A 69824-nucleotide genomic window follows, 5' to 3' on the forward strand; every position below is an offset into this window, starting at 1 on the left:
AGATGATTTTTAAGGTCCCCTCCAACCTAAACCATTCTATGATTCTATGATTCCATGACAGACCTGCAGTGCACTCCATTGAACTGTGCCACATAAGCAGAGACAGCAACAGACCCAGACTGCACTTTTTTTCTTTTTGCTACAGTAATGGCAATCACCACTTAGTGGCAGCCTTATGTTAAACTCTTACCCTCAATGCTTCAGCTTTCCCAACATTAGAGAAGTATATACTATCTTCCACAGAGAAAAAGGATGCAAATTTTTTTATTCCATCAAGGAGTGATTACAAAAAGAGTACACTGGTAAAAATCAGATTCTGCCAGTAACAAACATTCAGTAGACATTTTATTTAAATGCAGATAATCACAACATTCGGATACAAGAATGCTCACTTGTGCCTGGTCATTTTTGACTGTGAAGCTAGGGATTACATTATGATTATAACACACTGATTAGAATCAATATTTGGGGACAGTTTAGCAAATGGAAAACTCAAAAAATTAACAGCCATTCCAAAAGTTACAAAAAGACCAATTCAGACCAGTTTCTCAAAGCTTTCCTGCCCTCCATCATCCAAAATACTTTGTTTTCTACAGTTTCATAAAATAAAGTCCCCCAGGAGAATCAAATGCTTTTTAAGACCCTCACCTGGTTTATGGTGATGCTTGCTCTGCTGGCCCTTTCTTTAAGGCCTGAAGTCTTTTATCTCTCAACTCCCAAGTCTTTAAGACACATAAGTGTCTTTTAAGTCTTTTTCAGTACTCACCTACAGAAGTCCTTAAACACGTCTCCAAATGCTGTATCTTCCCCACCTAGCTGCTTCTAAGGTCATCTTTGGCTGTCGTCTCTGCTACACTTACAGATGTCCATTGTAGGGGGTAATACCCAGAAACCTCATCTTGTCAGTGCTGCTGTACAATCCTGTCTTACAGAACTGTTAAACAGTACACATCAAGTAGGCAGAACTCCAAGTTTCAGGTAAAAATATCTTGTTGTGATCCATTATTTCACAGCCCAAATGAAACAGAAGTAATTTGCAAGAGACAAGATACCTCAGTACAAGAGAGCTGTGTTTGTGAACTTTCACAACTGCAGAAAGGTGAACCATTTCATGAGCATTACAGAAAGGGCCATCTTCTTTCTGGCCCCATAGCTTTGCAACACAAAAAGCAGCAATGCCAAAAAAAAAAAAAAAAAAAGGCAGAACAAATTCCATGTTTACAAGTAGAAGTTTTTTTTTAAACAAGGAAGGACACTTTAAAGCTGTAGTAAATTTGCTGTTTCATTCTTTCCACTTTTCCCTTTTTCACATGAAGGCACACGTACACATACACACAGAGAGATCCCACTTAGAACTGGAGTCAGCTTACAGTGAAGTTAAACATTCAGTAACCACTCTTATGCTGCTGAATGAAATATTCATCTTAAAGCCAAGCATCAAAATGGCTGGCAGAAGAGTTTGCGTAGGCTTAGTTTAAGCTTGAAGTTCTAAACTTCAGTCATCCTCATCTGGATCTGTCCTTTTAGCTTTAAACAATAAGGAGTACTTAGGATCCTAAAACATTTGAAAATGCAGCTCTTAAATCAAGATTTTGTAGTTTATCACGCAAGGGAATCAATTTTCATCAGCCCCTCCTTGATTTTCATGTTCTACAATGTGGGCAGTGGAGCACATTCCATCATGGAGCATTAAGAAATTTTGGGAGTGATACAGAATAAACCGCTGGACTAACATAAGTCTTTTTTTTTCTTTTTTTAAACTTTGTATTTGTCTAGGAGCTCCATTGTGGGTAAACTCACCTGCCAGCAAATAAATACTTAAGAAAGTTCATCTTAATTGCACCGAGGTTTAAGATGCATCACCATTCACCCCATAAATATTAAAGGCCAAGACTAATTACCTTTCACACTACACAGGAACTGTTCCCTGGGATTAGGTGACATCATACATGCCAATACCCAAATGAACAGAAGAGCTGAAGGAAGACAGTGGTTTTCACAACAGCTTTAGCAAGAACTCATAGGTTGCATTGATTATTCCCCAGGACAGGACAGAACGATGGTAATTCAGATGGGCTCCTCTGAATAGGTGGTTCAGTTTTCTATCACGTTCCTGCCAGATCTTCACAAAGACTTTTGAGAAGGACTGAAATTCACCACCAATTTGAGCTTGCATGCGAGTTTTTACAACATTCACTGGGAAAAACAAGAATCCCAGCATGGCACCCAAAAGCCCTCCACAGATAAAGTCATTGACCAAATGAGTGCTGTAAGAGGTTGCTTCAGGCAAACACTGTTTGATAGGTCCCCGTAAGCCAAAGAAGAGCGCATTACTGGGTCCATTTCGGAGCAGAATAGGCACCAATCCCCGATAATATTCTCTCATCCCATAGACTTTCAGTACCTTGAAAGCCTGGTAAGTGTTTGTAAATTTATCATGGTGTTTGTAGTCCTGAAGCAAAGTCTGAACCCGCTCAAAAGGTGTAAGAACAGCTTCCGTGGTCCCTGCAAGCACTGCTGCCATGCTGCGAGTGAGGAGTTCAGGAGCACTCGTGTGGCTATGGAGCAGGGAGGAGAAATCTTCATACAAGCCAAACATTAGAGCCAGCGTTGTCGTTTTCTGCATTAGTGGAGGAAGGATGCCACGATAGAGATTGCGAATTCCATCCTTCTGCAGCTGATGTACTGCATCCTTTGTTTTCAAACCATACAACTGCTGTCGAAAGAGGACCTTCTGGATGGGAAAAGTGACTGCTATATTCGTGAAGGCTGCACAGTAGCCACAAAGATAATGTTTGCCAGAAGTAGCCGTTATGTCATTCCTTAGATATTCCTTTGAATTCTTTGGGGCAGAATCTTCTGAATCCATCATACTGTTTCACTTACTGTAGTATATCTCAGTTCTCCTTTCCTACATCAAAAAAGAAAAGAACAAACATAAGCAGAGCAGCAGGTCACCCTGCAGCTTTTTTCACACCAGTGGATCATTCAAACAGCACCTGGTATCTTACATCCAAGAAAACCCCATAAAATTTGAAGAAGAGGGGCAACAAATGCCAGATCTGACATACGTTGCACTGTTTTCTACTCAAGTCTTGGAGACGTGAAAAAGTGGCAGTTTTTCTTTTCCTGTACATTTTCAAATGAAAACAGAAAAAAACTGGGAAGGAAATTGAGATATGAACATCCTAAGTGCTACAGTGCAGCTGACACATTAGATTTCCCCATTCACTGTGCCAAAGAATTCAAGCAGTGAAAGGTCTACTCTCACACTAATAAAATACACATCACTGAAAAGGTAATGGTGGGGACAGAAGAGAGTCTAAGGAAAAAAGAAATAAAAAATAAATAAGATACATGCATTACAAATTCTGATCATTCAACTCTGCCTTTCTCTGTGGCAGAAAAAAACAGATAATTTAGATAACAAATTTGTCACAGTTTAACTTAGCTGGTAACTAAGCAACACACAGCCACTCGCTCACTCTCCCCCTGGCCCTGGTGGGATGGTGGGGAAAATCGGAAGGGTAAAAGTGAGAAAGAAAGTTGTGGGCTGAAATAGAAATGGTTTAATAAATAATAAAATTTAATAAAAAAAATTAAAAATGTATTTGTAAGGGGAAAAAAAAAAACCAACAGAGTGGAAAATAAAACCCAAGAAAAGCGAGCGATGCAAACGTGAACAATTGCTCACCACCAACCAATCCATGCCCAGCCAGTCCCTGGGCAGCAACTACCTCTACCAGCCTCTCCCTCAGTGTCATCTGGTGCAGGACATCCCTTGGGTCAGTGGGGTCAGCTGTCCTGGCTGTGTCCCCTCCTAACCCCTTGTGCCTGCCAGCCTGCTCGCTGGCTGTGCCGCATGAGGAGGGGAACAGCCCTGGGTGCTGTGCAAGTGCTGCTCAGCAGTGATTAACACATCCCTGTGTTACCAATATTGTTTTCAGCACAAATGCAAAACATAGCCCCACACAAGCTACTATGAAGAAAATTAACTCCATCCCAGCCAAGCCTAGTACACAACTGTAGTCACAGGCTTATATTAAACTACAACACTTCTAACACAGTTTTGAAAATTCCTGAAAGTTCCCGTTAATTAACCTGCAGCCACATCTGCAGAAAGAGAGCATCTTGAACTCATACTGGATTTTCATGCTCTGTTGAGAAGTTTAAGACCTTGAGCTTGGCTAGATCTGAGGTCCTGAAGGGCACATAAACAGAGACAGTTCTACCAAATAAAGCAGGGTAGTACTGAAGTAATGATTATGAGGCAACACTTGTTCATCCTTTAAAATGGGATTACTTATTCAACAGTTACAAAAAGCTGGTTTTGCAGCTGATCCAAATCATAGAATCATAGAATGGTTTAGGTTGGAAAGGACCTTGAAGATCATTGAGTTCCAAGCCCCCTGCCATAGGCAGGGATGAAGTCCTAACTTCTGTTACAGCACAGCTTGAGTTAAGTCAGTAACAACCAAGCAAGGCTGGTGGTGGGTTGTGAACTTCAGGTAGTCCCTGCCAGCAACGCGCATGAGATTTCCACGACTTCAAAATGGTATTTGGGGCTAATACCCCTGCTTGGCATGAGGAACTGCTTCTCAAGGTGCAGCCATTACAGGCTGTTACGTGAAGGACGTGTGGCAGAACCTACAGAGAAGCAAACTGGATTGCTAAAAGCAACCTGACAGATTATTTTGACCAAGTACACAATTTCTTTTTAAGAAAACATGTATATACCTGGATTGGCATTTCCCCTATAGTTACATGCTATTTAATCCTTTAAGGTCTGGGAAGTGAAAATGCCATCTAAATAATTTATAAAGATGAAGCGTTTCGCCACTTTATATATGCACTGGTTTAGAGTACTATTCAGATTACTGTAATTCTACTTACATAGACTAGAAAAGCCACATCTGCATATATGCTACTCTTAGACAGGGGACAGTGGGTCATGCTAATTTAACTAACACAGCGTGGAAGAGTCTCACTGCAGTTAACACCATTAAGGAGAGGATTCAAAAGGCCTTTAACAACTTGTCATCTATATGGGTGACAGCTGCCTGAGGCCAAAACATATTTTTTCCTCAAAAGAAACTCATAGTAAATAAAATTAAAAAAAAAAAAAAAAAAAAAAAAAGAGAGAGAGACCTTTAGTTTTACTTTCAGAAGCCCCATGCTCCTTTTGGTGTAACTGCTGGATCTGTCCAGTAGGGAAGCATTGAAGACTGCAGCGATCCTCATGTAAGGAAGCTGTCACACTTCTGAGTTGGGAACTTGCAAAAGCCAGGAACAGCAAGTCCTCCCAGAAGCGTTTATGACCAAACCTTTGCTTTCAGATATAATTTGTAAGGTCTGTGCCACCTACAACTACTAGAGCACAGCAGCCACTTTGTTAGAGTTTAACATAAAAGAAACAGTTCTCAAAAAAGAGTATAGGTTTTGGATCAGTGGCATTGCCTATACACACAAATCCCTGAAGGTGCTGCGGCGATGTCCCATTTATACACAGAAGCTCCCCACAACCCAGGAGCTGATTTCAGAGTGCTTTGAGAAAGGGGGCACACACAATCTTTTTTGACATCGTGTTCCCTGACCCAAGGTCTGTACGTCAGGTGCCTGCCACTACGACCATCTTGTGGTATGCATGTCTAGTGCTTCTAAAGAAGCATTTCAACCCATTTACCTGCCTGAACAACCATGGCCTTCAAAATGCTGGCATGTGAAGCACTAAGTCTCAAAGTCACAAGGGAAAGAATAAAAAAAAGGACGTTAGCTATCTGGTATTGCATTATATCGCCGTATTTGAAATACCAGTAAGAGGTCTCAGTGCTTCCCATCATCCTGACTGCTGGGGAACACACATGCTACGTAGGAAGTCCTCCTGGCCCAGTCACAATTTAAGATTACTCTGGGAACTGAATTCTCATTCAATCAGTACATCAGAGTAATACCACAAACTCACACTCTTTCACCATCAACTTTAAGAAATATTCACCCTAAACAATTAGCCGGATCCCAAAGTTACATAGCTGTGTTGGTTAACACAGAAGGTTTAGGGATTCGTCCGTTTGTTTTTCCAGCCTATCACCTACCACTGTAACACACACCAGGCGACTGACTCGGGGCTCACCAGCCCACGGCTCCTGGACACTGCCGGCCCTCGGCTGCACCGAGCCCTTCCCGAAGCTTCCAGACTCACTGCATTCCCGCCGCGGGGCTCCCGGCGCCACCGTCGCCCGGGCGGACACACCCGCCCCGTGCCGCTGAGGAGGCCTCAGTACCCCCGATGGCGCTAGCAGGGCCGCTCGGCCGCCGCGACGGTCTCCCAGGGACGCTCGGCAGCGAGAGCGGCCTCTCTGGGGCGCGGCACCAGGCGACCTAAAAGCAAACGGCCGGGCATGGGTCAGGAACGGGTCAGCGGCGCGAACGGGGCGGCAGCGCCGGGATGGCGGAAGACAACGCCCGCCCCTCCCGGGCCGGGGCCGGGAGCGCTGCCCCGCTCCCCGGCGGCCCGCGGCCCCAGTGGGCAGGCGGGCGCCCGCGCGCCGCGATCGCGCTCAAGGTCGCGGCGGCTCGGCTGAGCGCGGGGCGGCGGCTGCGGCACCAGACCGGCAGCACGGCGCTCGCCCCCCGGCGCGCCTGCGCGGCCGCCGCGCCGACCGAGCCAGCCCCCGCAGCGGCGGCCAGGCCGAGCCGAGCCCCCCCCGGGTCGGGCCCCGCCTCGGGACGCACCTGCGGCCGTTGCCATGGCGGCGGCGGGGCGGGAGGGGACGGGATGCTCCGTCGGCGGCCCAGCCCCGCGGCCTCCGCCGTGTGCGCGCTGGTGTCTGACGCAGCCTCACCGCTTTGACGCAAGGGGTGACGCTTAGCGAATGGTGTGAGGGAAGGACAAAAAACCCCAGTGCGCCTCCCCTTCACGTGACCCGGGAGAAAGCGGTGGCGGCGCTGCCCCCTCCCCACCTCAGCCAATCAGGCAGCGGGGAGACCGGGGGCGGGGCTGGGCGGCCACCCCACCCCGCCCCAGAGCCCCGCCCCCCGGCGTGCCGCGCGGGTCCCGTCGGGGCGGGGCAGAGGTGAGCGCCAGGACCGGGGGCGGCGGCAGGCTGCTCCGGCAGGCCGGCGGCTTCTGCGGCAACCCCGGCGGTCTCCGGGAGAGAGCCCAGGAAAAGCCGCCGGGCGCGGCAGTGGGCGGAGGGAGGGTGTCTGCCGCCGGTGGGAGGCTCGGCGGAACTTCTACCCCGGTTTGTTCTTCGTTCTCTAGCTTCCCAGGTCAGGTACCGCGTCTCGCAGGGGCCGTCCCGAGCAGGGGAGTCCAGGCTGCTGGCGGGCGGCGTGGTCCCTGGCCCTCCGGACTCGGGCGCTCGGTCCCCGGGAACTGTGGGGCTGGCGTGAAGCAGACAGCGTGGCTTCCTCGGTGTCCTTCGGGAGAGGAGGCGTTCTCTGTTCATGGCTGGGCCTGGTGTCAGTGTCGCATCTCACTAGGGAGTTGCTGGAAGATAAAAAGCACCAACAGAGTGCACAGTTTTCTTGGTTTTTTGTTGTGGGGTTTGATTAATTTTAGTAGTTTGCTAGTAAATAACAATAGCTTATTTTTATTTTAGTATTTGTATTGTTACCACAAAGTTTAATGATGAGGCTTATTACCATGTAACCCATAACGATAAGCCTGCAAAAGGCAGAGGAACAGCAAGGAGAAAATGCTGAGCTTTTTGCCTGCTCGAAAGGGTGTGAGACTAAGTCTTCCCTCCCAAGTTCCAGTGTTGCTGTGCAGTTCCCGTGGCCTCGAAGTGCCCAAGCTGGGAATGTCGTACAGGGGCAAGACTCAGAGCTGTGAGGCATGCAGCACCGCTGCCACGAGACCTTCCTTCCCAGCAGACTGTGCAGAGTTCTGCTGCAGGAGTGTGGCAGCAAATCTGTGTTTCTTCCAGTGAAGTAAAAGCAGGGGATTCTCCACTGGGTACCCAGACATTGTGTAGGACCCTCAGACAAACTTGGAACTTAGCTTCAAGGCAAGTCTCTACTTTCTTGAGCAGATTCCCTCGTGATAGTTGCAGGATAGCTGGAAGTCAAGCCATTTGCAGGAAGTAAGATTTGCCACATTTGGTCAAAGAGTATTGTTCAAAGCACTAAGCGCTTGCGGGCCATGCCAGCATGCATTTGTGAGAGAAGAAGGGAGCCTGGTTCCCGATTGCTTTTAATAACATTGTATGGGAGTTGAACTCTGGCATTAGAAGGTAACCACAGTCCTTGCTTGAGTACGTTTGCTGGCACATGAGTGGGCATGAGCTGGCAGTGGTGAGGTAGGCAGGGGCACAGCCAGAACCGCCTGGTGCGGGGTCAGAGCCACTTCTGCCAGCAAAGGCTCTCCCAGCTGCTCAGCTGACCTGAAGCCAGCCCATGGACGTACACAGTTTTTTGTGGTATTTGTAGGGTTCCTACTGCACTGGAGCACTGATCTCCGGCTGTTGTGTGCTGGATAATGTGTATGAAGCAGGCTGCTTCAGGGGGAGTGCTGATGGATGGTGGAGCTCCCTGTTTTGCATTATTGTTTTCTCTGGTCACCAATAATAACGATTCTACTCTCAAATACCTAGTGGTAAATTTTGTGAGGTACCTCCCTGTTCAGTGAAGCTGCTTGTCCAGTGCTTTCTGGAGAGCAATGGAAGATTGCTGAGCACATGGGGCATTGGAAGGCTTGTCTGCCACTGCATGCGCCGGGTAGGAAGTGGGGGCTGAAGTCCTGCTATGAAAGCAGGCATTGTGCCACCAATAGGCACTATTTATCAGGGCAGGACATGGGGAATGACTCTGGGCAGGTGTTGGCATGATCCAGAGCAGAGGGGCATGGTCTTGCATGCCCTCAGCAGCAGTGGCCTTATGCCAGGGTGGGATCAAGTGTCTGGGTTCCATTATGAGCCATGCCCACTTTGCTTGCAGTGCATTGCCAACAGTCATGAACACTTTCTTTTTCTTGATCCCTCTTCTGCTCGGAGGGTCCCACTGGTGTCCCTGGGTACTGGGCCACAGGATAAACTCGGCCTCTGGAGAAAGATTCACACCTTTCCTAATAGCTCTGTGTTCCAGGAAGGCGTTGTTCCTGCTGGGGCAGCTGACGAGACCTGCCAAGGGCTGGCTGGCTGCCGAGGGCTGACAGAGTGTGGTGGGGGAAGCCATATCAGGGGACGTGGCAATGCCAGGGCAGACAGATGTGCTTGTTCCTGAAGTCTTTGAGCCCCATGGTTAAGCAACAAAGTTGTAACCACTCTGAAAGAGCAGTGACCTCAGCACAGCTTGTTTGGGCATTGCTGGCCTGTGAGCAGGTCTAGCAGGAGAGGGAGGGAGGGAGGCAGTCCTGGGGGCAACAGTGGAGGGAGCACACCGCAGGGTGAGTGTGGAACCCCGCTTGGTCAGAGCGCATGTCTCTGCCTGAGGCATGCCAGCATGCTGCTCTGGGCCTGCTTCTGTACAGCTGTGTGCCCAGAGAGGTGTATGTCCGTCGGGGTCCTGCATGTCCCTGTTGAGAGGGTGTCCCTGCCTTGGCTAAGCCTCGCCTTGCTCCCCGTGCCCCAGCAGCTCTCCAGGCTCACCGCTGATGCTGTGTCCTGTCCTTCACAGGTGCTGATGGAGGTCAACGGCCTGCCGGTGGAGCTGTGGCAGCTCATCTTTTCCTACCTGAGCCTCTCTGACCTGGGCCGCTGCAGCTTGGTCTGCAGGGCCTGGTACGAGCTTGTCCTCAGCCTGGACAAAACACGCTGGCGGCAGCTCTGTCTGGGCTGCCTCAAGCACAGACACCCCAGCTGGCCCAACCAGCCCGGCGTGGAGCCGCGGTCCTGGAGAGAGGCCTTCAAACAGCACTACTTGGCCTCCAAAACCTGGACCAAAACCACACAGGACCTGGACTCCTCCAACTGCCTCTCTCTCTTCCGGAGGCGGAAGGGCCGGCGCCGGCTCTGCGTTGGTGCTGGGGGTGAGTTCGGCAGCCTCCGGGCCGCCCTGGCCGCCGCCAGCCCCTACGACTGCCTTGTGCTGCTGCCCGGCATGCATGAGGAGCAGAGCGAGGTGTTGCTGAAGGTGCCTGTGGAGGTTGTGGGGCAGGGCAAGCTGGGGGATGTGGCACTGCTGGTGAGCATCGACCAGCACTGCCCCACTGCCCGCCTCTGCAACGTGGTCTTTATGCCAGCCCGCTTCACCTCGGTGCTCTACAAGGTGAGGCTCGCCAAGTGTGGGCGGTGGGGATGGCAAGACTGCTGAGGTGTCCTGGCTGAGGGGGTTCCCTGGTCTGGGGTCATCTGGAGAGCACAAGCAGGGGTTCATGGGACTCCCTGATGCGTGGAGGCTCAGGGGCTTTGTGCTCTGAATGTCTCTACTTGATTACAGATTGCCACATATGTCACACAAATTGCCACTATCAAGAATGCCTTTGATTAATAAAGCAAATATATATCTATTTCAGGCTATTACAAATTACTATCAGTAATCAGTAATACAGTATCAATCTATAGTACGGCAGCAATAAGTAATAGAAAAAATCAACCATATAGCATCAACCAATAACAGCAGCAAACAAGTAACTATTACAGGTTACTGCAAACTTTCCACCAATACAACAGGTTATGATAGATTACCTATATGGATATGTAATACAAGTATCAAGAGAATTAGACAGATTTCAGAAGGCATCAAACCATCCGTCAGGTAAATTGTTAAGAGGGGTCATCATTATGGGGTAAACTAAAAGGGTTTTATTAATGACTAAATGATAAATAAATTATAATTAATTGATGATTGAATAATAATTAAATGGTAATCAAATTATGATTAAGGAAAAATTGAATGGTAATGTGTCGTGGTTTAGGCCAAATCCACCACTGGGGACCCGAGGGACCCCAGACGGGACCGACAGATGCTCCCCTCTACCCCTCTACAAAGAGAGAGGCAGAGGAGGAAAAACAGACTTACGAGTTTAGAAGAAACTAAACTACTTTAATGAAATATTAATAATAAAATAAAAAGAAATAATGAAAAATATATACAGAACCGTATCAAGCTCCCGAGATGACAATCACGTCACCGGCTGGCACTGGGGCAGTCCCAGGCTGGACTCAGTGACGGACGGGAACTGGATTCCAGATCTGGATTCAGGATCGGGATCGGGATCACAGGCAGACAAACAGAGTCCTCCTCAGACGTCGGCCATTGAAGGAAGAGCCCGTGACCCTTTGATCCCTCAGCTTTTATACTGAGCGTGAGGCAGATGGGATGGAATACCCTGTTGTTCAGTTTTGGGTCACCTGTCCTGTCCGCTCCTCCCTCCAGGTGGGACCCCACTATGCTTTTCCGCTTCCGACCCTCCAACGTGGCAAATAACAAAGTTGGTTGGCCTTGGCTGTTATGGCAATAAGTATAAGCAAGAGCCTCTCTGCATACCATGCCTGGGCATCAGCTATAAACAATTGACCTTATCATTCTGAGAGAGTGAACACTGTCTGCACAATATGCAGTTAATTTCAGTTGTTAGAAGAGGCCCAGCTAAGAAGCGAAGTTACTGAACAAAATTGGTTCTGTTTTACCTCAAACCAGGACATAATGAAACACTGATTTGACAATGATTTGACACTGACTTAAATGATAGTTTAGACAGTTGTCAAACACTCTACTACTTACTACACTTCTAATAATTAAGCTGGGTATATAAGTGTCACTAGCACACAATATACTTTTTGGCCTAATGTAAAATGTCACTTGTCTCATTATAGGTATCAGATTCCAGGTAAGGGGTCTCTCAGCCTCAAGGAGTAAGCTTGAGAGAGGTCCCTCAAGGGAGATCGCCACTGTGCAGCCCACTGCTGTGCAGGAGGGCTCAGGGCGGCAGATTTTTATAGTATAGTTTTTATAGTATATTTTTATAGTATAAGTGAAGGACTCATAATCAACCCCTTCCTTTGGTGTTTGTGCAGGTGTGCAGCCATAGCAGTTTTAGTTTTGTATAAAAACTAAAAGTTTTACTTTAACTGAGTACCAGCTCAGGCAGTTGCTGTTAGCTCCTGATGAGACGCCTTAGTGTCTGAGGAGATCTGGCCTGGCACCCGTCACGGTTTGCACAGCAGGGCTGACTTCAGTCTGGGCTTGTTGCTGATGCCTGAACTGAAGCACGGTTCTCTCGGTCAGAGTGGGTGCAACCATAACACCATCCCAGAGGGGCACCCAGCCATCCCACAGGCGGGAGGGCAAACCACACCAGCCCCAAAAGTGGGGCCAAAGGGAACCAGTGAAGTAACAGAGTCTCACATCAAAGATGCCCTGTGTCACAGTCTGGCGCCAGCCAGGCATCCCCAGCCATGGTCCAAGATCTCCTAGCAGGCTCATCCAGAGAGTTCAGCTGATTCAGGAAAGGAAAAGTACGTGCAGGATGGGACATTCTCAGAAAGAGAGGCTCCATTTTGGATAAAAATTAAATCTATTTTAATAGGGTGTAGCACACCAACACTTTGAGCAACAAATAGATGCTGTTAATTTCCATGTTTTGACTGAAACAGCCAATAGGTGATGATGTTTTTGTTCTTTCAGGAAATTTTACTTTTCTAGGCTATTTCCACTTTTCCTGATGATAAGTTGCCATTACAGCCCCTTGGTTTTTGCACTTACTAGTGGTATCAGGATGTGCCTGGTTTCTCAGTACCCAGCTGCACCTCAGAAAAACAGCTGTGCTTCTCAAGGATGTTTCTGGCTCCCATCTCCCAGGCTGGCAGGTGTTTTCCTTTGTTCAGGGATTTCTCACCAGCTGCCTTTCCGACTGCCAGCACAGCAAGGCGTGAGCAACCTGAGAGGCTGGGTGTGCAAGGCACCCCTAAGAGCAGGGTCTCCCTGCAGCGTGCTCCACGCCAGCCCTGCTGCCCCCAAAAATGGTTGCTGCTGATGTGTGCTCTTCCCTCAGCCTGGGCTGGGAGCCCTCTGCCTGGATGCCCAGGGTCTTCTGCGGACCTAAGCCAGGATACAGGATCATGGCCCCAGCCCTGTTGCCATGGTCTATCCTGACAACACTTTGGTCCCCATGGACAGCCACTGACTGGTCCAGAGTGGGATGTGCCCAGTGCGAGTGCTGCGCCCATGGGCTGTGCCTCCAAAAACGAGACCTTCCTCGTAACAAGTCAGCTCATTGTTAGTTATAACTTAAGCTTTCTTTTCCTTTTGACCATTCTATTATGTGACGTGTTTAACTTAATCAGTCTGAAAGTCCCCAAGAGACAGATAATATACGGGCACGCAGTGGGAAAACTGAGTCACAAATCTGCTGAGAAAGTCCCTCTTTGTCCGTGGACACGTGCTGGCTTGCTGAAGTGGACATGTGGTGTCTTGCTTAGTGACGTCTCCTGCACCCATGTGGCTGCATTTCACTCTTCAGGCTGCCGCTCTGGTCTCTGCGTGCAGCAGGGTGATGGTACAGCCCTTCAGCAGCTGTTGGTGAAATGAGAGCGTTTCCTCCCAAATCCATCAATGAAAAACAAATTAAAAAGGCAAACTTAGGCCAATCTTACTGGCAGTCATTAAAACCCTGTGAGGTGCGATTTCAGAAGGGCTTTCACAAGCAGCCTCCCAGAAGTTGGTTTGATTGTGTCCCTTTTAATGATTTTTTTTTTTTTTTTAATTTAATAAAAGGGAAGGTACGGTTCACTCTGGAGAGACTAGTAGTTGGAAGGGATTTCTGTGTGGTTGTCTTTGGGTACAAATAAATGCATTTCAAAACCTGTTTGCAGTATGACCACTTCTGAGAGCACTCAAGGCTGAAAACAAATGTTAGGATGGTGTGTTGGCTGCAAGCTCTGGAAATTTCTGTAAAATTGCCCCAGCTCACCTGTCACAATCTGTTGGTCTGCCTGCTTTTAATGTGGTGCACTAGGCAATCGAGGGATAACCTGGGAAGAGAAAGTAATGATTTAGGAGATTCCTAGTCAAAGTAAGAGTACAGTGAAATTCCAAGCAGAGTACTCAGCTTTTCTGACCTGGCTGCTCTGTACCTTTTTGCATTTCAGTTGGCCTTTTCTGTAGATAAGCAGTGACTTGCCCTGCCTGTGCAGGAGAGAGATATTTGGCCATGCACAATCATCCTCGTGGTTTGCCAGCACCCATAAATTGCTATGTGCATTACCTAGCACAGCAGGAAGGCCATGGTAGGGATGGCTCACAGTTCTGCAAGTACCAGCAGGTCAGATGGGAAAACACAGCCAGGGAACAAGGAATTGATGGTGTTTGTCCTCCTGCAATGTCACAACAAAATGCCTGCGCATTGTATGCACCAAGGATGCTAATGGCTCTCCAGGCCAACCAGGCCATGTTTGATGTTGTCTTGCCTGCTGCTTCACCCAGTAAACCCCTGAGTCCCTTAACAATGCCAGCTGGCAAATAGATGTCTCTGAAGGTTGCAAAATCTTTGTAGGGAGTGTTGCTAAGGTTTAGTGATCTTGGCAAATCTAGGTCCTGTCTGCTCCCACACATGATGGCTCGGCCTTGCTGAGACTGCAAAGCTGTGTCTTGGCAGGGAAGTTGTTGTGGACACCAGTGAGGATTGGTGTTCCTCAGGGGTTGGTACTGCGACCAGTGCTCTTCAACATCTTTGTCAGTGACATGGACAGTGGGATCGAGTGCACCCTCAGCAAGTTTGCTGACAACACCAAGCTGTGTGGAGTGGTCAACATGCTGGAGGGGAGGGATGCCAGATGCCATCCAGAGGGACCTGGACAGGCCTGAGAGGTGGGCCCATGCCAACCTCATGAAGTTCAACAAGGCCAAGTGCAAGGTCCTGCACCTGGGCAGGGGCAATCCCATGCACAAATAGAGGCTGGGCAGAGAATGGCTAGAGAGCAGCCCTGGGAAGAAGGACTTGGGGGTGTTGGTTGATGAGAAACTCAACATGAGCCAGCAATGTGTGATTGCAGTCCAGAAGGCCAACTGTATCCTGGGCTGCATCAGAAGAAGTGTGGCCAGCAGATCGAGGGGGGTGATTCTGCCCCTCTACTCCACTCTTGTGAGACAACCCCTCCCTGCAAGTGCTGTGTCCAGCTTTGGGGCCCCAACATAAGAAGGACATGGGCCTGTTGGAGTGGGTCCAGAGGAGGGCCACAAAGATGATTAGAGGGTTACAGCACCTCTGCTGTGAGGACAGGTGAAGAGAGTTGAGGTGGTTCAGCCTGGAGAAGGCAAGGCTCTAAGGAGACCTTATAGCCCCTTCCAATATCTAAAGGGGACCTACAGAAAAGATGGGGAGGGACTCTTTGTCAGAGGGTGTAGTGATAGGACGAGGGGAAACAGCTTTAAAGTGAAAGGGAAGATTTAGATGAGATATTGGGAAGGAATTCTTGACTGTGAGGGTGGTGAGACCCTGGCCCAGGTTGCCCAGAGAAGCTGTGGCTTCAAGGTGTTCAAGGCCAGGTTGGATGGGGCTTTGAGCAACCTGGTCTAGTGGGAGGTGTCCCTGCCCATGGCAGGGGGGTTGGAACTAGATGATCTTTAAGTTCCATTCCAACCCAAACCATTCTGTGATTCTATGATTCTAAGTTAAGAAAACATTGCTGGCAGGGAAGAAAGCCAGTAGGTGTAAGATACTTGCTAAGTCAGCTTGCAGCACTGCATCTGTGCCTGTGTGAGCTTGTTGCATTGGTGACACCTGAACACATATTGTGTTTGTGAGCGTGAGCTTGTTTGCTGTGGAAGGACTCCATTGTGCGTCCATGGTTGCTTTTTCTTGCTTTGTGCAATGGTCTTACCTTGTGCTTACTCTGCAGACAACCTCAGGCTACGTCCAGTTTGACAATTGCAACTTTGAAAGTGGGCAGCTACAGATCCACGCACCGGGGACATGTCAGGTGAAGTTCTGCACCTTCAGCCAGTCCAGCATCCACTTCCGCAGCGTGGCCCTCTGCATCCTGGAGAACTGTGAGTTCACTGGCAGTGAGAATGCCTCTGTAACTGTGGAGGGCTGTCCAAGCTCTGACCGTAACTGGGCCTGCAAGCACCTGGCTGCGCTGGCCAAGTGCTGTGCAGCGTCATTGCAGGAGCCCGACCAAGCTGGCTGCTCCATGGCCAAATGGGATGGGTGGGGGGAATCACTGCTGGGGCCAGTGAGAACGTGTGAGATTGTCGTAGGGGAAGAACGAAGCAGCTTCGTCTCTGCTGCGGGTGCTCAAGCCCTGGTTGGCTCAGCCCAGGAGGACACTGAGTTTGGAGAGAACCTGCAAGCAGCAAAGGAGGAGGAGGAGGAGTACCCGGCCCTCAACTCAAACTCCAGTGACAGTGACTTACGCAGTGACGATGAAGAGGATGCTCAGCCTGCATACAAACTGCCCTATCAAGCCCACAACCTGAGTCACACGCTTGCTGACATTACAGACAGCAGGCTTCAAAGCAACAGACTGCACGCCCTTCAGAGGGACCTTAAGCTCAAGTCTCTGCAGCGTGAGCTGCAGCAGGACAAGGAGGCCCAGTCTTTGGCCAACTCTCTGCAAGGCTGCATCATCCGACAGTGCCTTTTCAGGGATGGGAAGGGAGGAATATTCATTTATTCACGAGGGCAAGTAAAATTGGAAGGAAGCACCTTCAGGGATCTGACCTACGCAGTGCGCTGCATACAAAACAGTAAGGTGCTGTGAAGACTGCTGTGAGCTCTCTTCCCTTTCCCTCCTTCTCCACCAGCTCCTTCCTATACATGGCTTGGGTTAACCAGCCAAAACAAAAGGCAGGTCACTTGCAGCCACCTGCTTTCTGCATGCAGTAACATAATTGCAATTGCAGGAATTAACTCAGTGGCATGTTGGGGTAATGTAGTTAGGCCTGCTCTACCTGTAAATTAAACTCTTACCCTGTAAAAGTGGTGCTGGTTAGTATCACCTTTGCTGCTCCCAGCACAGCCCATACTACAAATGCAGGGACCTGGGGACTACGGTGTCCACCCCTGGTCTTTCCCCTTGCCATGACCAGTCCTGGCTGCTTCATGAGACCCCACAGGGATGGGTGCCTGCCGCAGCCAGAAATGAGGTGTAAGGAGGGACGTGCTAGAGGCTGAATTGAGGTTTTCCCTCAGCACAGCATCATCTAACCCTGCACTTGCCCGGAGCTCTCCACCTCTGTGCCTGTGCTCCTCTTCCTTGACAGGACCATGGATGGTGTCGAGGACTGAGGGGAGAATCACACTGCCAAAATCCCCAGTGCTGGCAGTGTCATGGATGCTCAGGAGGCTTCTTTCCAACCACCTGCCCAGAGCAAGACCATCCGCACCACTTGGTCGCGGCTGCCCAGGATTTAAACCCATTTTTCAGTCTATCACTTTAAAAGACTGCAAATAAAATCTTTGTGCAAGGGGAATGTTTTTCCACCCAGTTTTGGGAAAGGGCTTTGCTATGATGGTGCTAGCTCCCAATCTGCAGTCCCCACAGAAGGACTGCAGACTGCTGTTGCCTGTGCCCTGCAGAAATGCTTTGCTTCTTGGCAGTGGAGGATGGCTCCTTTCTTTCCAAGGGATACCTGTACCAGAGGTGCTCTCCCAAAGGCCACCCCGTGGGCACATACTGGGGACAGGAGGGAGCAGAGGCACCTCAAGCGGCTCCACTGTGCTGCTCAGCCGCTCTGAGCTGCTCGGCTAGGAATTAGCACAGAGGCTCTTGTCAAGAGGTGGGTGTCAGAACACCAGGCAATGGGAGACAGTGAAGTACTTGGCTGTGAGACAAGGGCAAGGTGGGTGCAATGCCGAGTGGGACCATGGCGGAGCTGGCAAGGGCTCAGTGTCCTTGCACAGCTAGGACCCTCTGGTGCAGGGCAAGCCTGCACCAGGGTCTGGTGTGTGGGACCCAGCTGGAGCAGGCACCTGCGTTTCTTGCCTCCTGTAGCTCCCTTCCTGGGCAGCCAAGCATGACTGATGAAGACAGGCAGCTGTCGAGCCCTGCTGAGCTCCACTTTTAGTCAGGAGATTGAATGAAGCACCTTTCTGGAATGAGCAAATAAAAGGAAGTATAATTTAATTACCTTCTGATCTGTGTTGCTCATTGAAGTGGGATAGGCAAAGGCAATTTGTAGATTATTTCTTAGCACTCCTAAGACATGGATTTAAGGCATGATTTTGTTTGGCTGGAAAATATTAAAGATTGCTGCCGCATAAATATTTAACTACTTGCTTCGAGGAAACTAGGTTGTTATGAGTGGTATCAGTGCCTTCAGTTTGATGGCCAGGCCATTTCTGCCCCCAAATGGCAGGATCTTTGTTCTGAAGGTGCAAGGCGATGGGCAGGTTGTGTTCTGAGCATGTGTGCTGTAGCGCACTGGCCCAATCAGTGTCATGGGAGGCATTTGACACGTCACCTCTGAGCAGCTCTGTGCAGCAGAGTCAGGAAACAGCCTGTTGCCGGCTGTGTTTGGAGAGGATGCTGATGCAAATGGGGACTGCTCAAGCCGGGATGGGGCAGGTCTGTTGTACCACGAGCAGTGTGGAGATGGGACTGGGAATGGTCACTTGTTGCTGACAATGTGCAAGCCTAATGCAGTGAATGAAGCCACTGGGCACACCTGAACGTGGGCTTTGTCAAGCAGAGGGATGTCAGGCCAAGAGGATATCTTTGCTCTGGCTGCATGGCAGCAAGCACTGCAGGTCCCCATCCCCAAGCAGACCCTTGCGAGTGGGTAGTGTCCAACAGGGTTACCCGTAGCACTTTTCCACATGCATTGATTTTCCTTTCAGCTGGCCTGTGTGCCTGGCACACCCTGGGTTGCGGGAGAGGCAGAGAGGTGATAGATGCACAGAGGCTGCAGAAGGGAGAGCTGTACCCTTTGGTCATGTCCTCTTCCTTGTCCTTCTAACTACAGCTTCAGGTGCTTCTCCTCTTGCCTGCAGGTTATCATGCTGAGGAATGACATCCACCATTGCAAAGCATCGGGGATATTCCTGCGCCTGTCAGCAGGAGGCCTGATTGCAGACAATAACATCCATTCGAACTGTGAGGCCGGAGTAGACATTCGTAAGGGAGCTAACCCCCTTGTTCTGGTATGTACCCCTCTAAGCCACGTGGGAGGGCAGTGTGCTCTTTGTCTCACATGCTGTTTCTCTCCAAGGGGTAGCAGTGTTCTGTCTCCTAGTACAGAAAACACTGACTGGCTTTGCCCTTCAGCCTGTTCCTTAGGTTTTAGCTAACCCCAAGGGCAAGGCACATCAAAGTGCTGCCTGAAGGTACATGCATGGTCTCCTGCTCTGTTTGATAGTATGCGTCTTAAAATTGCTGTACCTTGAGGGTCGGGGCCTTTTCCTCTATCAAATAAACACCCCTGTGTAATGAGCAAACTTCACAGAATTTTTCACAGAATTTTCAGAGTTGGAAGGGACCTCTAGAGATCATCTAGTCCAACTCCCCTGCTAAAGCAGGATTGCCTAGAGCACATTACTCAGGACTGCATGCAGGCGGGTCTTGAAAACCTCCAGAGAAGGGGACTCCACCACCTCCCTGGGCAGCCTGTTCCAGTGCTCTGTCACCCTCACCGTAAAGAAGTTTTTCTGTGTATTTGAACGGAACTTCCTGTGTTCTAACTTGTGCCCATTACCCCTTGTCCTGTCACTTGGAACCATTGAAAAGAGCCTGGCTCCATCCTCCTTCAACCCACCCTTTAGATACTTGTACGCCATAATAAGGTCTCCCCTCAGCCTTCTCTTCTCCAGGCTAAAGAGTCCCAGCTCTCTCAGCCTTTCCTCATACGGGAGATGCTCCAATCCCTTAATCATCTTAGTTGCCCTTCGCTAGACTCACTCCAGCAGTTCACTGTCCCTCTTGAACTGGGGAGCCCAAAACTGGACACAGTATTCCAGTTGTGGCCTCACCAGTGCAGAGTAGAGGGGGAGAATGACCTCCCTTGACCTACTGGCCACACTCTTCCCTATGCAGCCCAGGATTCCATTGGCCTTCTTGGCAACAAGGGCACATTGCTGGGCCATGGATAATTTACTGTCTACCAGGACCCCCAGATCCTTCTTCTCAGAGCTACTTCCCAGCAGGTCCACCCCTAACCTATGCTGGTGCTTTGCATTCTTCCTCCTCAGGTGCAGGACCTTGCACTTGTTTTTGTTGAACCTCATTAGGTTCTTCTCTGCCCAGCTCTCCAGCCTGTCCAGGCCACGCTGGATGGCAGCACAACCCTCTGGAGTGTCAGCCACCGCACCCTGTTTGGTATCATCAGCGAACTTGCTGAGGATACACTCTGTCCCCTCATCCAGGTCATTAATGAATATATTAAACAAGATTGGACCAAGTATTGACCCCTAGGGGACGCCACTGGTTACAGGCCTCCAACTAGACTCTGCCGCTGATCACAACTCTCTGAGTTCTGTCCCGCAGCCAACTCTCAATCCACCTCACTGTCACCTCATCTAGCCCATGCTTCCTCAGGTTCCTAATGAGGATGTTATGGGAGACAGTGTCAAAAGCCTTGCTAAAGTCAAGGTAGATGACATCCACGACTCTCCCCTCATCCAGCCAACCAGTTATAACATCATAGAAAGCTATCAGATTGGTCAAGCACGATTTACCCTTGGTAAATCCATGTTGACCACTTCCAATAACTTCCTGTTCCTCAACGTGTTTGGAGATGACATCCAGAATGAGTTGCTCCATTACCTTCCCAGGGACAGAGATGAGACTAACCGGTCTGTTGTTCCCTGGGTCCTCCTTCTTGCCTTTTTTGGAGATTGGAGTGATGTCAGCCTTCCTCCAGTCCTCAGGCACCTCTCCTGTTCTCCATGACCTTTCAAAGACAATGGAGAATGGTCTAGCAATAACATCCGCCAGCTCTCTCAGCACTCGCGGGTGCATGCCATCAGGGCCCATGGACTTGTGAATGTCCAGCTTGGCCAAGTGGTCTCTGACATGGTCCTCCCCAACTGAGGGAAAATCTTCCTCTCTCTAGACCTTCCCCTTTGCCTTCAGAGTATGGGATTCATGAGGGACAGCTTTAGCAGTGAAGACCGAAGAAAAGAAGGCATTCAGTAACTCTGCCTTCTTTGTGTCTTCCACTACTAGGGCACCTGTCTCATTCACCAGTGGGCCTACATTTTCCTTAGTCTTCCTTTTTCTATTGATATACTCAAAGAATCTCTTCTTATTGTCTTTAACTGCAGTGGCCAAGCTGAGTTCTGATTGAGCTTTGGCCCTTCTCATTTTCCCCCTACATAGCTTTGTTATATCTTGATAGTCCTCATAAGTTGCCAACCCCCTTTTCCAGAGAATGTAAACTTTCCTTTTTTTCCTGAGGTCCAACCAAAGTTCTCTATTTAGCCAGGCTGGTCGTCTTCCCCGTCTGCTCGTTTTTCGAGACAAGGGGATGGCCTTCTCCTGCGCTTTTAAGAGCACCTGCTTGAAGTATGCCCAGCCTTCCTGGGCACCTTTGCTCTTCAAAACTGCCTCCCAAGGGACACTCTCAACCATGCTCCTAAACAGGCTAAAGTCTGCCCTTCGGAAATCCAAGGTGGCAGTTCTGCTGGCTCCCCGCCTTACTTGATCAGGAATTGAAAATTCTATCATTTCGTGATCACTCTGCCCAAGCCGACCTCCAACCTTTACATCCCCCACAAGACCTTCTCTGTTAACAAACAGTAGGTCCAGTAGGGCACTTCCCCTAGTTGGTTCCTTCACCAGCTGTGTTAGGAAGTTGTCTTCCACACACTCCAGGAACCTCCATGACTGTTCCCTCTCTGCTGTGTAGTATTTCCAGCAGACATCTGGGAAGTTGAAGTCCCCCGCAAGAATAAGGGCAGTTGATTGTGAGACCTCTGCCAGCTGCTTATAGAATACTTCATCGGCTTCTACATCCTGATTGGGAGGTCTGTAACAAAATCCCATCACGATGTCTGCCTTATTGGCCTTCCCCTTAATTCTTATCCATACACACTCAACACTGTCATCCACACTGTTAAGTTCCAGACATTCAAAACTGCCCCTAACATAGAGGGCCACCCCACCACCTCTCCTTCCTTGCCTATCCTTTTTGAAGAGTTGGTAGCCATCCATTACAGCACTCCACTTGTGTGTGTCCTCCCACCACGTTTCTGTGATGGCAACTATATCATAGTTTCCTTGCTGTACAATGGCCTCCAGCTCCTCTTGTTTATTTCCCATGCTGCGTGCATTAGTATAGATGCACTTCAGCTGGGCTAATTGTCCTGCCACGTTCTTGGGGGCACAAGCCCTAATTAGCACCTGATCATACTCAGACACTACTGTAGCTACCAAATTATCACTACCCCTCATGTCTTTGCTGTCACACAATTCACTGTCCCCCACCATCACTGGGACAGGCTGCAAGACTTTGCTAACACTTTCACCCAGAAGCACTGGTACGCTTCTCCCAGGCACCACTTTTGTAATCCTGGTTTCATCCCCATCCCCCTTCAAATGTAGTTTAAAGCCCTATAGATGAGCCCTGCTAGCTCTTGTCCCAGGATCTTTCTTCCTCTTCGGGTTAGGCTTCCCCCACCTGTTGCCAGCATGCCTGGTCTCCTGTAGATGAGCCCATGATCAAAAAAGCCAAAGTTCTGCCAGATACACCAGTCTCTGAGCCAGGAGTTAATTTCCTGACTCCTCCTATTTATCCCCTCGTCAACCCCTGCAAATGGTGAGATAGAGGACAACACTATTTGTGCTCCCGATCCCTTAACCAGCCATCCCAGGGCCCTAAAGTCATTCTTCATTGCCCTTAGACTTCTGGTACCTACCTCATCACCACCTACCTGAAATATCAGTAGTGGGTAGTAATCTGATGTCTTAACCAGGGAAGGGAGTTTTCTCCTTATGTCCTTAATTCTGGCCCCAGGGAGGCAGCTGACTTCCCTGTGGGATGGGTCCGGTCTACAGATAGGGCCCTCTGTTCCCCTCAGAAGGGAGTCACCTACCACAATTACCTTCCTTTCTTTCTTGGTTGAGGAAGTCCTGAGGCGGCGGGGTGAGTGCCCAGCACTGGGCGCCTCACTGGATGGATCATCCTTTCCATCCTCAATTGCCTGGTCTTCGATTTCCAAAGCCCCATACCTATTCTGCAAGGGCAATTGGGATGGTGAGGGGGGCTGTGAGGGGTTCCGCTTGCCTCTCCGGGGAGGGATCTGACTCCACTCCCCCTTATCCCTTAAGTTCGCTCCTTCTGCCTGGTAACAGGACTTGTGCAAGCGAGGTAGTAAACCGGCACCATACTGTAAATTGTTTCTCCCACACTGGGGTTTGTGTTATCTACCCTGGGAGTTGGTGGAGGGTCTCAGCTCTCTGCTCAACCTCAGGCAGGAGGGGAGCATCAGCCCGCTCTCCAGCAGCATGGCTTTTCCTCCGTATCAGTAGTGTCTCCAGCTGTGCAGCGGGTGACCCTGTTTACTGAACACTGTATCTGTAGATATCCTGGAAGGAACTGGGGCCTCAGCATGCAGGGAGAGGCAGAGAGGTAGATACAAACCGCCACCCAAGTGGCCCTGTGGCTGCATCGAGCTCTCCATGTGAGCTCTGTACAGGAGATGAGGCGGGCAGAACTGCAGCAGCTCTGCAGCACCTGCAGGAAGAGGTGGCAGCTCAACTGTGGAGTCATGGGCCGTGTCTGGCCTTGGTTGCAGCTTTAAGATACTGTTTGTTGCTTTGCCTGGTATTGGCAATTCCTACCCTGCCACTCCATTAGTTACTGGGCTGGGACTGGTGTCCTACTCAGAGGGTCCCAGCACACTCCTGTCTTCACAGGAGATGTTGGCCCCTGTAAAGAGAAGCAGCTGTGTGGCTTTTGACAGCGGTCCTTCAGACTGTGCAAAGTGCTGTCTAGCAGCCTGAGAAAAGGCACCACACTTTAATGCCAAACCCCCAGCTTGGACAACTGCCTTCAGCTCCTGTGGGGTGCTACCAAGGGTCTTTTACTCTTGGTTGCCTTCGGGCAGTGTTGGACTTGCAGCCCCACCAGCCCTGCACAGTGTCAGGCGGACTGTGGGGCACAAAGCATCAGCGAGTGCAGGGTAGCCCTTGGAGATGGCAGCAGGAACTGCTGGAGGAAGAAGAGACTGCTGGCATGATGGGAAGGGAAATTGGGCATTGTGTACTAGAACCCCAAAGAAGGGTAAAAGTTAAGTGTGCCTTGACCATTTAAGAGTGATTTCTTGGCAGCTGGATTAATTACCCTTCTGCCCTTTTCCCCAGAAGGTTTTGGAGCTGTTGCTTTTCTCTGTGGTTGCTGTTTCCTCTTGCTCACTTTTATGAGTGACCTACCTTTTGCTTTTATTCTCTTTACATGTGCAAAAATAAAACCGTAGTGCAATAAGATACACAGTGGCCTTCGCTCAGGCATTGTCGTCGTTGGCAGCGGAAAAGGCATCATTCGTAGCAATCAGATCTATGGGAATAAAGAAGCTGGCATTTATATTCTGTATAACGGAAACCCTGCTGTGAGGTATGTTAGCTAGCACTGACCTCTCTCTCTCCTGTTAAGCATTATTCCTCCCACTGTGCACACTTTTCTTCTCTTTCTTTCTATTATCACCATAGAGCAGAAATAGAACCATGGTAGACTAGTGCTTTTCTGTGACTTTCCTCTGTCTCCTTGCTGCACCTAGGTCTTTGCCAAGTGGCAGTCCTGGGTTTTCCCCCTGTATCTGAGGAGGACACAGGCTATATTCAAGATGAACAACTCACACATGTCATGGTGCTTTTTGCAGGAAAAGGGGAAACGGACCTTGGCACTCCAATCATTGTTACTCCAATTCACCTTTCTGCTTTAAACACCTGGAGCTACTGACTTATGTGTGTTTAATACCATTCAGTTTAGATGTTAGTATTGGTGTCTGGCAGGCTTTCTTCAGGTCAATGCCATCAGCTTTACATGGTGGTATCAACTGGTAGCAAAGAACCCAGAAATGAGATGGCAGCTGGAGCATGGTATTGGTTGCAGATGTGAGGGGCATCTCATCTGTACTGCTACCCATTTCCACCTCTCACTGAGCCTGTGTGTGATAAGGAATAGGCATGTGACAACTCACCACAGTGCTATGGAGCAGGGTGGCGCACAAAAGGAAGAAAATGGTTGCCCTGTATCAGCCCTGTAGCTAGAATGTGAGTATTTGTGCTGAAAGTGTTGATAATTAACAGTGCTTCAGCCTTGAGTCCTGCAGACCTAATGAAAGCCACTTCTTGCAGGCATCTCTACTGAGGCACTCAGTCTAAGTTGGATCCTGGAGAGAAGTCTGCACCAGATGTACCAGCCCTGAAAACACAGGGGTCGGGGCCAGGCTTTCCAACAGGGCATTATGAAATTGCTGTCTCAGAGAGAGACTGGTTTCTGAGAAAAGTGGTATTGGAGTAACAGGGCCCACCAGTGCAGAGGAAACACGCTGCGGGATGGAGAGATTCACTAGATGCCTTTCCCTCTGTACTTTCTCGCAACATCATTTGCAACCCCAGTTTGCACCTTGGGACTGACATATGACCGTCCATGCTTGCTGGCATGTAGGAGATGATGGGGAGGAGGCAGGGAGGAAGCTCGGTGGGAAGACACTTTTGTTCTCCTGACCAGCCACCCATTGTGGAGGAGAAACCCAGCTCCACTTGTGCGTGGTGCTCTGTGCTGCCTTTTGTCCGTGCTGGCTTGAGGCAGGCTCTGGCGCTGGCCAAGGCGGCGTGCACCGGCGCTGGCCCAGTGGTGCCACGTGCAGCTGTGTTGAGCGTGGGGTTCAACGGGGGCTGTCGGCTCAACAGGGGCTGTTGGCATGGCTGAGTCTCACTGGCAGGGTGGTATGTGTAGCTGCGGGCAGGCAGGGCTGGCAGAAGGGGGATGTTTATGGTGGGAATAATGTCCTTTGCTGGGTGCCTTTTCCACAGCTGGAAACAGAATAATATTTTGCCTGTTCCCAAGAGCTGTGAGCCCAGCTCCATCCTTTGTTGCTGCCTGGCTGAGGGACAGATTTCAGTGGGGCATTGCAAGGGACTCCATGCAGAAAGCAGGGAAGTGCCCTTCTCAGAAGTGTGCCAGCAACATAGGTGCAGAGTATCATTTTTAAGCATGATACAGACCCTTGGGCATGTACATCTCCCAGTCAGAGGTACTCTCTGCAGCAGCTAAAAAGCTGTTTGGGTGAGACGACATCCCTGCTGTGCCAAGGCTGAGTCTGGAAGGTGCCAAGTTTGATGGTGCCCAGTAGTGCAACGCTACTGCCTGCTCCCCTAAGCTGGTGAGAGCAGCACTGGAGGGCACTGACCCACAGAAGTGGGACTTGGGCAGCTGAGAGCCCTCACCTTGTGTTCCTGGAGGATTGCCTCTGGGATGGTTTCATGGCTTCTATTCCTCCTTACCCTCGCAGGTGCTGGTGCAATCGTGGATTTCACGTATGGGCACATCTTCTTACTTGGTTTCTCTTTCTAGAGGCAGGCCTGTGTGTTGCTCCAGGTCCTGCAGCCCACAAGCAGCTTTGCATTCTCTGGGCAACGCTGATAACCTGTGCTACTGTGACAGGGCGACGAGGGCTTCCCTCAGCTGCCGGATCAAGCGGTCATGCCCGAGCAGGCAGCTGTGAGTGTAGGGGCAGCCATGCTGGGGCAGCCGAGGACAGCAGAGGCAGTAGCTGCCCGGTGAGTTGGGGTGACCCTGCTCTGCCTGCACTTGTCCCTGGCAGCAGGACAGCAGCGTGAAGTGCTGTGCCCACCCCTCCATCCGCAGCCAGTGCTGGTGATGGCATGTCACAGACGCTGCTTTCCCACCCTGGCTCACTGCTGCAGAATCTCCTCCACTCCTTTTACAGCCTGGGGGGAGCGGAGCCATCTCCGGTGAGCGCTCCTGGATGGATGCTGGGGTAGAGTCCATGCCAGGCACTGTGCTTGGTTGGTGTTTTTTCTTCATGACCAACCTGATTGCTCTCCCACTCTGAACCTCAGCAGCAAGCCAGAGATTCAGGGTCATGTGGAGGAGGAGCTGGTGATGGGCTTGGGGCTCCTGTGCTTCATTCCTCCTGACGGGGTCCCTGTGTGGGACCTTAGGGGACAGCTGGTGATGCCTCTACTCAAGTGCATCAGGGCCCATATGTGCTCTCCAGGCTGTCGTTCCCAGCACAGCGTTGCCTCTGCCCCTGCCACCATGTTTAATGTTTCCTGCCATCAATTGTGATCACTGTTTGCCCACTGACTTCAGGGTTTCTCTTGCAGCAGCAGTGCCGTGTCTGATAAAGCCTCTCACCTCCTCCTTGGGGTTTTCCCTGTCCGTACATTCCCTGCAGCTGCAGCTGTGGCTGGCCACTCCTGGAGATGGGACACCCAGTCTGATGTGGTGGTCATTTCATGGGCACCTCCCACTCTTTGAATGCTCTTCCTGATGTGTGTTTCTCCATGCTGCCTTTTGTGCTATTCACCTCCTTGAAAAAGTGGTTCAGCTGCTAGTAGTTCCGCTTTGCTTTGCATGTACCTTCCCTGCTGTGCTTCCCTCCTGCTGCACTTTGCTGGGCAGCTGCCCTGTGCCCAGCTCTTGCTGCTGGGCACAGGCTACAGGCCTGTGACAAGTAGCCAGCCAGGGAGACTGGTGCCTCTGCAGAGACCTGCTGTGCTGGCATCGATGCAAACCATAAGCAGGCAACACTGCTGCTGGTAACTTTATTTTCTTATCCTACCTCAGTGGGAACCATATTTTCCAGGGACTGGCTGCTGGAATAGCAGTGAATGAGAACGGGAGAGGCCAAATCACAGGTATGGGAATGAAAAGGCGTTGTTATGCTCAGTTTATTTCTGTCTTTAAGCCTCTGTCTGTTTGATTGATTGCAAAATTTATCTTGTTGTGGTTCTTGGGTGACTTTAGATGCAATAATCTCCTGGTTTGCATTTTCCGGATGGCATTTCTGCTGTTGACAGTGGAAGCATGTCTTTCCACAGTGTGTCCTCCAAATTATTGTTCCCTTTGTCTCTGGCACAGCTGGGATGTGGAACAGTGCTCCAGAGCAATCTGCCACGTGGACTGCTGTTTTTCCCTCCTGTGCCATCCAGGGTATAAGCTGAAGCTGTCAATAATGTTTTCCTACTGTTGTGGAACCTCCAAGTGGTGTTCCACTCTGCCCTACATCTTGGACAACAGGGAGGTGGTGGCTACTGGAACTGCTAATGACCAGTGTCCTATGTGGGAGAGCATTGCCAGGGGAATAGGGGAATGGGAAAACTCCTGAGGCTTGGGTTCTGCTGCAGGCAATGGGAGCTTTTTGGTGGGGCCAGGTCTCCTTGCTCTTCTGTGGGCAGGAGGCCTGTGTGGTCACCTTGTCTTCCTGGCCTGGCACTAGGAAATGTCATCTGTGAGAACCAGTGGGGTGGGGTGGACATCCGCCATGGGGGCGACCCTGTCCTCAGGAACAACCTCATCTCCTGCGGCTACTCGGATGGTGTGGTGGTGGGCGAGCATGGGAAGGGTCTCATTGAAGGAAACACCATTTACGGTAAGGAAGCGAGCTTGCGTGAAGAACAATTCTCACCTTATACACTGTACCCCCATCCTCTTGAGTTTGCCAGGAAGCCCTCTACTTATAGTGCACTCCAGAGCTGTGGGGGTGCTGAGGAGGGATCTGCTGTGGGTGCCCAGAAGGGAGCTGTGATGGGTGCCCAAGAGGAGCTCGTGGTGGGTGCCCAGGAAGGATCTGCGGTGGGTGCCCAGAAAGGAGCGGTAGTGGGTGCCCAGGAAGGATCTGTGGTGGGTGCCCAGGAGGGATCTGGGATGGGTGCCCAGGAGGGATCTGGTGGTGGGTGCCCAGGAGGGATCTGGGATGGGTGCCCAGGAGGGATTTACGGTGGGTGCTCAGGAGGGGTCTGGGGTGGGTGCCTAGGAGGGATTTGCGGTGGGTGCCCAGGAGGGATCTGGGGTGGGTGCCCAGGAGGGATCTGGGGTGGGTGCCCGGGAGGGATCTGGTGGTGGGTGCCCAGGAGGGATCTGGGGTGGGTGCCCAGGAGGGATCTGGTGGTGGGTGCCCAGGAGGGATCTGCGGTGGATGCCCCAGAGGTTTGGCCAGGAATGGCACCACACCCAGCCCAGCACTAGCAGTCCAGAGGTTGTGCCACTAGCACTGCCGGACTGTGGCTCATGAGGGGCCCTCTCTGCTCTGAGGTGGCCACCTCTTTGTTTCTAGCAGAGGACAGGAGCTTCCCTCTGAGTCCCAAGAGGGAAGCCATCCTTGTACGACTGCCCTCATGCAGGACAGGGTTGCAGGAGAGGATGTGCAGTCCCCACGGGATGATGGGAGCCATGTCTGCTGCTGTCCTACACCCAGCTAGACTGGCACTGGAGGAGTCTGGCAGGGCCTGTAATCTATCAAGTGAGCTAATGTCTGACAGGTGGTAAATCCCCCAGGTGATTTTCATAGGAAGCTGGAAATAGGTTTTTTAGAGGGGGTTTAAAGCAGCTGCAGAGAGACAAGTGCTGCAGAGCACCCACCACTGCCAAGGCTCAGGTCTGAGTCCTGGGGCTGTGCTCCTCTGTGGCCCTGTTTAGGACAGGGATGGGATGCAGGCAGTTGTGTAGCATGGCTTTGTGTGCACCTGTCTGCACATCAGTCCCACTAGTAATGCTGGAGGCAGTGGTGGCCAGTAGTGCTGGCAGCCAGTGTCAGCCCCTCGCAGCGAGGGTAAGGTACGCAGGCAGGGAGTTCCCAGAGATTTCTGGAGCAGCAGTGGTCAGGGCAGGAGGAGGGTGACAGTAGGAACCCTACATCCTGGGGGTGGCAAAGCTGCAGCTCGGCCTGCGATAGACACTGGAGAAAACACCTGGGCCCCTGAGGGGAAACCCAGCTCAGTGTTTCCATAGCTGCTCGCTCCCTGGCCCTGGAGACTCCCAGTCCTGGAGGAGGTGAGACCACAGCACATGGGCTTCCAGCACTGGCTGCCCATCTGTGGCGAAGCCACCTTTGCATGCAGCTGGTGGACAGGGCTGTGCCTGGCCATGCCACAGAGCCCCAGGGCATCATGGGTTTGCTTCCTGATTGTGTGAGTTAAGCCAGGGGACTTGAGCGGGGGTCAGAGTATAGACAGTGCCACGAGAGGGCAAAGGTGGAGAAACAAAGGCACTGAGCTCACTGACTCGAGTTGACCCAGCAGGACCAAGTCAGGGCCAAAGCACCTCTGTGAGCCCCTGACATGTGTGGTTAGCCTTCATGTGTGCTCAAAGAGGAGGATATTCTCCATCCCACCTGCACTGCACATGGACTACCAGCTGCTTTGGGGCAGGGCTGGGGGTCTTCACTGCTGAGTTGGTGGGCCACCCTGCTCTGCAGGCAACAAGGGCTGTGGTGTGTGGATGATGTCCTCCAGCCTCCCGCACCTCATCAACAACCAGATCAGCCACAACAGCCTCTACGGGGTGGCAGTGTTCTGCCACAAGGATGACGCTGGTGACTACCCCCCTGGTCAGGGGGGCAGCGAGAGCTTCCAGGAGGAGAGGGAGGGTGCCGGTGGGGAGAACAACCCTGACAGCGAGGAGGAGTACCCAGCTGCCCATCATCCCATCAGCGTGGCACTGGTGGAGTTGAACAGCATCAACCACAACGGAGGTGAGCTCAGGACCTGGGGCTCTTCCCAGCCTCCAGGAGAAGGGGTGACATGAGGAATGGTGTGTTGTCCTGGCCCACCAGCACTGTAGTCTACCAGGGTCTTCCTCAGCTGCCATTAGGCCAGGAGCACCCTGGAGAAATGGTGGGCTGAGACCTGAGTGTGGGTGGGTTTTTGTCCTTAAGCTCCCAATCAGAAGGTCACATTGTGACAGAAGAAACTGGGTAGCTTTTAGAAGTAGGACTACATTTGTAGTTGTATCAGTTAAGTTGCTCTTAACTGATAACTCTTCTGTTTTTTTTGCAGCTGCTGGGTTGCATGTCAAGAGCAGCGAAGCACTCAACATCATTGCCAATGTAATTCACGCCAACCGCGATGGCGGGGTGGCAGTGCTGCAGAGCAGCCAGCTGACACGCATTGCAAACAACAGCATTTCCTGCAACAGGCGGGGAGGTGTGCTGGTGGAGGCCGACTGCCAGGTCGAGCTGCGTGGCAACGGCATCTATGCGAACAGCAGCCATGGCATTATCTCCAAGGGAGAGGGTGTCATTGCAGAGAATGACATCATCGGCAACCACAGATGTGGTCTCCAGCTGCTCCATGCAGCAGACATGAAGGTGTGTCCTGCAGAGAGTTGAGGGGGCACCGACTTGTGCACCCCTGCAGCTGGGGGCAGAGGCGAGAGAGCCTGCTGCTGCTGCCCTCCCTCCTTGGGCGAGGGGGAAGCCACCAGGCCCTCGGTTAGTCCATGGGACAGGAGGCACTGTCCTGGCGCTGCCAGCAGGAGGAGTGGACAATCAGGATCGTATCCTTGACTTCGTGATTAGAGGGGGTGTAAATTCCAGGCTACATTAGAAGCGTGTCCAGCCGATTTAGGAAGGTTGCCACCCATCTCCTTTGCCATTGGGAGGCTGCATCTGAAATATTGTGTCCAATTTGGGTCCTCAAGGTCAAGAGGAAGGTGGAGAAAATGAAGACGGTCTATTTCAGAGCTACCAGGATGGGCAAGTGCCAGGATATGTGACTAAAGAGATGAGGCAGAGGAAGCTGGGCTCAGTTAGTCTGTCAAAGAGGAGGCCGAGGGGGATCTAACAGCAGTCCACAGCTACCTGGAGGGCAGTGAAAGCCAAGCTCTTCTCAGCAGTGCCAGGCAGTACAACAAGGGTCAAAAGCACAAGTTGCAGTGGTCCCTGAACCTTGGGAGGTCCATGTGGGAGACTGGGGGAACCTTCTTGCCTTGGAGGGTGGTGCAGCTCTGGGACAGGTCACAGACTGGTGTGAGGTCACCATCTTTGGGGCTTCCAAGCTTTGGCAGGTCAAAGCCAGGACTGCCCTGATCTAGTGCTGTAGAGAGTCCTACTCCAGAGCTCCCTTCCACCAGCACTCCTTAACTCCAGGTTTTTCGTGGGCAGTCATTGGGAATAGGCTGGAACAAAGTTGGCAGAAATTGTTTGAGGGAAGATGTAGGTGCAAATTAAATAAGCATTTGTTTTTAATTGCACCAGCAGTACAAAACTAGAGTACACTGCTCAGGAGAAAGTGACATTTCCATCCCTAGTGGGTTTGAAGTGTGTCATGTCCTAACATCTTTCAAGAGAGGTTTAGAAGTGCTCTGTAGGGTCCAGGAGGAGGAGCTGAAATCTTCCCTAGCCTCAACATTGTTGGGTCCATGCTTATTATTGCTCACTTGCAGCAGGAAAGCACATGTGTACCAGCAGGGCTGGTCATATTGCCCCAGACTGCTTGGTGCCCACAATGGCAGGAATGTGAAAGGTCAGCAGCTTTTCAGGTGGGCAAGCACATGAGGGACGGGCTTATGCAAGCTCATGCCATTTTCAGTGGCAGAGAAAAGAGTAAATTTTCAAGTCCTATTCCAAGGCCATATCCTCTTCGACAGTGATCTGTAGGTGGCTTGTCACATCTGTCTGATGTTTAAGCCTTGGTAAAGTACAGCTCAGTCATCATTCCCCCCACAAATGGATTCACAGATGGCTTGTAGGAGAGACCTCTCTTCCTTCAGAGCAGCAAAGGGAATCCTGTGCATTTTGGTGCAATGACGTTCAACAAACCCAGGATTGTCCCCTGTATTTAACTGGGTGGACGATCCCGTAGGCCTCTGTTGGAGATTTGCAGGATGCGTGAGCTGTGCTGAAGAACTGGGGTAGCTGGCACCTGAACTAGATTTTTTTTTAAATTAGATGCAGTGTTCCAGTATCTAGCCAATTCCCAAGGTTAGTACCTGGCTCAAGGTTGTTTCCGTTCTGTTCTTTGTTGAGGTGTAGCCATTGTGCATCACAATGATAGATAAATGCAAATTAATTCATCATGAAGGACCCCTAAAATGAGTATACAGAAAGCCCTGCCAAGACAAATGCTCTGCACGCGTCCTGCAGGGCCTGCCAGGCTCCTTTGGAAAATCATGCTCATAGAAAACCATTGTCCTCTGGACCAGAAGGTAAAAAACATTGCAATTTCCTTGGTCCCAGCTGTCCGCTGTCCACTGTCCTGGAGCACACAAGCAGAGGTCATGTTGCAGGGTTCATTTGGGGTGCAGAGCTGGGGGCACAGGTCCTTGTTGACGTACTAGTGATGTTGTGGTGCTGCCATTTCTCATCTGCCCACTGGCAGAGCCCAAGAGGTGCCTGCAAGCAGGTGAGATGGTGTGTGGTGCTGAGTGGGGGGAGCACTGGGCGAGGAGCGTGGCAGCAGTTGTTGCTGTGGATCCAAGGAGGGGAAAGAACCAAACTGATCTTCCAGATGATGGCACAGTGAGAGATGTAGCCTTGTGTTTCTTGGGAAGAGGAGACTCCTAAGTGCTCTTTTTTTTTGTATACAAAGAACCTTTTTGTATACAAAAAGAACCTTTTTTTGTATACAACCTGTAAGTACAGCTTTTCAAAACCTGGAGGGCAAGGAACAACAGATTCATGTTCAGCAGTGCTGTGCTTGTGTTTCACCAGGGGGTTGGGTACCAGCTGCAGGGAAGCTTGTAGCATCTAGTACTGATAGCAACTGACCTGCCAGCTGGGGCCATCAGTAACATGTGGAAGGCGTTAGGAAAGCTTGTGTGTGCATGGCTATGGCATGTCCAGTCGGAACCCTTGGTATGCTCCCAGACTGACAGGGAGTGCTAGTGAATCTGTAGAAGAGCTTATGGTTTGCTTTTGTGTTGATCAAAGAGCCATATGAACAATGTCCTGCTTGCGCATTCCATCTGAAGCTTATTTTGCAGGTGACCAAGAACAGGATCCAGTCCTTTCGGGACTATGGGATTGCTCTCTTTGATGAAGCCAAAGGCCTGGTGCAGGAAAACCTTATTTTCCAAGGGAGATCCAAGAAATCCATTTTGCGACCCATATCAAATGAAGAGGATTGCCTCATCCAAAACAATGTGCTTCTCACCTTCAAGAAAAGGTGAGGCTGCTGGCACCATGAGGTGCAGTTGTGAACTTGGAGCCACCGTTGCACTCCTGTGTTAGGTGAGCACTGGAGGGCTCTGCTTTGTGGCTCCTCTGCCCAGCTTCCCATCCCTGCTGACCCATGGCACCAGCCTCATGTGCATGTTGAATCACTGCAGGTAAGGACTGCAGATCAAGGGGAGCCAGAAAGTTTCTCATGGGATATCTCTAAAGCCAACTGAGGGGCTTGGATTATTCCTTGACAGACCAGTGTGGGTCTTCATGATGTCTCCAAGCACAGAGACATCTGCCCTGTGACCTAGCCAGCTCATTTTCCTGCACAGTGCTACCTTTGAAGCCTGGCTGTTGTGTTTGCATACTGCATTGCTGTCCCTGCAGTACAGGCAGCCCTGGGGTGCTTGTAGGCTGGGCTGTGAGAGTTGGAGGAAGGAGGAAAGGCCAGACCCGCTTTAGCAGTCACTTAGAGGTGTTGGTCGTGAAATTACAGAAAGTATTTTTTTGCAGTAAAACAAGATAGTCTGTCTCAATTCTCCAACCGTTTCTGTCCCGCTTGGGTTTTTGAACAGATATCATGTGGTGAGCATTGTGCACGTACCAGCACTGCTCTGCCCCTTTCCTCCTTGGAAGGGTGAACCTCAAGGGAGTGTTTCTAAGGCTGCTCTGGAAGTGCGTTCTCACCCCGCTCGTGGCCACGCGTGGGGTGTCTCTCCTTTTCCCAGGTTTGATATGGAGTGCATGCTGATCAACCCCCCAGCACGACCTCACCTTGAAGGAGGTGCCCCAGTGTCCTGCACGGCGGCTGGTGGTCAGAGGGTTTCCAGCATAACCACCAGGGTTGATGGGGGCTGCCACAACCATGGGAGCATCTTCTGCACCATTCTTTGACCAGGGAGGGAGGTTTCTTCAGCAGTCTCTCTGCCTGTCTTTTCTCCAGAGGTGCTGCTGGGAAGCTCTCACAGCTCAGGGACAGGGACCCCCATTGGACTGTACTCCCTTCTCATGAAGGATTTTGCAACTTAAGTGACACCTCACTAAATAAAAAATAGCTGGGAAAACAGCTGTTAATGTCTTCATCTTTGCCCACTGAGATAGCTGCTGGGGTAATTTACGAGCAAGCAGTTCCTTAGATGAAATGCGCTCCTGGCAGGACCAGGGGTGTGCCTGGCCACACCTCCCCAGCCTGAGCTCTGGACAAACTGCTCTTCAGGTGGTGCCTGAAGCATTATTTATTTGGGAGTCACTTGCTTTGAAGCTGCTTTGACAGTGACCTGCATTTGTGCCAGAATACTCAGAGACTGAAAACATGTCCTGTGTGGTCTCACTCAGGTTCTGTTTGTGCTGATTCTGACCCAGAAGGGACATACAGATCAAAGCAGTCAGATACATGAACAGACAGCCATACATGCAGTGTGGGTCCCTCCAGCAACCAGTCTTAGACACTGTCTGCCCAGTATCTGCCCCTGGGTCCGAGTCTCCTGGGTCCCAGTCTCCCCAGTTTCTGGCACCAGGACATATGAACCCCCAGAGGCTGCAACAGGGGCAGGCAGACACGGACAGACACAGAGTGCCTGGGCTCCCAAACCACTTCACCTCCCCATGTGGAGGCAGATCCCCACGCACCACTGATGCCAGCACCCACACCGAAGGGAGAGGTGTCAGCCCAGGAAGAGTTAGAAATGGCACTTGATGAGCGGGCAGAACAGACTGTGCTTGTCAGGCACAGGCACGGCCAGACCAGCATCTGTCCTTTGCCACTGACCACCAACTGTCTACACACAATGGGCCACTTTTTATCGCCTTACCCCTCTGTTTCTCCACATTTGGTTCCTCCCCTGGGCATCCTGTAATAAGCCTTGTGCAATCCCAAATGCTCTTACCTGCACCCCACAGTGTCTCCTGTACCCCTGGCCGTAACCCCTGGGGCTGTGAGGTGCTCAGGAGAGGGTGGATGTCCCCCAGCCCATGGGGCTGAGCCCCCCTGGGACTGGGAGGAGCTGGGCTGGGGCTCATGGTTCCGAGGGTGTCACTGGGGATCCCCCACTGGCCTCCGAGGCTCAGGGCTCTTGCTGTGGAGAGATGGAGGCTTGCATAGTGTAACCTCACAGGACCAGCTAGCGGTTTCTGCCTCGTCATCCCCCACCTGAATCTGGCAGTTGGCTCCCAGCGGGATTTTCTCTGTCTCATTCACATAACAAGCTGTCCACACAGGTTTCTCCTCTGGTACAAGCTGGCATAACTGTGTTGCACAGACTGATGTTGTCTGCTGCTTCTCTGCAGACTGATGCTGCAAGAAGACCCAAGCCAGTTATTTTTTTTAAAAGGAGAAGTAATATTTTCTATATTTTCAGGAAAATTGTCTGCCACAAATAAAATGCTATATTGTAAAAGTTGTCTCCATTTTAGTAACTGAGTTGCTTTCCAAACCAAGTGAAGTTTTCCAGAATGCCTTTTGGGGTGACCCTTTTGGAAGGGGCTTGTCGCACTGTGAGGCCATGGAATGCAGCACTGCCCACCCCACAGGGATGGGCACTTGGCAAGCACACAGCCTGTGTGCCTGAAGGGTTTCAAACATTCAAGAGGAGGTTTAAAAGCAGAGGTGAGCGACATCATTATAAGCTGGCAAAGCTCTGCCCCTAGCTATATATACATTACTTCTGGGTGTACAATCTGGACCACCACCACCAAAGGAAACCTTTTACTATTAAAAGCCTGCTTGTTTTATTTTGGTACTGTATGGTCAGTGAGGCCTGGTTTGCCTCAGCATAAAAGCAAAGCTGAGCCAGCACAAGCCTTCAGAGACCAGCGTATCTGAGGCACAAACTGCCTGTCCCCGTTCCCGAGGCAGTGTGGGAGGATCCACGCATGGCGGACTCTCTTGAGATGAGTGTGGCAGAGCTGAAGTAGACTTAGAGAAATGGGAAGATGAGCCCCACCGGGGCATTGCAGGGCAGTCCCTGCCGTGGTGGTGCCACTTGGGAGGAGACAAACTTCAGGGAAGGAAGGCTTGTAGCTCCAAGCTGAGGTGCACCCTCCAGCTGGTAACAGAGTTGGTTTGTTTGGTGGACCATCCTGAAGCAGGGGTAGAGTCAAGCAGCAGCAGAAGCCAGACATGGTAGTGGGAGAGATGCCAATACATGACATCCCTGCATGAGTCACTGGGTAAGTGGCAGGAGAGGAACGAAAGCACAGGTTGGTAGCAGGGATGGGTGTGTGGGGAGGATGCGAGAAGTCAAATTCAGGCTGCAGGGCAGGAACCTGAAGTCCCAGGCTCCATGCAGCTGTCTGTGCAGTACTGCCTGTCTCATGTTACAAAGGCACAGATTCACAGCACGACATTGGGGAACCTTTAGGTATGGGAGAACTGGGAGAAGAAGGGTGGGCTGTATGTGAGTCAGCCCAAAGCCAGGCTGCTGGCACAGACAGAAAGCTCATAGTATCATAGAATGGTTTAGGATGGAAAGGACCTTGAAGATCATCGAGTTCCAACCCCCCTGCCATAGGCAGGGACACCTCTCACTGGACCAGGTTGCCCAAGGCCACGTCCAGCCTGGCCTTGAACACCTCCAGGCATGGGGCCTCAACAACTTCTCTGGGCAACCTGTTCCAGTGTCTTACCACCCTCAAAGTAAAAAATTTCTTACTAATATTTAATCTAAGCCTGCCCTCTTCCAGTTTAAAGCCATTCCCCCTCATCCTATCACTACATGCATGAGTAAAAGTCCTTCCCCAGCTCTCCTCTAGGCCCCCTTTAGGGAATGGAAGGCTGCTCTAAGGTCTCCCTGGAGCCTTCTCTTTTCCAGGCTGAACAGCCCCAACTCTTTCAGCCTCTCCTCATAGGAGAGGTGCTCCAGCCCTCAGATCATCCCCGTGGACCTCCTCTGGACACGCTCCAGCAGGTCCCTGTCCTTCTTATGTTGGGGACTCCAGAGCTGGCTGCAGTACTCCAGGTGGGGACTCACAACAGTGGAGTAGAGGGGTAGAATCGCCTCCTTTGACCTGCTGGCCACACTTCTTCTGATGCAGCCCAGGATACAGCTGGCCGTCTGGACTGCAGTCGCACATTGCTGGCTCATGTTGAGCTTCTCATCAATCAGCACCCCCAGGTCCTTCTCCTCAGGGCTGCTCTCCAGCCATTCCCCACCCAGCCTGTATTTGTTCTTGGGATGTAGGACCCAGATGTAGGACCTTGCACTTGGCCTTGTTGAACTGCATGAGGTTGGCTTGGGCTCACCTCTCCAGCCTGTCCAGGTCCTTCTGGATGACATCCCTCCCCTCCAGCATGTCTACCTCGCCACACAGCTTGAGATCATCAGCAAACTTGCTGAGGGTGCACTCAACCCCACTGTCCATGGCGACGACAAAGATGTTGAACAGTACAGGTCCCAGTACCGACCCCTGAGGAACACCACTCGTCACTGCTCTCCACTTGGACACTGAGCCGTTGACCATAACTCTTTGAGTGCGACTGTCCAGCCAGTTCTTTATCCACCGAGTGGTCCATTTGTTGAATCCATGTCTCTCCAATTTAGAGACCAGGATATCGTGTGTGATGGTGTCAAATGTTTTGCACAAGTCCAGGTAGATGACATTGGTTGCTCTTCCCTTGTCTGCTACTGCTGAAGAAGGCCCTTTGTAGAAGGCCACCAAATTTGTCAGGCATGACTTGCCCATGGTGAAGCCATGCTGGATGTCACCAGTCACCTCCTTATTTTCTATATGTGCCTTAGCACAGTTTCCAAGAGGATCTGCTCCATGATCTTGCCAGGCACAGAGGTGCAACTGACTGACCTATAGTTCTCCGAGTCTTCCTTATTTCTCTTTTTGAAAATAGGGGTTATGTTTCCCCTTTTCCAGTCGGCACAAACCTCACCAGACTGCCATGACTTCTCAAATATGATGGCTAGTGGTTTAGCAACTTCATCTGCCAGTTCCCTCAGGACTCGCAGATTTATCTCATCAGGTCCCATGGACTTGTGCACCTTCAGGTTCCTCGGGTGGTCTAGCACTTGATCTTCACCTACAGTGGGCGGTTCTTCATTTTCCCAATCCTCGCCTTTGCATTCTGTGTTATGGGCCGTGTGGCTGCAGTCCTTGCCAGTGAAGACTGAGGCAAAAAAGTCATTGAGTACCTCAGCTCTGTCTCTATCCCGGGTAACCAGTTCTTGCGTTTCCTTCCAGAGAGGGCCCACAGTTTCCCTAGTCTTTATTTTCTCACTGTAATACTTTAAGAAGGACTTTTTGTTTGTCTTGATGTCCCTGGCCAGATTTAGTTCTATCTGGGCTTTAGCTTGTCTAACCCGATCCCTGGCTGCTCGAACGATTCCTCTGTATTCCTCCCAGGCTACCCGCCCCTGTTTCCACTCCCTGTAGGCCTCCTTTTTGCTTTTGATCTGTTTAAGTTGGAAGTTGCCAGGAGGTGGGCATGCCTGCAGAAGCACCTGGAAATGTTCAGTACTACTCTGTAGGGAAATAGCACACTTGCAATAGATGTGGAGGGTCAGACTGTTCACAGTAGTGGTTACTGGCACACAGAAGTGGGCTGAACTTGCACATACTTCTAAAGCAATGCTGAGACATCAAAAGTAAGATGGGGACCCTGTAATGACTGGGGCTGTCTTCAGTGGCCTGAACCTTGGGGTTTAGGTGGACACCTCTCTGTTCAGGCACTTCCCAGAGGCTTCTGAATCCCATCAGGCAGACCCCAAAATCCAACCAAATAAGAAGCAGTGAGATTCGGGATCTTTACAATAGCTATAATATCCTCTTCACTCTGTGCTTTTTGCACTTTGGGCAGCAAAATGCCCCATGGAGGATCCACATGCTGTCAAGGAGGCTTACAGAAAATTGTTCACAAAATACATGTAGTTTAACTCACTTTCATTGCTGAACTTGAGCAAGCAGTTAATTTCAATATATGGAGCTAAGACCTGGCAGAGGTCACATGATCAAGTACCTTTAAACTTAAAAAAAGGTTCAGCTGGACATACAGAGTTTAAATAGTGTCTTCAAATGTTAGTATTCATACTATCAATCCCTATGGAAAAAATCAAATATCCATACAAACTTCATCTTCACAAGAAAAGCAAAAATTAAGTTTGCTTTCCCAATTTATCTTTCATTTTTATGGTAACTATACTTGAGACCCTGACTGGTGAGTACAGTTCGGACTTTCAGACACGAAGTCAGAAAATAGTATTCTCTTGTGTGGAGAGAATTCAGTGGGCAGTCAGTAATTAATTTGCACTGGTGTTCATTAATCATAAAATGTTTCATGTTCTTATATTACAGTGGGTATGTTATAGACCATAATGGAAGCAGCGTGGGGTGCTGCTGTACTTCTGCAAACCCCTAATTGAAGCACTCATTGTGACACAGTGGGTAACAGCCCCCTGCCACCCTGACCTGGCAGCTTACTTACGGCACAATCTGGAGCTCTGCTGGCTTTTTTGCCACCTGAACACTGTGCAAAGCTACTGTGCATATACATGACCTGCAGGGCCACTTCTTAGCACAGCACAGACCTTGCATTTTGCTTTGCTCAAAGAGCACATTTGTCTGCTTGTAAATTAATTGGACTTCATCTTTTCCAGAAAGGCAGCACTGATGCAATCTGAGTGCCTCCCTGCTGCTGTGCCTGTCCTCCTGCTGTCTGTGCAGGAATCAGTTGCAAGACAATATGCCGACATTGCTGAGGGAAGCTGACTCCAACCCAACAGTTTCCTACAGAGCCCCATGCTCTCAGGTGTGTGAAAGAGCCTAAGCCCAGCCTATTTCACAGAACCTTTTATCTGGTGGCCAGCCACCTTATCAAGAGAACTATAATGCCATCTGTATGGTAGCAAAGTACTGGAGTGATCTTGGGGTGGTGGGAGAGGAGTAGCAGGGAGAGCTTCTTGTCACCTTCACACCAGGCAGCCATGGGAGCGACCCTGCTCCCGTGGGAACATGGTCCCACTCAGACAAGGATGATGATGCAACCCGTTGTAGGTTCTGCCTCATCTCCTCCTGTGCTGGCTCAGGTGTGCTAATGCTGCCTGGCTACGGCATGTGCTTGCTAAGGCAGCAACTGTGGGCAGGGGATCACAACACGGGACCAGAGCCCGTCAGCAGCAGTCCAAGGAAAGCCACGGCCGTGGCCCTCTTGCTCCTGGCTAGCCTGTCCGGGTGGCACCATGCTCTGGAGAGGCATAGCGTTCTCTAACCTGCAGCTGCCATGCCCGTCAGTCTCCCACAGGGCAACCTGCCCACTTGCCTCTGGAGGGGAGCACACGGCCTCTCTCACAGCATCTCGCAGTCTTGATGTCTGGGATGTGCTCTCAAGTAAGGTGACCCCAGAAAGTTGCGCAGAGTGCTAGTAAAGCTCTTGTCATTTCCAGCAAAGCATCTTTCCCCACCACTGCTGGATTTCTCCTTTCAGCCTTTCCTGTTGTCTCCCAGGGATCGATCCATCTACTCATATTCCCTTCTCCATTGGGCAGACAGGGATGATAGTATTTGACTGGGGGCTCCAAGTACCTCTAGGCTACCTACATCTGCGGTTCATACCTGGTAAGAGTCCCCTCCACAGGACCTGCCTGCAGCCCTGTCCTGCCTGCTCCAGTGGGAGCTGCCCAGCACTGGGGAGCATCTCTCTGTCCCCAAGAGGAGCTCTCTGGTCCCCTTCCCCCACTGCCAAATCCCTGCCTTGGCACTTCTTCCCCTATAGTGAAGAACTCTACTGTCTTATCAGGAAGGTGAATAGCTGCTTTTCAAAGTGCAGTAGCTAATAGTGAGACACATTGCAGATGAATCATTCTGCCACTTGGATTAAATTAGCACTCATTTTCCCTGAATCAGGGATGCTGCTCTCAGACATGGTCAGAACAGGCTTTGACGCACACAGCAGTGATGTCAAAAGAAGCAATTAACATCCTCATCTCTGCTGCGAGTGGCTCCAAATCATAGAAAAGAGCATCGCTTCTTGCTTGGTTGGTTGGGCAACCACCTATGCTTTCTATTTCTCTGTTCACCTTGGCATGCAGAAGCAGCTTAGCAACAGCAGTTAATTTTTCATCCAAAACCTCGTGCCATTGTCAGGATGATCCACATCTGCTTCCCTCCTCATGCCCTGTGTCAACCATCTAAAACAGCAGCAATGAGCTAGAATTAGATGAAGAGGATAAACTAATCATGTATCTCAGAACAGTGCTTCACACCAGTCTAAGTCAGACCTGCTGGCTCTGATATGCAGAAGACCAGATCCTAATAAGAATTAAAAACAAAAACAAAAACAAAAAGTGGTCTGCCAGATCAGCTCCCTAAGCACATTCACTCTACTGAAGACTTGAGGACAAGGCCCGGATAAGTCAGAAGGTCCAGCACAGCTCCTGCCCTTGTGGGCTCTTCTAACACTTGGAAAAGGTTGTCAATGCAGTCCAAAAACCTCCTAGATTGCCTATGCCCTGCTATGTTACCCTTCCAACAGATGTCGCCCATGAAGACCAGGGTCTGCGAACGCAATGTCACCCCTGTCTGTCTATAGAGGGCCTCATCCGCTCGGTCTTCCTGGTCAGGTGGTCTGTAGCAGACCTCCAGTGTAAATTTCCCTTTAATCCTAACCCATAGGCTCTCAGTCAGCTCTTTATCTATTCCTAGGCCAACCCCCATGCACTCCAGCTGGTTGCTGACATATAGCCACTTCCTCATTTCCCCTCCCTGTCTCTCCTGAAGAGCCTGTAACCTTCCACGTCAACACTCCAGTTGTAGGAGCGAGTCCTGGGCACCTGGCTCTGGGTGGCCCTGCCTGAGCAGGGTGTCTGGACAAGGACACCTCCACAGGTCCCTTCCAACCTCAAACATTCTGTGATAAGAACATTCCTAGTGCTTATCTGCAGCCTGTAATTCCCGTGTCATTAATTGTCCTCTACCCAGAAAACTGGCTGTTTGTGTCACTTCTACTGAGAGTTGTGAATAGATGGTCTTAAAGGTGTGTAAGGGGTTACCCTTAAATCCCAAATGATGTACTAAAGCCAGATTACTGTCTGAAGCAAAGACATCTCAAAGAGAAGACTGGTCTTGACATCTCATATTCCCATTTCACATAAGCTTTTTCTCTTGGAGGTCATCCTCAGCTTTTCAAAAGCCCCAGATTCCTACAACCTTAGTTAGTGAACACCCGCAATGAGGCTTGCAGCCCAGGACTAGACTGAAAACACAGAGAAACTGGCCCAGAAGTCTCTCTCCCAAGGACTGGGAACCCACAGCTGAGGATTCAAACTAATCATCCTTTCTGAAGATGATACCAGCTCTGAGTCAGCAGAATTCTCCCCCCTCCAGGCAAGAAGCCAGGATAGGAAAAGTGGCAGAAAAATTTTGCTCCTGTTGCATCTTTACACATTTTGAACACAGAATTACACTGAAACTCTAGAGAAACAAACAGACACAGAACCAAAAGATGTGTCTAAGTAACACTTTGCTTAGTCTCTCTCTTTCTATGCTTTCTACCTTGCATGTGTGAAAAAGGGGTAAAAGGAGACACGAGGCGACAGAACCAACCAGACAGTAGTTAACAGAGGACCTGCAGTTTCAAGTGTTCTCTCACTCTGGCACAACCTACATCTTTCTCCCCTCATATAGGCAAGAAAAAAGAAAACTGTTTTATTATAGCTTTTTCTACACAAACAGAAAAAAACCCGCAGTTTAATGAGGTCAACATCTGTTCCAACTCAGCCTCAAGACATGGTTTCAGCAGGGTCATGTGTGGATGCTGGAGAGCCAAATCCAACAGACAAAAGCATCCTCATGATGCTGTGTGCAGAATGGCAGTTGAGAAATGAACTGTTTTGTCCCTGCTGAGACCTCCCAGACATTTTAATTCATTTTCCTGCGCTTCCGTTGGTTCCCTGGTGCCTTCTGCACAGGCAATGGGAGAGAGAGAGTGCCCAGCTTGTGGCTCTGATCATCCTCAAGTCCCGGCAGCCCCCTTGCCTTGGAGACCTTCAACCGCATGGCCTTTGCGATGTCCATCATCCTGAAAAACACCAGAGAAACACTGCGTCAATGGGGTGAATGAATTTTCTAAACCATAACACTGCACAAAAGATCAACAGCCTTTTGCCTCAAGGGAGAAGCCAGGAGGCATCAGTGAGCAGGATGTGTTCTCTGAATCTCAAGGATACCATGGAGACAGAATCTGGAAGTATTCAAAGACTAAAAGGTAAAGCCTTCCTAGGGAGGCTACAACGCTACTGAGCTGTGCACCACCATCTCAGAGAACATTATAAACCCAAACTGCCTTACTCAAGGGCCAGCTGACTTGAGAAAAAAATAATGCTGCTTTCCGCTTCCCTATGAAAACAGGAGCAGGCACTATTTGTGTTCAGCTGCTGCCGCTGGCAGCCCATGGTTGCTTCCCAGTGCACTCATCTCCCGTGTGTGGCACAATGAATGGAACCTTATACAGCAAGAACATCTCTTAGCCACTAAAATTAAGCATCCTTAGCTGTAAGAAGAGGGGCTTGGCTGAGATGCGCAGCGTGAAGAGCTTAGGCAAGAAGGCGCAAGCCAGAACACACCTGGAGGTTTGTCAAACAGAGAGAACAATGTGCATCCAAAGGGAAGCTGGCAGGGATATAGGTGTCCTGGCCTCAGCTGGGGTCCTGAGAACACACAAGTCCCAGAATACTCTCAGCTGACTTTATTATCTTTGAAATACAAACAGATTCAGTTTGGAAGGATTCTTCAGTCAAACCTCCCACTGCAAGCAAGGATCATCCCATGAGACAGCTCAGGGCTATGTCTCTTCTCAATTTTTCCAAAAGGTCCCAGCCTCATACACCCTTTTCTCAACAGCATCCTATGCCCTCTGTTCCCAGCTCCAGTACAGCAGTTAAGAAAAACACCTGCACATCAACTGTGAAAATCAATGTGGATTCCTTAAAAAGCTTAATTCCAAAAAGAAAAAAAAAAATAATAGATGGAAACCAACAGCAAACACTGTTGTTAAACCCACTACTACCCATGAAAGAACAAAAGCATAATTGGGGGCAAAATCAGAAGTACTTGCATCAAGGCTGACTAGGCAGCTTGCAAAACCAGGAGGAGACTAGGGGTTCTGATAACTTCCAGTAATTAACCACACCTCAACATTGCATCCCTCAGCCAGAAACCCTAGGGTAGTCTGTGTTTTTCCTCACCTGCAGTGAAGGGTTTGTGTCCCTCCCAGCCGCACAACCACTAAGCAATCCTGTTAAGAACGACCAATGTGACTGAATTAGGAAGCACATGTCCTTGGTGTCACCATTGCCCACAGAACAGGACAGGGTAAGAGAGAGATACTAATAAGCATGGCTGAACAGTCATGAATAGGGCCACTTGACCCCTTCCAAGACAGTGTTAACAAGCTGCCTGCTGAGCTGATGTCTGCTTGCTGGGAGACTTCCCAGCAAGCACTGTGGACAGGCTTATCGGAACTGCTCCATTCCCGATTTATGCTGCAGGGGCCAGAGACATTACAGCACAAGCAGCTGCCAGGGATTGGAGCTCCAGCTGGCTTCGGCTGACACCTGCTGGGAAAAGCAGGTCTTGCAGCTAACAGGAGGTGCACACCACTTCTGTATTCTTCCATGGAAAATTAAAGTCTAGAGAACAACTGCCCCCAAAAGCTAATACAGCAAGGGTTGTTTGCCCTGAAGCTTATTCTGCAAGCTGTTTTCTACCCATTCACCTTCACTGACCCAGATTTGGCAAATCCTTATATGAAATACTATAGCCAGCAGTTCTGCCTACAACCTGTCCACATGATGCTTTGCTGAAAAGTCCCTAAGCCAACCAATATTTCAGAAACAAAACCAATCTCATCAATGCCAAACCCAGTGGTGAATTTCAGGGGCCTTGGATTCCTCCATGTAAACACCAACTACATGCTCACAGTGTGATTATGAAAAAAAAAAACAAACCAAACAAATAACCCTGTTTCCAGTTTTCCTGTTGCAGTCAGTTGCAAACCTGCGCTTACACCCAGACTGGTACCTAATCCCTACCTAACTGGAGCTCTTCAGGAAGAAAGGGCACAAAGGACAGGAAGGCGAGGAGTGATGTGATTTGTCAGGCATGAAATGGGGTTGGACGGCAGTGGATAGGTCTTCTCCTGGAATCTGCCCTGGCTGCTTCCGTTTCCATCCCTGCAGTATAGCTCTCAATGCACTCGAGGACCTCTTTGCAGCAGGTGCCCTTTCAAAGTTTGAGACATACAGCCACCCTCATTTAGGAGCATCATGGCTTCAAAATAAATCTTCAACACAGTCATAAAGATGGAGTCCAACTACAACAAAAGGGACTCACTAGCACATGTCACTGTAATACCCAGGTGACAGAAAGGCTCCAGGGGCTCTTTGTAGGATCATAGCATATCTCAGAAGGTATGAACAAAACATGACTTACCTGCTTTCTTGGAGCTTCATGTCATTCTGCAGGATGGTGAGGTCTGTTTGAAAGTTGTTAATGTGCAGAGCCAATGCAATGACGTATGCTGTGATTTTAGCTTTCATTGATGCAGAGACTAAATTCTGGACACTACACGGCAAGAGAGAGAATACATAAGATGTTGAGTGTCAGTGAACCCAAAACACAACCCCAATGAGGCGCAGACCAAACTGAAGCCCCAGTTAGACAAGACTAACTTTCCTAGAGACCAAAAAAGAGCTCAAAGAAACAGAGACCTCTGATCACAGGGGCATAACAGACTTTGTCCTCCTCACATGCCCCTATTTCTGTTGAAGTGCAGGCCCCTGGGGTTGTTTATCACTATGTAGTCTTGACAAAATCACCAACTAAGGGCACTTCAGACTCTTTGGCAGGCTGGTCCCTTGCAAGAGGAAAGCAAAGGGAAGCTGTTCTGAGGGTGTTCAGTTTAACTACTAATGGCACCTCAAATACACAATCCACACAAAGCAGATCCCTGGTTGGCAATCCTCTGGGAACATTTGACTGCTCATCACTGGTTTGAGCCTTCAGATAAAAGCTGGCCCATTTGGACTCAAATTCTCTGCTCAGGGCAATGCAGTTGTGCAATAGCTGAGCAGTGGCATTATGCCCCTTCTAGGCAGAGAGGCTGCTGGCTCCCTGAGTGTGAAGAAGGCACTGTGGCAAGAGTGAGGATACTAGTGGTGCTTCCACTTAACAGGACGGCTGAAAACTTTTATCCAGATTTATAACTACTTACTTGTAAGTGGCATCCTTCTTAAGGCTGCAGCCAAGAGCCATGTGGCCAAAGTCAGCCTGTGGCAGCTGCACGAGGCCCTACCTGCAGTGAGACAGCACTCACCACCACACAAGTGGCTCTTACACTGCTGGAAAGGAGGACCTTATGGGACCTTCCCAGCCTCCACTCCAGCAGAGAGTGGTGGCTTCTCCTGGCTGATCTTCACAGCAGGACCAGACCCTTCCTTACTATACTAAATGTTGTCACTGCTGGTGGAACAATGCCTGGGCAAAGCTTAGGCAGAACTCTTTGGCCTGTATCCCTATGGGTGCAATGGCATGGGTGTCAGCCCAGCGCGTGTTAACCAGTGCAAATCTTTACGCAGTTCTGTCTCTGTAGGTTTCAATGGAGAATCCAAATAAGTCAAGTCAGGTCTAGGGTCAAGTAAAAGCACCCCTGTTATGTTAATTAAACCATGTGAGTATAAAAAAAAGCACCGTTATTTAGCCATTGCACTACCTCTGTCCTGACCCACCCTAGGATGGTGAAAGAGCTGACGCATCCATCTGTCAGCAGCCTTGGTTCACAGTGAAAACATACATGTGGACAGCTGCCCACTTAGTTGCACAGTTGAAAGTCACCTGCAAAGCAAGCATCCATTCTGCCATCCTGCATCCAGAAATGGTCAGGCAGATGGCTAGGCACCCCACTTGGTCACACTAGCTAAATCCACAGGTGCAGGCTTGCTTTTGCACACATGACCCTGCTTCTCCCAGTCACATTTTAGGCCTGTGCTGTCTGAAATGGACTATCACCAGCCACGACCAAATGTTCTACAGGGCTGGCGGTGTGAAGCAAGAGAAGTTACTGCCATCTTCCATTTTGGTAGGAGGTTTCCTGATAATGTCCACGGCCCTTCAAGCTGAACTCTGCCATATCTCTGCCTCAAGAGCATCAAAGCAAACATAGTTCCTTACCTGCCATTGTTGTAGGTCAGTGAAGTGAAATTCTTCATGAGTTTCCTGCTAATAATGTGTGGGCATTCAGGACCCATTGGATCTAGGACAGAAAGGGGTTTTGCAGTGGAATGAGAAACACATAGTCTCTCTTGTACTGCCCATCTCCAGCTATCATAATAGCACATTTATTACCATGTTATTTATTGCCTCTTCCCAGGGACACAGAGAACCTAAAAGGAACCTGAACACTTGATTTCTAGGTCTCCTAATTTTTCAGGTCAGACAGAAACTCCTAACAGCTTTTCTTTTCTTTACAAATGGGATCTTCCACTTCAATACTACACAACCTAAAAGGCATGCATGTGTGACTACACATATATTTCTTTTAATATATTCCTGCCTTTTAATAGATGGCCTTGTCACAAAATGTTATTAAAACTGAAACCACGCTAATGAATTCCTATTAGCACCAAGACTAGTCATTTCCACATTGTCCTTGACTAAGTCTTACAGGGTGACTCCTCTGTCTCCAGCAATGCAGGAAGATATTTACAGAGAGACTTGCCATTTCCTCCTCCATCACACCCCTGCTATTGAAAATGATAACAATGACATTTTCAGCACTGACAAGGAGACTCAGATACACAAGTTCTGTGGAAGATGGCAAGTCTTGAACATCTCAACTAAAATATTTTGTGCAGTGCTTTTGAGAACAGCAGTTCCTGCCATTTTAAAAGAAAGATCCTAAATACAACAGAGGTATGATCACTGTGATCCACACATTGAGCTAATAAGCAAAGGATGATGAAAACATTCTCAAAAGCACAAAAGGAGATATAAAGGATGTATTCTGTACTGTATTGGGTACAAACTGGAATACAGGAATTCCATCTCAACATGAGGAAAAACTTGTTTACTTTGAGGGTGCCAGCAGACTAGCACAGGCTGCCCAGAGAGGTTTTGGAGTCTCCTTCTCTGGAGATATTCCAAACCCACCTGGATGCATTCCTGTCCAATCTGCTCTTGGTGAACCTGGTTTGGCAGGGGGGTTGGACCAGATGATCCCTGAAGGTCCCTTCCAATCCCTACCATTCTGCGATTCTGTATACCTCTTGCACCTGGATTGTGGATGCTGGATGAAGGAGAGAGCTGATAGTTTCCAGCCTCTTGGCTTAAAACTAAAGTGTGAAACTATAAATCATGTTTGTAAGTACAGAACTATTGATAAACTAGAAAGAATCTCAAAACTTCCAACCGAAGCCACCCTGTCTCCTACCAAGAGGATCTTACGGTGCCATTCTGATGCATGGCAGTTACAAAGAGACTGAAAAAGATTAGACATACATCTCCCAGCAGGTGTAGATCTAACAACCTTCAACAACACAACCTTCAACAACCCTCAACCTCAGTATGAAACAGACTGGAAGCAACTGCTGTTTCATCACAGCTCGTTCTGGGCAGCTTTACTGTTTTCTACTGCAGTAATTACAACCCAAGTCTCAGCAGATAGCTTAAAACTGAGCTGAAAACTCTCTTACGCTTCTTCTTGATCACTTTCAGGTAGCTGAACTTAATAAGGGTGTCCAGGAACCAGAGGCATCGGGCTTTGTGATCTCTTCTCTTCTCATCAGCAGGCAGGAACTTCAGCTCCTCTAAAACAAAGGAGCAGTGGCTGAAGGAGAAAGAGGGGGGAGATGAGGCTCAAAGAACCAGAAACCACTTTACATACTAAGAAGGACAGGACACACCTGTAACTTCAATGCCTAGCTGTTTAAGAAGAGTTCCCTGGACACCTATAAAGGACAGCCCAGGAGGCTGCTTTTTAAGCACGCTTTCCCATCAACGCCTACCACATTCAGCCAGCCCCTTTCAGTGTGCAGCTACTAAGATAGTCCCTGCACTGCAGAAACTGCAGGATCTCAACACAGCACACAGATGCACTTCTACTCCAGCACAGGCAGACAGGAAGGACAGGGAGCAAGGTGCAGTTTGTGCTTTTCCTGCTCACTTCAGCCCCTCAGCACAAGGACTTAACAGCTCTAAATGTATGGCCATGCCAGCTTGCCAAGCCACAGCAACTTCCACAGCAAGTCAGTACTTGGCTGGGACAGTGCCCAGCCACAGGCATACCGTGCTCTGCAGAGTTCTGTGGCCTCCCTTCTAGGCACCTGCCTTCAGACCCCACTTTGGATTTCTCCACTCTCTTTCTCTGCAATCAGTTCCCCAAAGGGCAGCCATGCTGCTGTATGCACAACTTCCTCACCTGTAAAACTATACCCCACATTCCCCAAGGTAGGCATTGCTCAGCCATGCTTGGATCCCTCTGCACTGAAAAGTCAGCCTGGGTATTTTGGAGCTGGCAGCAACAGCCATCCTGCCCCATAGAAACACTACACTGTCACAGGGCCCACCTCAACTACTACAAGGCTGCAACAGCATTACCTTTTCTCTTCTGCTTTCTTGGTGATTTCTTCCGGAGTGATATTAACAAAGACTGCTGCTGGAACCCGCAATGCTTCATACTCTGCTGGGGACAGAACTGGAAGGATTTTAAAGAAAAGAACAAGCGTGCCTTTGCTATCCCTTCTGGTCTGAACAGCCCACAGTGAGATAAGCTCTGTCTACTCTTCCTATAGGTGTGGGGCATGCAAGGAGGGAGGGAAATTATAAGTACGCAGGACACAAGAACAAGATTAGGAACTGGTCAACAACAAAGGTCTCTGTGGCTCAACCATAAGCCACTTCTGCACGACTGACCTCGCTACTATTCCCAGTCAATTGCTGCCAAAAAGGAGGCACAGCATCCTGCTCTCTGTAGAAAAGAGGCAGGATATGTGACTTACAGGCCCAAAAAACCTTAACACAGCATGTCCCTGCTCTCAGTTTTTGGCTTATGAGGGGAGAAGGCTTGGCCCATTCACACGCCTGGCAACACTTGGTCCCACATGCCAGACCACTGACATCGAGGCTTACAGGTGCGGGAAACCACTCTGCCACAGAAAAAGATACTGTCCTCAAACTTGTAAACATTTTCTGGTTTGTCAGCATCTTCATTACACAGTGGGAGGAAGAGGGAGATGTTCTGTACATCATCTTGGGCCACATCCTGGATCAAAGCTTTGGAGGAAAGCAGAAAAAAGAGTATTTGGACCATGCAAATAAAAACATAGAGAACATGACCACAACCCCAAATCCTAAGTCTACTCAATGCTGATTCACCAGTTTAGTCACAGCTGGATTTTTAAAGGTTTAAAACTCCAGTTTGGTTTATCTCCCTTAGGACAGTAGTAAAGAAAAGGCTACAGCTCTTCCCTATTTTGTTTTGTTACTGCCACATGTAGGTGCTGACTGTACAGAAAGCATTCCAGCAGGAAAGGCCAAGAGCTTCTGATATGCCTGCTATGTATCGAGAATGCTGGGCTTTAGACTGGTGTCATCACTTTTACCAAGAATTTTCTGTTCCCCAAAATTTAGAAAAGCCACTTCAGACCAGATAAAAATCTAGGAAAGAAGTGCACCAAGACAAACTGGTTGCTGTTACTGCACCTCTTGCCTGCAGGGTGGGCAGAATATGGTTTTGGCACCCCAGGTTCCATTGGATATCCATTTGGCACAAAGCAGCTCTGAGATCACAGTCAATATCCAACCTGGAACACAAGGGATGAGAGCTGTCTAAAGAGACATATCTCCCATTCATAGCCAGTGAAACTCAGAATCCCAGAAGTGCTGGTGGAAAGGAGCTCTGGGAGGTCTCCGGTTCAACCTCCTGCTCAGAGTAGGACTGCCTAAAGCACTAGATCAGGGCAGTCCTGGCTTTGTCCTGCCAAAGCTTGGAAACCCCCAAGGATGGTGACTCCTCCACACTGCTCTGTGACCTGTCCCAGAGCTGCACCACCCTCCATGGCAAGAAGGTTCCCCCAATCTCCCACATGGACCTCCCAAGGTCCAACAGCATCTTGTGCTGTTGACTCTTTTTGGAACTGCTGAGAAAGGTTTGGTTCTGACTGACCTTCAGGCAGCTGTGGCCTCCTCTTTGCCAGACTAAACAAGCCCAGCCCCCTTTCCTCTCCCTGTCATTTGTGTCCTCCAGGCCCCTGCCCTTTCCTGCTGCCCTGCCATGACTCCTCTGTCTTTTCTCCACCTCCTCCTTGATCAGGGCAGGGGTGCAGGGGGGTGGCACAGGCTGGACAACATAATACAGATGCAGCCTCATCAGCACTCAGTAGCAAGGTTATCAACTCTCCTTGAAACATCACCTCAGTGTGATGCCTTGGAGAGTTAACTTTCCCTGCAGTAGTGACAATAACGAAGGCCATGGCGAACTCCTGTTTGCTGCAGGCTCCTCCATAGCAGAAGCCTAAGTCCATCAGCCTGGCTCACAACAGCACTGGGGACAGCACTTGATGGGGCTATGACGCTGAGACAATATTCTTACCTGTTACTCCCTTTGCATCTATAATGTTTGCTGCTGCTTTTGTCACAGCAGTATTCACAATATCACTACCCACTGCATTCATTCGCCGAGAGTTCAGAGCTCGCTTCTGTTTGCTGGTGCCAAAGGCCTCAATGCACAAATCCATCTGTGCAAGAGAAAAGCAAATTAAAACACACTGCTGAACTGAAGACACTGCATCTCAGAGGAAAACTCAGCTAACCACTACTCGTTCCACATTCACATTCTCTAAGAGAACTTCAAATATTTCACTGGGCACAACCCAACCATGCAACAAGCACTGATCTGTATGGGGGCAGGAAGTAACTGCGATTGTATTCAAGTCTGAAATAATTATGAAAACACTGCCAAGTGAGGCACTAATAACGCAGTGCCTCACAGACTTTCAAGGCACAGAGGCAGTGCTGAACCTGCATAGGTTTACCCTGCAGTAAACCAAACATCACAGTCTCAGACAAGTATCATCTGCAAATGTTAGCTGGATAATCAGAGTACAATATGATATAGGGTTTCAACTTTACCTTCTCCCTGTATGATTTGTTCTGATAATCCTTTGTGTCATCAGGTATTAAGTTATCTATAACAGAACAAAAGTTAGTAAGCTTGGCTTGCAGCAGCCAAGACAACACATGTATTCGGTATCCCTTTAGCACTAATCCACTACTGAAAGACTTGGCACAACATTTAAAGATCTCCTCAATAGGACTTTGCCAATTAAAGAACACACTGAATATAAGAGTATGTATCTAGAACAAAAAAAGGAAAAAGCAGGTCAGTTTTTGCTATAATGCCTACTAGTGTAAAGCATGGATTGCAGCAATGCCCAGGTCCTGCTGCACAGTGAAAAAAAACCCAAAAGCTCCCACAAGTCTGTGTTCTTTGGGTTATCCTCCTGGGTTCACTAACAAAAAGCAGTTCTGCTGAAGAAAGCTCTTTTGCTTTTCAGTGATCTAGTCCCTTGACCTGACAATTTCCAGGCTTCCCTCAGCAGAGTATACCTAGATAGGGTTGCACTTATTCTGAAAATTGACAACTTTCTTACCAAGTCCAGCACTTCCACTCTCCCACCCATAATGTTCTCTGCTTAACATCCATGCTAAATTTCACCTTGCTTCCTTCCCTCTGTTTTTTACATCATGCAGTGCCTTAGGAGGAAAGTGTAATGTACCCTTGTTCCTCCATGCTGAGAGAATAAAGCAGAAATGAGAAAGAAAAAGCAAGCAGGGAGACAACACAGAGCACTGCTGTCAGCAACCGACAGTCAACAGCTGAATGCATAGACAGCTCTGGAATGCTGTGACTCTGGTACTGGGGTTAAACACAGTATCTACCTACCTGACAGCAAGGGCTGCATGTTGAATATTTCAGCATTATAGACTTCCATTTGCCCAGAGTCCTTGTCTAACACACCAATAAAATACCTAGGAAGAACAGGAGCAAGTGATTAGTGAGAGACAGTCCAGAGGAAGTGACGTTTTAAAACACATAGTGCAGAGCCATGTGTACTCCCCATCCACTGCCAATTCTTTTGCTTTGCAAATACAAGTTTTCCAAGCACATTCAGAATCATAGAATCATAGAATGGTTTAGGTTGGAAAGGACCTTGAAGATCATCGAGTTCCAACCCCCCTGCCATAGGCAGGGACACCTCCCACTAGACCAGGTTGCCCAAGGCCATGACCAGCCTGGCCTTGAACACCTCCAGGCATGGGGCCTCAACAACTTCTCTGGGCAACCTGTTCCAGTGTCTTACCACCCTCAAAGTAAAAAATTTCTTACTAATATTTAATCTAAGCCTGCCCTCTTCCAGTTTAAAGCCATTCCCCCTCATCCTATCACTACATGCACGAGTAAAAAGTCCTTCCCCAGCTCTCCTCTAGGCCCCCTTTAGGGAATGGAAGGCTGCTCTAAGATCTCCCTGGAGCCTTCTCTTTTCCAGGCTGAACAGCCCCAACTCTTTCAGCCTCTCCTCATAGGAGAGGTGCTCCAGCCCTCAGATCATCCCCGTGGACCTCCTCTGGACACGCTCCAGCAGGTCCCTGTCCTTCTTATGTTGGGGACTCCAGAGCTGGCTGCAGTACTCCAGGTGGGGACTCACAACAGTGGAGTAGAGGGGTAGAATCGCCTCCTTTGACCTGCTGGCCACACTTCTTCTGATGCAGCCCAGGATACAGCTGGCCGTCTGGACTGCAGTCGCACATTGCTGGCTCATGTTGAGCTTCTCATCAATCAGCACCCCCAGGTCCTTCTCCTCAGGGCTGCTCTCCAGCCATTCCCCGCCCAGCCTGTATTTGTTCTTGGGATTGCCCTGACCCAGATGTAGGACCTTGCACTTGGCCTTGTTGAACTGCATGAGGTTGGCTTGGGCTCACCTCTCCAGCCTGTCCAGGTCCTTCTGGATGACATCCCTCCCCTCCAGCATGTCTACCTTGCCACACAGCTTGGGATCATTGGCAAACTTGCTGAGGGTGCACTCAACCCCACTGTTCATGGCGCCGACAAAGATGTTGAACAGTTCATGAAGTACATGTAAGGTGCGTGTCAGGCTCTTGGTACCAAGTGATCTGCTCCGTAGGTCCACTCCAGTTGCCCTGTGTGGTTTGCTTACATAGCTTAACTCTTATTTAGTTGGACTGCACTGACCTGATCATGTCTGACTAGTTAAAGTACCAGTGGGGTGAGTAAGTGAAGAGCAAACTGAGTTGTGTAAAACTGTTAGGTCAGCCCTGAATTGGTCAGGCAGTTGGACTAAATGATCATTGTAGGTCCCTTTCAACTGAAATACTCTTCTATTCTGTTCTATAATTCTGTAAAAGGAACCGTTTTACCCCAGCAAGTAGCCTGTCAAAACAGGTTAACACTATTCTTTATTCTTTCTGTAAAGTGAAACACGCCGGAAGGCTGTGCCGCCATACAGTGTGACTTGGACAGGCTGGAGAGTTGGGCAGAGAGAAACCTTATGTAATTCAACAAGGGCAAGTGTAGGGTCCTGCACCTGGGGAGGAATAACCCCCTGCACCAGTACAGGTTGGGGGCTAACCGCCTGGAGAGCAGCTCTGTGGAAAGGGACCTGGGAGTCCTGGGGGCCAACAGGATGCCCATGAGCCAGCAATGTGCCCTGGTGGCCAAGAAGGCGAATGGTGTCCTGGGGTGCATCAAGAAGAGTGTGGCCAGCAGGTCAAAGGAGGCAATTCTGCTCCTCTACTCCACTGTTGTGAGTCCCCACCTGGAGTACTGCAGCCAGCTCTGGAGTCCCCAACATAAGAAGGACAGGGACCTGCTGGAGCGTGTCCAGAGGAGGTCCACGGGGATGATCTGAGGGCTGGAGCACCTCTCCTATGAGGAGAGGCTGAAAGAGTTGGGGCTGTTCAGCCTGGAAAAGAGTAGGCTCCAGGGAGATCTTAGAGCAGCCTTCCATTCCCTAAAGGGGGCCTAGAGGAGAGCTGGGGAAGGACTTTTTACTCGTGCATGTAGTGATAGGATGAGGGGGAATGGCTTTAAACTGGAAGAGGGCAGGCTTAGATTAAATATTAGTAAGAAATTTTTTACTTTGAGGGTGGTAAGACACTGGAACAGGTTGCCCAGAGAAGTTGTTGAGGCCCCATGCCTGGAGGTGTTCAAGGCCAGGCTGGGCGTGGCTTTGGGCAACCTGGTCTAGTGGGAGGTGTCCATGCTTATGGCAGGGGGGTTGGAACTCGATGATCTTCAAGGTCCTTTCCAACCTAAACCATTCTATGGTTCTATGAGTCAATGTTGTGTAGGCTAGCAGCAGTAATATGCATCAAAGGAGAAAAGAAACACCTTTGGGTATCACAAGGCAATATTATTTCCCATTGGCTCTCCACCTATTTGGTGGTTCTATTAGAGAACAAGAAAGATCTCACATACAGAATACTTCTTAGGAGGTGAGTGGAATCTGTCCCAGTGTCACAAAGGTCACATTCTTAAACCAGGACATGTAAAGGCCGGTGATTTCACCAATGCTTCCTTTTACAGTGTGTGGCACAGACAGCTTATTAGTTCACACAGCAGCATCGTGCTGTGGCCCTAAAGTTAAACAGTAACTAATGACCCAGGAGTTTCCTGGGCAGCAGAATATGACCTTGGCAATTTCTTAATTTCTCATTTTTTTAATAACAAAGCTGTTATTCCTAGGTTTCAGCTACATCAAATCATCTCACCCTTTCCTTCACAAGGCCTTGTCAAATATATTCTATTTGTATCTAATATCACAGTTTCCAAAGGGACGTAACGTGTAAAAACAATGCAGCTGCCAGGTGCTGAAGCCTTCTGTCAAAATCCTCTTGATTCAAATCACAGCCTCTGTGGGAACTTCTGAGCCAGCTTTAAGAAAGGCTACCAGGAACTTTTTGTCTGAGCAATTCCTCTGCTTCCACCTCCATGTTCCTGCCCCCATTTTTCCAGCAACCCATACCTGCATAAGGAGTTATGTTTCGGAACTCCGATGCCGAAGTTGTTCCCCACATATGAAAGCCTTTCAGTTTCTGATACCTGAAAAACAAAGAAAAATTACTTGAACACAGGGCTGTGAATAACCTTCTCTGCATCTGCTTTATTTTCCCCGAGTCATTTATTCCTCAAGTGAATCATGCATGTAAGTCACTGTAAAACTTTACAATAGCAGCAGAAAGAATCTTCTGTCTTTAAGCTTGGTTCTCTCTTCACTGAAAGAAATAGAAATCTCCTTATAATGTAATTTTACAACAACAATGGTAAAGAATTCACTGTGGTCACTGCGTAAACGTAACAGAACAGATTTTGTGATCAAATGGACCTGATTAGTTGTCACGGAAGAGCTTTTAATTTTCAAATGTTATTTCCCTTTAGGTTATTAAACTAAACCATGAACTTCACTAATGGAACAGCTGGCTGAAAATAGACAATCATGTTATAAATCAACATTTTTCAAATAAGCATGTATCCAGTTCTGAAGGAAAGGTATCTCACATGTCACTCTCAACATCATTAATCAAAGTGTCCCATATCGCATTATTCAGGGTCTTTTCTGTCCCAAGAGTCAACCCGCAATGCCCAGCCCGAGGGGGCATGGTCTGATCCTGACAGGCTCCACACAAACCACCATGCCACGAGAATTAGCAGGGCTGAAGGACCTGCTCCTGCTTCTCCAAGGCCCATGGGTAGAACCCATGGGCTCTCCCTGTGGGTCTCTGCAGAAGCGTGGGCAGCCTTGTCAGGGAGCTTACCAGCACCGAGCACTCTACAGGGTACAGAAACAGCTCTTACCCTGCCCAGCGCTTCCCTGATCTGCCACCCCCACCACACCCACCTCCATTGTGGTGGCAGTCCACATAAGAACTTCCTCTGAAATCCTACAGATGTGAATTTTGGAAAACGGTTCTCTCTCACACACAGGCTGGGCCTAAACTCCGATTATTTTTTTAAGAATCTGGTACAAAGCAAAGCTCCACGTAGATTTTCTGAGCCTTGCTCCCTGCCGGGTAAGGAGAGCAGCTGGTGCAAGGCAGGAGTCTGGAGAGGAACGGCAGTTTCCCCGAGGCAGGACCACAGGGCCTGTGTGTCTGATCGAGGTTTCCAGCTCCTACTTGCAGGAGATGCCGTGACCACAACCATAAAGGCAAAAAAGGGCGAAAACCCATCACTACGTGCCGAGGTGTGGACTATCCATGCGCCCTGAGCACGGCTCCGGCCGCAGCCCTCTCCCTGGTCTCTAACGGGCCCTGCAGCGCTGCCGCGCCCCTGGCGCCGTTCCCCGCGGCTGCCGAGGCCGCAGCGTAGCGGGCCTCGTCCCCGAGCGGGCCCTTACCAGGATCCTCCGGTGCTTCTTCCGGGGATGCGCCGTGTCCCTGTTTCGGTAGACGGTGAACCGCATGGAGTCGGGCCGCCGCAGCCTTCCGTTGGAGAACCGCACTGCAAGACGGCGGGGAGAGGGCGTCACACCGGGCAGCGACCCCCATCCCGCTCCCCCCGCGGCCCGCCCGCCCCCAGCCTCACCCAGCACCGCCGGCTGCTCCGCCTCGGGGTCCCCGCGGTAGCGCCAGGTGGCGGCGGTGGCCATGCCGCCGAGCGGTGGGAGGACCCTTCCGATCCGGGCCGCCCCGCCTGCCTGCCTGAGGCGGTCTACGCGAGGCTCCGGCTCCCGGACTGCTGCCACTGGGCCCGCTCCTCCTCCGCCGGCCGCTCCGCTCCTCCCCAGCGGCCGTGCCCGAACCGGCGGCGGGTGTCCCTCCGCGCCCCCGGGAAAGCTGGATCCCCCCTAATCACGGCTGTGCTTATTGCTCAGTCTCCGAGTGGTGTCTTGGCTTATCAGTAATGAGACCGTTGATTGGTTGGCGGGAGGGTGGGCGGGACGGCGGCAGGGACCGCCCACGCACGTTGAGCGATGCTGCTGCGCGATTGCGTCACTTCCGGCCGTCGGCGCGGCCGCCGCAGCGCAGGGCCGGCGGGGGGCGGAGCCGCGGGAGCAGGGACGGGGCTGCAGGGCCGAGGAGGACGGCCGCGCCCGGCCCTGCCGCCGCCCGGGGCGCCCCGCCGCGGCCTTTCCCGCCCGGAGAGCAGCGGCAGCGGGGGGCGGGGACTGCAGGTGAGCGGGGCGGGGGCGGGCCCGACGGGGCGGTCCCGGTGCCAGTGCCAGATATAGGCGACGGGGAGTGGGGGGATGGGCGGCCGGGAGCGCGCGCGCTGGCGCGCGGGGCCGCGGTGGGTGACGTGGGCGGGGCGGAGAGCGTGCGCCTGCTTTGGTGGCCGCCCCTTCACTGACCCCGCCGCCGGGACCGCTGGAAGCCCCGGGAGGGGCGGCGAGCGGCCCCGGTGCGGGCGGGAGGCGGCGGCCGCCGGAGCCCGCCTGGCGCGGAGCGCAGCAGATCGGCGCGCCGCCGGCGGTGCTGCTGGGGGGAAGGGTTGTGGAGGGCAGCGGCGGTGGCCGCCCCGCCGGTAGCGGGGAGCGCGGTTTCGCTGTGTTAGAGGAGAGCCCGTAGCAGGGCAGGCGGTCCCCGCGGGGCCTTTCTCCCCGCGGAACCGCCGCTCCGTTCCAGCGGGCGCGGGGGTGTCTGTGGGCCGCTGCAGGTCCGCGGGCCTGTGGCGGCGGGGTCACAGCGGCGGGCACAGAGGCCCCTCGGCGGCTGGGCTATCCTTCTGCTGGCATCCAGGGGAACGGAGCTGGCGCTCGGCCGCTGCCTCGGGGCGCCTGGAAAGGCGCTCGATCCGGGCCTGGTCGGACAGACGGAGCTGAGTGCTGGGCCTGAGATGCTGCCCTCTGCGAGGAATCTCTAGAGGGCCTTTCTGTTGTGTGTGCAGTGACGTTTGCGTAAGGTACAAATGTATTTTTAACTACTGACGATGCAAGAATGAGATGTAGATGTATCTTGAGAGTGACATAAAAGTTGGGTATTCCAGGTGATGTAAAAAGGAAAAAAGATACAACTCCATTCTTCAGGACAGCAGCTTTCGGTGCATTCAGGAATGAGCACAGGAACTACAGCTTTTCTTATCTGTCAGTTAATTTAATGCTCTGGTATTTTCAAAGAAACATGTCTTCAGATGACATGTTATAAATTAGGTTTTACTTTCTCTTACTTGGTGTGATTATTGAATCAGAGTTCATCTTGTAGAGGACAGGATACAGGTGGAGAGTTGTCACACATACTGTTGGTGTACAAAAGTTGCGCGCGCACCAGTTGCATCTCTGGAATGTGTGTGTTAACTCTGTGGCATTGACCTCACTAGCAGCCAGTTTTCTCATGGTTGTGCTAACAAAGGCAAATGCTGTAGTAGTCAAGCTGGTAACAGTGTTGCATGTTGCTGTAAACCCATGTTTTATTAGCAAAACACCTGGAGTGGTGTCTGTGAAAACAGAGAAGGAAGTTGTATTTTGAACTGGCAAAAGCTGCTTGATTTCTTCCTCCACCTTTCAAAAATTACCCAGAAGGAGTTTAGTTAATTTGGCATAATGCACTCAAATCATGCAAATTGCTAACCTGTAGCGTGACTTTTAAACTGTGATTAGGACAGTGTGTTACTTTTAGTTCTTCATTAGTACATGGTTGTATTGGGTCCTGTCCCAAGGTTTTGGTAACAGGAGGGCTGCAGGGCTGGCTTCTGTGAGAAAACACCAGAGGCTGCCCCATATCAGATGGAGCTCGTTCCAGCCAGCTCCAAGACGGACCCCACCGCTGGCCAAGGCTGAGCCAGTCAGCAATAGTGGTAGTGCCCCGAGAAAGGGTTGAAAACACTGCACAACAGCAGCTGGGGGAGAGGAGTGAGAAAATGTGAAACAGCCCTGCAGACACCAAGGTCAGTGAAGAAGGAGGGGGAGGAGATGCTCCAGGCACCAGAGCAGAGATCCCCCTGCAGCCCATGGAGAAGACCATGGTGAGGCAGGCTGTCCTCCCACAGCCTGTAGAGGTCCATGGTGGAGCAGGTGGATGTACCCTGGAGGAAGCTGTAGCCCATGGGGAGCCTACATTGGAGCAGGTCTGGCAGAACCTGTGGCCCCATGGGGGACCCACGCTGGAGCAGTTTGTTCCTGAAAGGGTGCACCCCATGGAAAGGACCCACGCTGGAGAGGTTTGTGAAGGACTGTATTCTGTGGGAGGAACCCCACACTGCAGCAAGGGAGGAGTGTGAGGAGGAAGGAGTGGTGTGATGAACTGACTGCAACCCCCATCACCTGTCTGCCTGTGCTCCTCAGAGGGTGGAGGTAGAAGAGTTGGGAGTGAAGTTGAGCCTGGGGAGGTGGAAGAAGGCTGGGGGGAAGGTGCTTTTAGTTTTGTTTTTCTTTCTTTCTATTCTACTGTTATTTATTGGCAATAAATTAAATTAATCTTCCCCAGGTCGAGTGTTTTGGGTAGTAATTGGTGAATGATCTCCCTATCTTTGTCTCCTCAGCCCACAAGCTTTTCATCTTACTTTCTCCCCCATCTTGGTGAGGAGGGGGAGTGAGAGAGTGGCTGGGTGGGTGTCTGGTAAACCCACCACAATTACAGAGTAGACAGAACTGTGCAGTGCATCCATATAGATTTTTTCCCTTCTGAGGGTAAAATGATAATGTTAGAAGATGAGTTCTTGAAAATGAGTTTGGGAAGATCAGAAACAGATAATTGAACAGTTCTCATTTGAAGTACAGTAGTCATCTGTTTAATCAGTTATGTGCATATAGTTATTTGCTTAGGCTGAAGATGTTTAATACTAATGAATCAGTCGTGGTGGTGGTAAACTAGTATTTGTTTCTTCAATCTAAACAATTTCCTGCCAAAAGTAGATTTATTCATTATGCAGTTAACCCTAGTTTCATTTGGGTTAAAATCTTAGGCAAAGGAATAACCAAGGAAGGTAGCTGGACAGGGTTGTTTAAAATTCTTGAATCTCTGGTTAAATAGTGAAGAGCTAGATTTAGATATTATTGCCATATTGAGCAAGAAGACATCATGCTGGCACCAAGCTGTCTGTGACTGCCCTTTCCTGTGGTATCCTTGCCTGCAGACCTTTGATTCTGAGTGGTGTTTGTGGTTTGATTCGTGAACTGGGGGTGATGGTAGGCAGGAGAGGCTGACAACTGAGTTTCCTTTGCGGCGCTGGGTGTTCTTGCGAGAGGATGATGGCAGTGACAGAGACTGCCATGGTACCATGAACCTCAAGTGTGGTTTTTTGAACTGATAATGTAACTGTGAGTTCAGATCAATCCTCCTTGAGGGCAGTTTGTCTTGCCATGCCCTTAAATGGCTTTACTGCCAGTTCTGTGTAGCAGCGTTCTCTGCTTTTCCCTTTGTAAATAAATCAAATAGTAATATTGGCCAGACAGCTTTCTTCAGGTGTTTCACTGTGCAATGCCCAAAACCCGGTTGTGCTCTTGGGAACAGCTATTTTATCATATCTAGATACAGTTTTTTAGCTTTCTAAGATCAACAATAGAATCCGTGACCACCTTCTCCTGTTTTGTATTGGTACCTAGAACACACTGGGCCTTTGTAAGTTGACCAGAAAAGCGTATGTCAACTCTCTTGAGAGAGACTTATGCCTGTGAAAGCTATGGTCCTGACCCTGAAGGCCACATGATGAAAGGGTGAGCCAGGAATTATAAGGAAACAGTGTTCAGTCTGTTCAGAATATACAGTGAAACAGGTGTGTTAAATAGTGGAATTACAACAAAGAAACAAACCCCCTGGTGACAGGCTGAGATGGCACATCAAAATGCAGGAGCATCACGTTTCAGTCTCCTCCTGTGTGTCTTCCTCTGAAGTATGACATTGTGCTGTGAGATCTGGAGACCGAGATGAGTGAGAGATGCATCACAGGGCTGGGAGGAGGTGAGTGGAAATGTTAGGAAGCGGGAGGATGGCCATGGTACAGGTAGTGTCTGTTTCTTCAGATAACTAAGAATGTCTAAGAAAAATCTAGACTTTTTTTTTTTCAGAAGCTTTTTGTCACTCCTTTCAGAGATGTTCTTTGCAGCTGGCAAGCTGTGCTGTTGCTGTTTGTTAATGGTGTTGACTTGGGTTGGACTATCTATTTGCAGTACCTTTCAGATTATGAGAAAGTACTAAGACATACGCTAATCTCTTACTCTTCTCTGGAGAGCTGATGCAACCAGCAGCAGCATTGCAGTGTAGTTTATCCTCTCTGATTCTTAGACAAGTTGTAATTCATCCTCCCTGACAATAGGAAGGTAAACTGTGAGTTGAACTATATATAAAACTTGGCTAAGGAAACACCTCAAATGAGATGCTGTAAGTTCAACTGTCGGTCATGAAAGTCAGTAGGTGCTTGTCAGAGAGACACAAAAATTGCCTTTTATAGCCAGCACTCACCATATTGTCACATACACAAAAGTGATGTAACACTGGAGACTGCTTTAGTTGTATGTGGCAAATCCAGAAATCACTTTAACTGCTATTAACTAAAATTCAGTTTGAAAACACTCTCAGAGCAGAGAATGCGCACTCTCCATGTTTCAAAGTCACAAAACTTGAAGATGTGAAAGAAAGTTGAATTCCCTTTCGTCCTGCCTCTACCCTCGCACTGTCCTACTGACTTGTTAAAAAATACTCTAAAATAACACTTGTATCACTGACTCCTATTTAGAATTATGTTTGTATTTCAGGCTTCGGGTGGCTTTATATGACATGCATTATTTCAAGCACAATGGTTAACAACAGTACAAGTGTAATGTAATGTTTTGTAAAATGTAATTTAAGCTAAGAGGAAAACAGTTATTAATATTATATTGGCACACTCTCAAGTTTTGTCTGTATGCCAGGGATTCCTGCAGGCCTGGTACCTAGACTATCAAATGCATTTAATGCAGATTGTTTGGAGTGGCGTTTGAGGTACAAGTAATAAATTGTCCTTCATTTATCTGATAAGAAAAACCCAAGTACCTAGTATAAATTTTTCAGCAGTGTGTTTGTATGTGAAATTTCTACTGAATGGTATAGTTGAGGCAGCTTTTGTTGTTATTTTTAGTAACACAAAATCAATTACTTTGCAAGCTTTTTAAAAGCTTCTTTAGGGAGAACTTGAGGTTGCATTTGATTTTTTTTTTGTTTGTTTGTGCATGTTTGAATTCTTGACAATGGCTCGGGATTGCAGTATAATCTGAACTGTGTCCTTTAGTATTGGACATAGTAAAATTTGAAATAGATCTTTATTTGGAGTTACGGTTTTTCACACTATTTTATAGTGAGTTAATGTCTTTTTAAAGAAGTGAGAGAAAAGGTTTTGATTCTACAGTAGTTTCAGTGCAGCTGTACTTAAATGCTTGTCTTGTCCCATCTTGCCGCAGCGTGAGTATTAAAGCAGAGAGATTTGATGGAAAAAGGGGCTGTAAGTCCTCATAATATTATCAATGCTAATCATTCAAGAAATAGAAAGAAACCATATGAAGAAATTACTACATTTACAAGTAGTAGAAATATGTGCTAATAAAACTTGAATTCCTATGGAAAAATCTATAGTGCCCCTTCTGCTACCTGCCTAGCTGGGCAGATGGCAGCATGAGTTCCTCATTCATAGCTTTGTGTGCAAACTTGCCAGCTGGCTGGTTTTGGTTTGGTGTGTTTTGTGTTGTTTAAGAGAATAAAGGAGTTAATAATTATGACTGTGAGAAGTAGTCCTTACAAATTTGGCTTCTTCTGTAACTAGACACCAGCTTCAACAAAAAATGCTGGAATTCAGTATCTTACCTCATCTCTGTTAAATTTGGTTGGAATTAACAGAGAGATTCTGAGGTTAATAGCTAATGGGAAGTTAATAAGGCTATGTAATTGTAAATTGTAGGTCTTTTTTCCTAGAATTTCAAAACACTTGCACATCATCTTCCCAATTAGGTATTTTTAATCCTGATATGGAAGGCATAGTTTAAGAAATTTAAGCCTTATCTTCAGCCACATATTTTACTATGTACCACCATGAATGTTCAGTTACGTGATCAAGCTTCTCTGCACAGCCCCAAGGGAGCTTTGGAGAGGCAATGGCAGGAGGGGGGGCCCAAACAGGACCCTGTGGGGCTGGTCCCAAACCCATCCCTGGAGCCAGTCCTTTGTAGCCCATCTCCGTAGGCCCAAAGGAGCACAGGGGAACAGGCAGGAACCCAAATCAAGGACCTGGAGGAAGGAGTACTCTGTCCAGGCCCCTGCCAGGGCTGTCCCAGCAGAGCTTCTGCCCAGTGTGCTGTCATGATCCATCATGGTGAGTTGTAGAGCAGCTTTGTCAGACTAGGGGGTTGCTGCCCACTGCTGGGACACATGAGCTGCAGGGAAAACCAGATTGGGGTCCTACAGGACTTATCATGGGATGTTTAGGAGAGGAACCAAAAGTGGGGCAAGGGAGGAGTTTAAGGGATTTAGGGAGGAACAAGTGTGGAAATACAGAGGGGTAAGGGGATGAAAAGGGCCAGTCATGAGTAGGCAGTTGGCTGGTTGGTGCACTTGCCTGGCCATGTCCTGCACCTGATCAGCGCCATCTGTCCTGCTCCTTATTAATTTCCTTCCTGGCTCTGCCCTGGCTGAGGGTTCCATGGTTGGTGTGAGTGCAGCCATAGGGCAGAGGGTCCCTGTGTCCTAGAGGTGCTGACTGGAGCAGGCATAGGTGTGTGAGTGTCTGATGGACAGTGAAGATCGATCTGGATGAGTCGGTGAAGTGGCCTGGGAGAAAAGGGGTCTGTGGGTCCCTAAGGACAGCTCTGGGTGCGAGAGCGCCTTTATCTATAGAGACAAGAACATGGCAAGGTCAGCTGCAGGACCAGGGGAGTCCCGGTTGGCTCTGTGTACCTGTGACAAGCTGTACCGGCAACCCCACGGTGGCCATGAGGCCTCGCATGCATCCAGACTGGGGATGTGGAGACTGGGACCCAGGGGGTAGCTACTGGAAGGGCCAGCTGCTGGAGGCTTCCACCTCATACACAGAATCATAGAATCTCCTAGACTGGAAAAGACCTGTATGTATGTTCTCACAGGTGGACTTACATCCTGTCCGGCCAGAGAGGGGAGCAGGACAAGGGCTCTGGTACTGCCCGTGTTTGTGTAAGTGCTGGGTGTCTCAAGTAGTGTATACGTGTGCTCTGTGCATTTTTGCCCCCTGGGAGTGCATCTTCTCCCACTCTCCTGCTGGGACCTGGTGATGTTTAGCAGCAGCAGCCTCGCCTCTCTTGGGCTGTTGGATCTGCTGTGGTATGTCATCCTCAACATAAGAAGGACATGGACCTGCTGGAGTGTGTCCAGAGGAGAGCCACAAGGATGATCGGACAGCTAGAGCACCTCTCCTATGAGGAGAGGCTGAAAGAGTTGGGGCTGTTCAGCCTGGAAAAGAGAAGGCTCCGGGGAGATCTTATTGCGGCCTTCCAGTCCCTAAAGGGGGCCTAGAGGAGAGCTGGGGAAGGACTTTTTACTGGGGCATGTAGTGATAGGATGAGGGGGAGTGGCTTTAAACTAGAAGAGGGCAGGTTTAGATTAAATATTAGTAAGAAATTTTTTACTTTGAGGGTGGTAAGACACTGGAACAGGTTGCCCAGAGAGGTGGTTGAGGCCCCATGCCTGGAGGTGTTCAAGGCCATGCTGGGCGTGGCCTTGGGCAACCTGGTCTAGTGGGAGGTGTCCCTGCCTGTGGCAGGGGGGTTGGAACTCAATGATCTTCAAGGTCCTTTCCAACCTAAACCGTTCTATGGTTCTATGTTTTCCTCTATCAGTGAAGAGGCAAGTTAAGTATTTAAATATTTACTGAGTGCACTTTTTATTCAAAGGTTAATTATATTTTTAAGCGTATAATCAAAATGCTAGGGAGAAACTGCTTCCTTATTAATTTTTACCAAATCGATCTTACATTAAAAAAACCCACAGTTGTCTCCTAAACCTCTTCTGAAAATAGCAAAGCAAGCCATAAAATTGAAAGCCAGAGAGGTAAGTGTATATAAAACTACGCCTCCAGTGACTTGTGGTTTAGTGGTGGCATCTGAATATTTAATAGCTCTCAATTGGTTCTTCTATGAATCTACGTAATGGCTGTTGAATTCACGCATACTTGCCTGTGGCAAGGAGTTCTACAGCTTTACTGTGTAATGTGAAGGAGTGTGTCTTTGGTTCTGACCCTGCTGGTTTCATTTCATAGGCTTTAGTCCAGGCACAGGCAGAATGGTTGTTTTCTATTTGGGATTTCATAGATGTTATTTCATTGCTTGCCCTTAAAATTTGCCTGGCTCTGGCTATTTGTATTTGTAGTAAAACTACTTGTAGCTAAACAATTTGGTATAGTTTCTTTTCACTTGTGGTCATTTCTTTGATTATAAAACTAAGCTGTTCCCTTTCCCACTGCTCTCCAAAAGGCTGCTGGACTTGATGTTTGCTGTTTGTACCACTGATGCCTCCCCTGAGTCCCACTGACTGGATCTCATTCAGCGGAAGATTTCGTCTAACATTCCCTGGGCCCCTGGGATGTGAACTGGAGCTGGCTGTGAGCCTCACAAAGGCTGCAGAAACTGGCACCTGAAACCACTCACTACTCAGTTGGGAGCATATCTGTCCTTCTTCTGAATAGGCATTTGCATACTGTGTGGTGGGATGCCACCCATCTCATGCCAGAAATTTGACAGGGGAATGATGGGGGTGTGCAGCCCATGGGTGGTTCAGGGCGTCATATGGCCAGCTGTTGTCAAAAGGTGAGGTATCACTGAAGCAGGAGGGGAAGACAGACCGAATGTGTGTATCCAGAAATATGCCACTTGTATGTATTTTGATATTGACTTAGATGCATTGCATGTATTTAGTAACCTGAAGTAGCTGATACCTCACCAAATGTTGTATGTGGATAGTAGGCAGTATATATGATTCAAATCTGGTTTTATAATTTTCAATTGATCTTGTACAAGAGCTCAACTTCACTGCGGCATCTGTGTTTGTTGTGTCTGGTTTGAGGACTTCAGCCTTTATGGTGTAGTAAAAGTTAGATACCAAGCCAAATTGCTGTTATTTGAAGCAAAACTGTCTTGTTTCAGGTGCGCAAAGAATGCAATCGCTTTTGGTGACTGTAAGCAAGGACTCTCCCCAAATTCTGAAATCACAAATCATTGGTCAAAACAATGACTCCTGCCTGTCTTCTCTGTTTCACATACATATTGCTGCCTAGGCAGAAATACCTTGGACCATCCCTGTAACCCATCTTGGTTATGGAGTCCAGCTCAGTCTTTTTACAGATGTGAAACCCTGTCCTCATGTTGCTTGGTGTTTTCCACCTCCAGTCTTTTCTGGGCATTGGTTCGAATGTGTTATTGCATAACCTTCCATTTGCACTACCTCCTGGGATTGGCTTGATAAGGGCAAAGTGTGAGCTCTCAAGTATTTTATATCTTTACAGTGCATTTCCTAAAATGACCTAAAGCAGTGCACAGACTAAGAACTGCTTGGGTGCTTGTGAACAGCTTGCTTCTGATGACCCTTGAAGCTGGAGCAGTCTCTGCTGGGCCCTGTGCTTCTGAAACGAAGGTACAAGTAGAATGATTTTGTTCTTGGTTGCATCCAGGGCACAGCAAAGTACTCCTGTCTTAGCTGCCTTTGTAGGTCATGGTCCTCGTGGTTCAGCACTGCTGCATTTTGGGAAGTCACTGTAGTTAATACTGCAATGCCCTCCAGTTGTGGCCCTTAGGGAAAGGAGATCTCTTGCCTCTCCTGGTGTGGTGGGTGCCTGGCATTTTCCAGGGTGTCTGCTGGTGCGCTGTTGCGTTGTACACTCTGCAGATCAGCCCTGCATATAGCCATATGACTGTCAAGTGGTTCCCTGGAGCTGTCACTCCCGACTGGAGAGTGAAGCAAGAAGAAAGTCAACCAACATCCAGGCCCTCAGGAGCACACTGCTGTGATAGTGATGGTACTCTAAATGGAGCGAGAGTTTCTTTGTTGCTCTGGCAGCTGTTGCATCCCCCCACTCAAAATTCCCCCTGGATCCTGTGGTTTAGTCCTGTGAAGCCCAGGACAGACAGTTATCTCTGGCATAGCACCTCACCTATCTCAGAGGTGAGCAAAAGAAGATAAATGAAGAATTGTTTAGTAGTCTCCTCTCAACGTTCTAGAGACACCTGGCTGGAGGGGAGCTTTCTTTACAGAGGAGGTCATCCCTGCACGGCACGTGCTGGAACAAGGGAAGGCATGAGTTTAACCAGGTGTGCCCAAGCAGCAAAGGCAGACAGCGATGGAGCAGCACTGCTCACAAAGCAGACCTGGCCTCTGCCATGTTTCTGCTGCGACTTGTGGATCTTGTCACAGGCTTCCCCTCTTCCTTTTGTCCGGCTGGCTGAGGTCAGTGAGTTTCAGGGTCTGCTCTTTTGTTCTTCCCTCCTACAGCCACCAGGAAGCATTTCCTCACTTTCCCTTGTGTTATACTTCTCTCAGAGAAAATGTGTAGAAATAAAAACTGTGCAATTCCAAAGTTTGTCTTGTTTACCATTTTGTGTTTGAAAATTTCATCTTATTTTTACTGTCAAATACGCATTGGTAGTGAAGGATAAATAAGATCAGCTATTATCTGTATTCCTATTTATTATTAAAAAAAAGCAGCAAACTAATTCTTCTGGTTTATTACATAACTTCATTTTATAGAGGTAAATTAAATCTTATTACGGTGCTTATTTCAGGCATTCAGGCATCATAGCCTTAGTCCTGCCAAATCAGGGGATTTTTGATGCCACTGGAAATCCTGGACTCTCACCATTGCTGAAAACCATGAAGTGTAATTTATTTATTTCTTCTTTTTAAAATACACAGGAATCAGTTACAGTTGGAGGCAAGAGATTTT

At 49.5% G+C, this 69824-nt stretch overlaps 3 protein-coding genes across 5 annotated transcripts; 1 reads left to right on the top strand and 2 right to left on the bottom strand.

Annotated features, from left to right (window-relative positions):
* Window positions 1–332: 332 nt before the first annotated feature.
* Window positions 333–6869, bottom strand: SLC25A51 (solute carrier family 25 member 51). Of its 2 annotated transcripts, none has more exons than XM_082497640.1 (2): window positions 6733–6869; window positions 333–2911 (listed from the first exon to the last, which is right to left on the bottom strand). In XM_082497640.1, exon 2 carries the CDS (start codon window positions 2870–2872, stop codon window positions 1997–1999), a length of 876 nt encoding a protein of 291 aa, XP_082353766.1. In that variant the 5' UTR covers window positions 2873–2911; window positions 6733–6869; the 3' UTR covers window positions 333–1996. The 2 variants fall into 2 exon arrangements, with proteins under 2 accessions (XP_082353766.1, XP_082353767.1); XM_082497641.1 differs by lacking the exon at window positions 6733–6869 and adding an exon at window positions 6093–6175.
* A 2752-nt stretch (window positions 6870–9621) lies between these two features.
* On the top strand, window positions 9622–34984 carry FBXO10 (F-box protein 10; the record flags this gene model as incomplete). The annotated part of the gene is made up of 10 exons (XM_082497864.1): window positions 9622–10206; window positions 15780–16634; window positions 18875–19024; window positions 24296–24432; window positions 27637–27707; window positions 28289–28441; window positions 30266–30541; window positions 30846–31156; window positions 33772–33953; window positions 34678–34984. 10 exons carry the CDS (start codon window positions 9622–9624, stop codon window positions 34841–34843), a joined length of 2886 nt encoding a protein of 961 aa, XP_082353990.1. The 3' UTR covers window positions 34844–34984.
* An 8586-nt stretch (window positions 34985–43570) lies between these two features.
* On the bottom strand, window positions 43571–58800 carry POLR1E (RNA polymerase I subunit E). Of its 2 annotated transcripts, XM_082497028.1 has the most exons (13): window positions 58545–58800; window positions 58357–58460; window positions 56986–57062; window positions 53886–53971; window positions 53072–53127; window positions 52533–52677; window positions 51107–51214; window positions 50540–50636; window positions 49636–49769; window positions 48116–48197; window positions 46379–46510; window positions 44512–44595; window positions 43955–43967 (listed from the first exon to the last, which is right to left on the bottom strand). In XM_082497028.1, the coding sequence occupies exons 1-12, from the start codon at window positions 58606–58608 to the stop codon at window positions 44523–44525; spliced, it is 1158 nt and encodes a 385-aa protein (XP_082353154.1). In that variant the 5' UTR covers window positions 58609–58800; the 3' UTR covers window positions 43955–43967; window positions 44512–44522. The 2 variants fall into 2 exon arrangements, with proteins under 2 accessions (XP_082353153.1, XP_082353154.1); XM_082497027.1 differs by lacking the exon at window positions 44512–44595 and having other exon boundaries at window positions 43571–43967.
* Between the last annotated feature and the right edge of the window lie 11024 nt (window positions 58801–69824).

This window comes from Vanellus vanellus (genome assembly GCF_965231255.1).
Source record: "Vanellus vanellus genome assembly, chromosome: Z".
NCBI classification, from domain to species: domain Eukaryota; kingdom Metazoa; phylum Chordata; class Aves; order Charadriiformes; family Charadriidae; genus Vanellus; species Vanellus vanellus.

Excerpts from the sequence above, each read along its gene's own strand:
- SLC25A51 (XM_082497640.1), bottom strand. The coding sequence starts at position 2,872 with ATGATGGATTCAGAAGATTCTGCCCCAAAGAATTCAAAGGAATATCTA.
- POLR1E (XM_082497027.1), bottom strand. The coding sequence starts at position 58,608 with ATGGCCACCGCCGCCACCTGGCGCTACCGCGGGGACCCCGAGGCGGAG. Across the intron at positions 58,461-58,544 it reads GGAGCAGCCGGCGGTGCTGG|TGCGGTTCTCCAACGGAAGG; the intron begins GTGAGGCTGGGG and ends GCCGTCTTGCAG. Across the intron at positions 53,128-53,885 it reads CATGCAGCCCTTGCTGTCAG|ATAACTTAATACCTGATGAC; the intron begins GTAGGTAGATAC and ends GTTCTGTTATAG.